Here is a 72,089-nt window from a genome sequence, read left to right on the forward strand (position 1 = left end):
GTTTCTAAAACAGATGGAGCTGAAAATAATATATCATCCATATAATGAATAACAAGAAAGTTAGGAAATTGTTTTCTCACAGGTTCAAGGGCTTTGGCTACATAATATTGACACATGGTGGGAGAATTAATCATTCCTTGAGGCAATACAGTCCACTGATATCGTTTATTAGGCCCAATATGATTAAGATAAGGAAGAGAGAAAGCAAATCTCTCTGGCTCTAGAGGGTGCAAAGGTATGGTAAAAAAAAAAAAAAGCAATCTTGTAAATCTATAATAATAATATGCCAGTTTTGAAGTATAGTGGTAGGTGATGGAATTCCTGGTGGCAATGCACCCATAGGTTTCATTGATGTATTAATTTTTCTAAGGTCTGTTAAGAGATGCCATTTGCCAGATTTCTTTATTATAAAAATGGGAGAATTCCAAGGGGAATAAGATTCCTCAATATGCTTTGATTTCAACTGTGTATTGATAAGTTCTTTAGTAGCCTCCAATTTCTCTTTTGTGAGGGGCCATTGGTCTGTCCAAATAGGCTCATTATTTTTCCATGTAATTTTAATAATTGCATTGATTGTTAAGTGAGCAGTGGCCCCTAGGAAAAATGTGGAATATATATTTGAGCTTGCCATTGCATAAGTAAATCTCTTCATATTAAATTGAGGGGCGTATCTATCACATAAGCAGGCTGGCCTTTTGATCCCTCACATGTTTATATTTGACACTTTGATAAACCTCTTGTGCTTTGATTTGAGAAACTCCTGCAGTTTGGCAAGTAATTCTCTGTATAGACCAAGATTTGGGCCATAAATGTTTGGAAATCATGGTAATATTTGATCCAGTATCAAGAAGATCAGAAAATCTTTTGCCATTAATTTTGATATTTATATTTGGTCGTGCATATTCAGATACTATTGACGTCCATAAGGATTGTTTTTGATCGGTACCGCCAAATCCACCTGTCCAGATGCCATTAGAGGAGTTAATAGACATGTAAGGTAAAAGGAGTAGTTGGGCAATTTTGTCCCCCTTTTTGAACTGCCATAGTATCTGAGATGACATCATAATTTGAATTTCTCCCTTATCATCTGAATCAATTATTCCAGGGTGAACAGTAATTCCTTTAGAAGTCAAACTAGATTGGCCAAGTAAAAGGCAGAAGGTTTGTGGGGGCAGAAAGAGCACCCACCTCATTAGTTTAAGTGGGACTTTATATACTTCTCAACTAGCTGCTGAGAACAGATTAAAAAGAATACCTCAACTATGTAAGAGGTCTTTTAGGCCCTTTCCCAAGACATACATCCTGAGATAACTTTGGTACAAGATTAGCCAGGGAGAACAGGTTCCAGACAATGTTTCTTTGCAAGATATACTGTTGCTGTGTAAGCAGGGGTACAAGTCTTGAGATATAGCTTCCCAGGCAAGATTTGTTACAATTATAATCATTACCATAGAGCCTAAGAAAAGCATTTCCATGAGTAAGACATTCACTGTGTAATCATTAGTTCTGGACCTAAAGAAAGGTCAGTTCTCCGGCAAGATATGTTGCTGCACAAGGCTTAAGGAAAGCATGAGTGAGAATGTTTGTCTCCTCCTTACAGGGCCTTGGACTGCCTGCCTAAGCATTAACTCTTTCATTTCCTCCTGCTTTTAGGAGAATATTGTTGGCAGGGAAAAGGGTGGGGAAATCGTTCTGTAACTTCTTCCTGCTGGGAAGGGGCGTAGACCCTAAATTGTTGAGGCAACATATCCTCCTTATCCTCATATGGAGGGTCTCTGATCCAGTGGCCCTGAGTAATAGCTAGAGGAGGCAGCAGAAACTGCAGGAGCATGAACAATCACTTGTAACTTAAATGCCTAAGTCACTTAGATACAAAGTTCATTATATAGTTACAGATAGAAAAGCAAACAGCAAGAACCAGATGACTACAATTATTACAGTCAAGATAGTTTTCCACCAAGGAAGACTTTGTATTTGAGCTTCTATAGCATCACATTGCCCTGTACTGGTTAACATTTCAAAAGTAATTTGGTTTGGGGGAGTACCAGCTCGAGCAGTACAATTGGCACGATCTTGGCCCACACCCTGAAGCCACATAGTCCACTGATGATATTCTCCTGGTTTAAGATGAGCCCTTATCAAAAGTTGCCAATCATAAGTTACAAAATTTCCAGTAGAAGATGCCATAGCATTTAAAAATTCCTTAGTAAAAGGCGAATGAGGGTCATATATAGTTACAGCTTTTTTCGTTTGTTGCATGTGAGAAAAAACAATGCCTTCCTATTGAGGTGTTATTTGCCCTTGGGCGTTCAGTTCAGTTCAGTCACTCAGTCGTGTCCGACTCTTTGCGACCCCATGAATCGCAGCATGCCAGGCCTCCCTGTCCATCACCACCTCCCGGAGTTCACTCGGACTCACGTCCATCGAGTCCGTGATGCCATCCAGCCATCTCATCCTCTGTCGTCCCCTTCTTCTTCTGCCTCCAATTGCTCCCAGCATCAGAGTCTTTTCAAATGAGTCAACTCTTCCCATGAGGTGGCCAAAGTACTGGAGTTTGAGCTTTAGCATCATTCCTTCCAAAGAAATCCCAGGGCTGATCTCCTTCACAATGGACTGGTTGGATCTCCTTGCAGTCCAAGGGACTCTCAAGAGTCTTCTCCAACACCACAGTTCAAAATTATGAATTCTTTGGTGCTCAGCTTCTCAAAAATAGGAAAAGCAGAGAAACCATCGGCCTCAGAGGTTCGAGACTGCAAAGCCAGTAACTCAGAAAGCCTTCGTCATGAAGAATGAGTGGGTAGTATTTTCTCATAAATACGAGTGCATGCCAAAGGCTTATTATTGTCATCAAGAAAAGTATTGTCAGCCTTAGTGTCAAAAAGAGCCTCAGAATTATCGTCAGGGTCATCTTGTTCTTGAATTGAGGGGACTTTCGGTTTTGTGCCCATTTCAAGAGGAGGAAGAAGAGCACTTGGGGCAGGGCTGGTGGGAAAACTCTGAAATATTTTATGTTGTTCTAATTGAGCCTTTTGCAAAGTTTCATCATCTAATTCATATTTATGTAACAAGTGTTCTGCCTACTGTTGAATATTGGGGAGGGGAGGGGCTAGAATTACCTTGAAATGGCAGAATCACAGCTTTAATAAGAGCCCATAGGGCCAGAAATCTATTGGGATAGTTTTTCCCCATCTTGAGCCTCGTTTAAGATTCTCTTTAACCTGGTTCCAAATTTCTAATTTGAAACTGCCTTCATCAGGGAACCAGGGATTATGTTCAACCACCGTTTGGAGATAAGCCTCTATTCGCTGACACGAAACTGAAAGTCCTTGAACTTACACAAAGGAAGAAAATGCAACATATTGGATCCCTTAAAGTTGAATGTCCCCTGACACTTATCCAGAGCAGACTTTACTAGATTGCTGTCAGGGAATGTTTAACAGGAGGACTCCTATGAGCTGTTTATCATAAATCCTCTGTTCCTTATCAGTTTCTGTTGTCAGAAACCACTGGAACAGCACACAGCTCCCAGGACTGAGGTCATAAGATGAGAGAGGCTTGAATCTCTTTCAGTAAACATTCTCCTTACAACAAAACTGCTTACTCTCGATCCTCTTTCTTAAGATACATACGGATTGTCTTCTGACCTTGTGACCTTTATTAATCCCTTGTTCTCTTGGTAACGGTTGCTGTACGTTTGGTTTTCTGATCTTTATCATTATCGAAAGAAATTTCTTGTACAACAGTCTATAAAAACTCACAGAAATATTAAAGCACCTTTGCACCACCAGAGCTTGGGTCTCCATGTCTTTCTTTCTTTCTCTCTCTCTTTTTCTCTCTTCCACTTTCTTATCATCGACTCTGGACCACCAGGTTCCGTTCCATTAAAGGTCCCAAAGTGGCGTCCGAACAGGGACTCTGGTATATGTGGCATTTCAGACAGAGGGACTCAGGACCTATTGAGGTTGGGACCTAAGGAGGTCGGTAAGTACTAAGACACGGGTCGAACGGCTGGAAAGCCCCATCTTTTCCTATTTTATTTTACCATTTGTTTAAAGCTCAGGGACTTTTGGTTTCGTGCCAATGAATAGAAGCTTGCTTTCAAACAGTGGTTAAATGAAATCCTTGGTTCCCTAGTAAAGGTAGTTTTGATTTAGAAATTTGGCACCGGGTCAAAGAAAATGTTGAACGAGTCACCAGGCAGGGAAAAAATATTCCAGTTGATTGCTGACCCCTATGGGCTCTCATTAAAGCTGTAATTCTGCCATTTCAAGGTAAATTCTAGCCCTCTCAGTACTCGACAACAGATAGAACATTTATTGCATGAATATCAAGAAGATGATAAAACTTCCCAAAAGGCCCAAGTAGAACAACATAAAATATTTCAAAATGTTCCTACTAGCCTTGCCTGGCTGCTTCAAATGCTCCTCCTCTGCCAGCAGGCACAAATCCAGAAGTCTCTCCTTGGTTAGAACCTAATGATTCTGACAACGACTCTCCTAAGATGTTTTTTAAAGGTTCTTCAGACTGCCCTCCTGCAAGCTCCTGCTTTGAGCTTGCCCACAGGGTCAGAATTTAATTGTTTGTCACTGAAAGAAAAGGTGTGGCCTTCGGAGTTTTGCCACATCCCTGAGGGCCTCACCAGCAACTTGTTGCTTATCTAAGTAGAGAATTGGATGTAACTTCACGTGGGTGGCCCCACTGCCTAAGAGTAATTGGGACAGCAGCTTTATTAGCACCTGAAGCTTTAAAAATAATTAATTGACGAATTCTTACTGTACTGACTTCTCATGATATGAGTGGAATCTTAAATTCTAAGGTTAATATTTGGATGACAGACAGTAGGCTTCTTAAATATCAGTCATTGTTGTTAGAAGGAGCAGTAACTAAGCTTAAACTCTGTGGACATTTAAATCCTGCCACTTTCCTTCCTGAGAAGGAAAATGAAACACCTGTTCACAATTGTTCCCAATTTCTAACTTTAAACTATACAGCTTGCGAGGATCTAATGGATACCCCATTAGACAATCTTGACATGGACATATTTACAGATGGCAGTTCCTTTGTTCGGGATGGAAAACATGAAGCAGGTTACAGCTTGGTGACTGCTGAACAGGTTTTAGAAGCAAAATCTCTCCCCCAGGAAACCAGTGCTCAGTTAGTGGAGCTTGTGGCTCTGACCCGAGCTCTAGAGTTACACAAAGGGCAGCGAGTAAATATGTTAATGGATTCTAAGTATGCTTATTTGACTTTACATGCTCACGCTGCAATATGGAAAGAAAGTTAAAAACAGCAACAGGAGAACCTATTAAACATTTCAGAGAGATTGAAAGACTTTTAACTGCTATGTATTGTCCTAAAGAAGTAGCTGTTATGCATTGCAAAGGGCACAGCAGGGATGGGAGTAAAGCAGCTGAAGGTAATCAGCTGGCTGACTGTCAAGCCAGAAAAGCTGCACTTTAAGAAACTCTTTCACTACAGACACCCTTGATCTGGACAGGTCCTGTAGAACAGGAAAAACCACAATATACTGAGGAAGAATTAGAAAGATGTGGGGGACTGCCCGTGAAGGGTTAAGTCTTGGGAGCTGCTCAGCAGGTATGCAGAGCCTTAGGCATGGTCCTAAGCTCCCTGTCCCGCCCCCCTTGAAGAATTTTTATAGCCCTTAAGGTCAGGATGTCTTGCAACATGTCATAGAAGATAGATTACTTAGTATACACTGTACACAATGGTAAGGGTCTAGTGATTGTATCCTGAGGTTAAAAAATAATCCTGTACATGTCTTAAGTCACGTACATTATCCTATAAATACTATAGCCTAATAAAGAAAGGCATCAGCCATTTTTGGTCTGATCCTCTCAACCCCATCTTTTGTCTCTCTCTTATTTTTCTTAGCGGGGACGCTCCGTTCTCTCCCTGTGCAGGTGCAACTCTTGCTTGTGCTGGCCGCGGCAGAAAGATATAAGAGGAACTAAGATTACGGATAAAGGATAGTTACAGTCCGAGGACGGACGATTAATAGTTCCTGAAAATGCTTACGAGTTTACAGCAGAGTTTTCATTTCAGTGCAGAGAGTACTTACCAAATGGCATCTCGTTTGTTTGAAGGTAAAAATATAATGAAAACTTTAAAGAACATTATCAAAAGGTCTGAGGTTTGTGAGAAAAATAACCCAAAGACTGAAAAGCTAGCAAAATCTGGATTACAACGAAGTGGAAAGTATCCTGGAGAGGACTGGGAAATTGATTTTACTCATATGCCAAAAGCTAATGGGTATTCTTCCTTACAAGTTTGGGTGGATACTTTTACTGGATGGATCTTTGCATGGTTCAGCAATGACCTTTCATGCTCTTCTGAACAAAAAGTCCTTGGCACAGACTCATATTTGCAAAAAATCAGCACTTACTCACTCTCCTCTGTGACAGAGGCTCTCTGAATTACTGACGCCAATGGTTTCTCCATCTTTCCAGTTTTAAGAAATCCTGATGCTCAAGAGCACATAATACCTCAATATTATGGTATTAATATTTTTTTTACATGCAACAAATGAAAAAGGCTGTAACTATGTATAGTCCACATTCGCCTGTTACTAAAGAGCTTCTAAATGTTGTGGCATCTTCTATAGGAAATTTTATTTCCTATTATTGGCAAACTTTAATAAAAGCTCTCCTTAAACCAGGAGAATATCTTCAATGAACAATGTGGTTTCATGATATAGTCAGAGATCATGCTAACAAGAATGCTCGAGCTGGCACTCCCCCAAACCAAATTACTTTTGAAATGTTACCTGGTGCCAGACAATTTGATACCATAGAAGCTCAAATACAATGCCCTCACTTATTGCATGAACAATGGAAAACAGTGGTCCTTGAAGCTTGGGACTGAATTACTCCTCAAAGAGAGCCAACAGGTAGCTACACTAAAACATTACAAGGACCTAATCAACGTTATGCTGGTTTTTTAGCTCGATTAGAAACCGCTATTTCCCATACTGTAAACGGAGAAGCAGCCAAAAAAAAAACAGCTAGAGAAATTACTTGCTTATGAGAATGCAAATCAGGAATGTCAAAGAGCTATTGTTCCAATTCGTGAGACTGGGACTATTATTGATTATTTGAAGGCTTGTCGCAATCTAGAATCAGAAACTCAAAAGATGCAAATGCTAGCTAAGACAATGGCTGCTGCCTTCTAGAAAGGGAAATGAAGGATACTTTACATGCGGAGATAAAGAACATTTAGAAAGGGACTGCCCTAAGAAGGCTAATAAAAAACTTCGAAGAATCTGCCCTCGCTGCCATAGAGGAATGCATTGGGCCCAAGACTGTAAATCTAAATTTGATATTGAAGGAAAACCTTTCCAGGAAACTGCAAACAGGGGACCCCCACCCCCAGGTCCCCTACAACAAAAATCAGGGGCAACTTCTATCTTTTACCTCAAACCCTCAACATCCGGCAGTGTTGCCATCAATATACCAGCCCTAAATGATTTTTTCCTTTACCCTCAAGCAGTCCCTTCTAGAGTATCTACCAGACTTTTTGGACCCCTGCCCCCACAAACTTTCGGTCTTTTACTTGGCCAATCTAGTTTGACTTCTAAAGGAATTACTGTTCACCCTGAAATAATTGATTCAGATTATAAAGGAGAGATTCAAATTATGATGTCATCTCAGATTCTATGGCAATTCAAAAAGGGGGACAAAATTGCTCAATCACTTCTTTTGCCTTACATTTCTATTAACTCCTCTAATAATGTTCAGACAAGCAGATTTGGCAGATCAAAAACAATCCTTATGGACATCATTGGTATCTCAATATGCCCTACCACATATAAATATCCAAATTAATGCTTCAAGATTTTCTGGTCTCCTCGACACTGGATTTGATATTACTATTATTTCCAGACACTTATGGCCCAAAACCTGGCCTATACAAAAAATCTCTTGCCAAATTGCAGGAATTTCTCAAACCAAAGTACAAGAAATTTATCAAAATATTCAAATCTACCGATATGAAGGACCAAAAGGCCAGCCTGCAACATTAAGACCTTATGTGATAGATGCACCCCTTAATCTAATAGGAAGGCACTTACTTATGCAATGGCAAACTCAGATATACATTCCACATTTTTTAGGGGCCACTGCTCATTTAACAAACAAAGCAATGATTAAAATAACTTGGAAGAATGATGAGCCTATTTGCACAGAGCAATGGCCCCTCATGAAAGAAAAATTACAGGCTACTAAAGAACTTATAGACACACAATTAGAATTAAAACATATTGAGGAATCTTACTCTCCTTGGAACTCTCCTATTTTTGTTATAAAAAAGAAATCTAACAAATGACATCTCTTAACAGACCTTCGGAGAAGGCAATAGCACCCCACTCCAGTACTCTTGCCTGGGAAATCCCATGGATGGAGGAGCCTCATAGCCTATAGTCCATGGGGTCGCTAAGAGTCAGACATGACTGAGTGAGTTCACTTCCACTTTTTACTTTCATGCATTGGAGAAGGAAATGGCAACCTACTCCAGTGTTCTTGCCTGGAGAACCCCAGGGACAGAGGAGCCTGGTGGGCTTCCGTCTATGGGGTCGCACAGAGTTGGACACGACTGACGCGACTTAGCAGCAGCAGCAGCAACAGACCTTAGAAAAGTTAATGCATCTATGAATCCCATGTGTGCACAACAACCAGGGATCCCATCCCCTACTACTATTCCTCAAAATTGGCACATTATTATTACTGATTTACAAGATTGCTTTTTAAATATATCTTTACACCCTTTAGACTGAGAGAGATTCACTTTCTCTCTCCCTTTTCCTAATCACATCGGGCCTCATAAAAGATTTCAATAGACTGTGTTACCTCAACGTATACTTAACAGTCCTATTTGTCAAAATTTTGTAGCCAAGGCTTTACATCCAATGTGACAGCAATTCCCTCATGCATATATCATTAATAATATACTTTAACTACAAAAAGGAGAAGTGATATTTTTGACACTGAATGGCCATGATATTCATTCTTTAGACTCCAGAAAAAACTGATTAGAATAAAATCGTTTTTGAAATTGCAAAACTGGTTCTTCTTACATGTGCAGTTAGGAAAAGGTTAACTTGTTAAAATACTTTTTTGGAGCTCAAAATCTGCCTGGGAAACAAAAACAGGCCGAAGAAAAAACCTAAAGTTAACTCTTGTCATGTCCTTGGGATACACAGCCCACTCTATCTGGGACTCCAGCCATAAACAAATTGGTGGAACTCAGGAAAAAGAAAAAAGAAATACATATATATATATCAGAAAGATATTTTAAATGTCAAGTGGAAAACTATATCTGTCTGTCTATCTAAAATTATCTATGTCTCAAATGTCTCAATGTATGTCTTTGTTTTTAAATAATATGAAGTTAATGAGCTCTATTTAAATTCAAGTTCATGTGAACTGAAAAATATTCATATTAAATGTTTATTTAAATATAATTGTTTGCTAATCTAATTAAGACATGTCTTAAATCATCATTATATAAAACTTTTATTGTGCCTAGATTTAAGGTAAACTGTTTGTCAACAAAAAGGTAACTTTTTATATATATATAAATATATAAATGAGATGAAAACTTTTAGATAAACTCTAATAAAAATAATTATATTTTCGAAATGTCTACCTAAAATAATCTCTTAGGACTGGGTTAACTTAAATTCATAAAATTGTACTAAACGAATAGATAAAAGTATATTAAATAGCTAGGTCATTTCCAAATAAAGTAAGATTTTAGAACATTAATTACTGAACACTAACTTCCTCTTACAAAAAGTTTTTCTTACAGAAAAAATAAAGAGATTTTAGACTATTAATAAATATATATTTTATTCGCCATAATGATGAATACAAACATATAAAAAACGTTTCTGACAAATGAAAGAGAATTTTATGGATGTAACTCATTGCTCTGAACTTTCTTCCTCTTCCTTCTTACTTGTCTCGATCAATACAAATTCTTCTTTTACATGGGCCACACCTCTCCGAGATGAAACTACACGTTATAACCCACCTGTTAGCTTACTTTGCAATAATGAGAACACCTAATTCTATAAAAACAGACAATGACCCTGCCTGTATTTCTAAGCATTTCAAACAACTTTTACATTCATTCTCTATTAAACAGATTACAGACATATCTTATAATCCACAAACACAAGACACGTTAAACAAACACATTATACACTGAAACTACAAATAAAAAATTAAATACGGGGGAACATACAGGAACACTTTTATCTTCCTTATCCAGAGCAGACTTTACTAGATTCCAACACAATATATTCTTTAAGCCTATAACTATTGTTAATATAGCTTTGTTTTAAATTGACTGCAAGGAGATATCCTGACACAAGCAGAAAAACATTTCGAGGAACTGAAGGACTCTTCTCTTCCTCTGCCCATTTGGTACCAAGACAGGTTGAATAAACAATGGAAATCTGGGAAATTAATCTTATAGAAAGAGGGGTATGCTTGAATTTCCCAAGATGGATCCAATGAACTCACATGGCTTCCTCTTTGGAAGATCCGACCCAAGGGAGCCCCAGTTTTCAACATAAAATGAGACAACAAAAACCCCAGGAGGAAGAAATTCCAAAACAGGCCATGGTGGCTCTAAATATCTCCAAAAAGCACCGCCCTTGGCGGCATCAACCTTATGATCTCCCGTCTTGGGGACAAATAAAAACCCTCACTAATCCAAGCTGAAAATCCGGTTTCTCAATAGAGAATGCCTCGGAGTCCTGAAAGTATTTTTGTTCCCTGCTTGTTCTCCTTGCTGGCGCCTCCCCCCAACTCAAGCTGAACTCATCAATCACACTGGGCTTACATACCCAACCCCCCCTTTACTTCAGGTTGTAGAATGGATGGCGAAAGGACCAATTGTATTAACCAATGACTCCATACATATGCCTTCTCCCTGGAGCCTTAAAGGGCCCTCACACCCTGAAGAAGGGAAACTAATATCTCTCTAGGTTATGAAGTCCTTCCTTTGTGTATGGGCCCAGCAAAATTATGCATAAATGTTAGCAGACAAACTTAGGCTTTTGCCCTACGTCCAAAAGAGGACTTTCGGATGTTCCTTAGATTATTTACTGCCCTTTCTTTGTCTGTGAACCATGTTTATACTACTGAAACTTTAGGGAAAGAACAAAGAACACTATGCAAAGGGTTTACTAATAAGAACTTTAAATATACTCCGGTTCGTTGGGACAAGTGTCAGGCCAAATCAGGAAAATTAATGTTTGTGGCTAATCATACGATTGTCGATTGGGGACCCCATGGTATGTGGTTATCTAACTGCACAGACGATATTAACAGCACTATGTGTGATTATGCTACTCAAGTAGCATAGAAGGTTAGTAACACTATAATGGAACATTACCATGACAAAGGACTTCTTGGGTGGCTTGACGGTGAAATGGCACCCACCTCATCCTCGAATAGTCCTGGATAATCAGATTGGGCCTGAACAATGGGACACCTGGAAACTTGCTTCGAGCACCGAAGAACTTAGGCCTTGGACTGGACATTTCACAGGGACTAATCGTAGTCACAGAAACTATTTCTTTTGTTATAATCAATCATATTTCACACAAGCTTGTGTTCCCCTTCCTTCTGTTCTAGCTATAGGAAGTTTACAATTCAATAAGACTTCATGTTCTGTAACTTGTATAAATTGCAAATTATATACTTGTCTTAACTCTTCTGTTTCCTTAAGAAATGAATCCCTTTTGATTCTTCGATCTCGACGTAGTCTGAGATTACCAATAAATCTCCAGTGGCCCTGGGAAGAAGGCCCCACGGCTGGACTTGCTTCCTAGTTACTTACTAAACTGCTCCAGTGATCGAGACGATTCATTGGATGGCTGATTCTTGGCATTTTGGGATTAATAGCTATTTGCACCACTGCTGCCGTCACTGGCATTCCTTTACAAACCGCAATTCAAACACGTAATTTTATCCAAAATTGGACTAAAGATGCTCATACTATGTGGGCCACTCAGGCTCAGATAGATGAGGATATTCAAGATGAAATACAGGAACTAAAAACAGTCATCAAATGGGTTGGAGATCAATTAATAGATGTACAAAAACAGGTGATGCTAAACTGTGATTGGAATTCTACTCAATTTTGTGTTATACTTGTTCAACTCAATCATAGTACCTACAACTGGGAACAAATCAAATTTCATTTACAAAACATACATGACAATGCCTCTCTGAATGTACAATTATTACAAAAAGAAATCTTTGAAACCTTCAGTAAAAATCCGCCCTCTTCCACTAATTTGCAAACTTTAGCTGAACAACCAGCTGATCAATTATCTGGGTTAGACCCACGTGATGCTTTCAAAGCATTACTCACAGCACTGGGTCTGGAATTGTAATTTTGGTGATTGTCTTGACAATTATATTTGTCGTTCACTGTTTCCTTCATGCAAAATTGTTAGAACTAAACAAACTCAAATGGTCAGAACCCTTTTTACAAATAAGTGGGAATTGTCAGGGAATGTTTAACAGGAGGACTCCAACGTGCTGTTCCTCATAAATCCTCTGTTCCTTATCAGTTTCTGTTGTCAGAAACCAGTGGAACAGCACGCTGCTCCCAGAACTGAGGTCATAGGATGAGACAGGCTTGAAATGCCTTCAGTAAACAATTCTCGTTACAACAAAACTGCTTAGTCTCGATCCTCTTTCTTGAGATATGGATTGTCTCCTGACCTTGTGACCATTATTAATCCCTTGTTCCCTTGGTGATGGTTGCTGTACATTTGGTTTTCTGATCTTTATCATTATCAAAAGAAATTTCTTGTACAACAGCCTATATATACTCACAGAAAGATCATTAAAGCACCTTTTCTCCATCAGAGCTTGGGTCCCCGTGTCTTTCTTTCTCTTTCTCTCTTTCACTTTCTTCGACTCCGGACCGCCAAGTTCCAGTCCATTAAAGGACCCCAACAGATTCCAATATATATTGGAATGTATTGCAATATATTCTTTAATATTGCAATTAATATTTATTATATTTAATATTGCAATATATTCTTTAATCCTATAACTATTGTTAATACAGCTTTATTTGTTTAAAATTTTTAAGCTTGTCACAAGGGGATATTTTGACAAAGCAGAAAAACATTTTGAGGCATTGAAGGATACCTCCCTTCCTCTGCCCATTTGGTATCAAGACTGGTTGACTAAACAATGGAAATCTGGAAAATTAATATTACAGGGAAAGGGGTATGCTTGGATTTCTCCAGATGGACCCAACGAAATCAGTTGGCTCCCTCTTCCGAAGATCCGCCCCAAGGGAGCCACCGGCATTCAAGATAGAGAAGAAACGGTGAAATCCCCAGGAGGAGGAGTTTCCAGTACAAGCCATGGCGACTTGAAAAATTTCCAAGAAACGCCACACTCAAGGTTATTGACCTTATGATTTCCCCACTTGGGGACAAATAAAAACCCTTACTAATCAAGCTGAAAATCTGGTTTCTCAACAGGGAATGCCTCGGAATCCTAAAAATATTTTTGTCACTATTCTTGCTTTTGCTTCCCTCGCTCAGGCTGACTTGATTAATCACACTTATTGGGCTTATATACCTAACCCCCCTTTACTGAAGGTTGTAGAATGGACAGATATAGGACCGGTTGTATCCACTAATGACTCAGTACATATGCCTCCTCCTTGGAGCTTGGAGGGGCCCTCTCATCCTGAGGACGAAGGAAGATTGATTAACATTTCTCTAGGCTATAAAATCCTTCCTTTATGCATGGGCCCAGCAGAATTATGTATTAATGTTAGTCGACAAACGTGGGCTTTCATCCTGCCTCAAAAAAAGAACTTCCACACATTGTTTAAACTGTTTACTGCCCTGTCCTTTTATGAGAACCATGCCAATACTACCAAAACTCAAGGACAAGGACAAAAGTTCGAATGTAAGGGGTTTACTAAGGATTTTAAATATACTCCTGTTTGTTGATATAGATGTCAAGCTAAATCATGGAAATTCATGTTTGTGGCCAATTACACCACTGTTGACAGGGGACCCTATGGTATGTGGTTATCGAACTGCTCAGATGATATTAACAGTACTATGTGTGATTATGTTACTCAAGTAACATGGAAGATTACCAACAATTCCATGGAACACTTCCATGACAAAGGACTCCTTGGCTGGCTTGATGGTGGAATGGCATCTCCTTGTCATCAAATGGTCCTCAATAAACAAACTGGGCCTGAGCAATGGGACATCTGGAAACTTGCTACAAATACTGAAAAACTTGGAACTTGGACAGGATATTTCACAGGGACCAGTCATAGTCATAGTAACTATTTCTTCCATTATAATCATTCATATTTTATACAAGCTTGCGTTCCCCTTCCTTTTTTTATTGCCATAGGAAACTTAAAATTTAATAAGACTTTACATTCTGTGACTTGTATAGATTGCAAATGGTATACTTGTCTTAATTCCTCTATTTCTCTTAAAAAAAAAAGAATCCTTTGTGATGCTTCGATCTCGACGTAGACTGTGGTTGCCGGTAAATCTCCAATGACCCTGGAAAGAGGATCCCATGGCAAGACTTACCTCCCAGTTACTCACTACATTACTCTGATGATCTAAGCGATTAATTAGATGCTTGATTCTTGGCATTTGGGGGTTAATAGCCATTTGCACCACTGCCGCTATCACAGACACTGCTTTCCAAACTTCAATTCAAACACAAAACTTTATTCATAATTGGACTACAGATACTCATACTATATGGGTCACTCAGGTTCAAAAAGATGAAAAAGTTCAAGATAAAATTCAAGAATTAAAAAACAGCCATCCAATGGGTTGGAGACCAATTAATAGATTTACAAAAACAAGTATTAAATTGTGATTGGAATTCTACTCAATTTTGTATCACTTCTCTTTGGTTCAACCATAGTGCTTACAATTGAGAAAAAATCAAATTTCATTTGCAAGATATGCATAATAATGCTTCCTTAAACTCACTTGCTCAGGGCCTTTTTCACAAAAGTATCTACAGTCATTCCCAACTATGAAAAAGTAAAAAAGGGGGAAATGTCAGGGGACATTCACCTTTAAAGGATCCAACATGATATTTTCTTCTTCTCTGTGCTGATTCTCAAGGACTCTATTCTTTATCAGTTCTGGAAAATAGGAACGAGCAGAGCTGCACGCAGTTCTCAGGACTGAGGTCATGAGAAAGAGCATCTGCTTGGATTCCCTTCAGTGAACTTTTACTTGAAGATAATCTATTCAGTTATGCCCCTCTTCCTCAGGATATGGAATGCTTTCTGGCCCTTTCAAGACTGTTATTTGCTTGGCTTTCTTTTTCCTTAATGTTTCTATTGCTTAAAGCTGACTTGTAGAAAGATATATAACCATGCGTTTTTGCAAATAAAGCACCCTTGTTTCACTCGAGACTTGGGGCCCCTGCTTCCTTCTTCTCGTCGACTCCATTCCTCAGGTCCTGGTCTACAAAGACCATGAAAGCTCTGTCTTCAATTTCCAGAAATAAGAGTAACTCTTCTTTAATCATACATACAACAGTTATTTCTATCCAATGGAAAACATGACCCTATTCCTATGCATTGTTCCTAGCACACCATCAGTCCCTGGTAACTGTCCCTCTCCTCCTACGAAAAGCCCAGTCCTTTTAACATCTTGCCTACTCTGTTCAAGGGCAGTTGGTAGAACATTATGTTTTATAACAGGCTGGACTATGTACGGAAGGGCTTCCTGATCCTACTGACCATGAGTCATGTCCTAGTTTTACGTTATTTTCTCCCCTCCCTGTTGCTAATTCACACTCACTATTGCATTTTGTAATTCAGGCTGTGTGTTTTTCCAGGGAATATGGATGTGAATGAATTGTATTTAATGAAGCCAGTCCCTTCATCTCATTGATTCCTTCCCAGAGACCATTGTGAAATGCATGTAGCAAATGCATTTGATCAATGTATTACCAAAGCCAAGCTCTTAGAGCTTACCACACAACAGGCCAATAAACTGAGAGACTACTTGTTGGGCAAGGAATAGTGACTTTATTCAGAAAGCCAGGAGACCAAAAAGATGGTGGACTACTGTCCCAAAGAATCATCTTTGCTAAGGTAGAATTCGGGTTTCTTTTACACGAAAAGATCTCTATAACTTCTCTTCAAATATGAACTTACTGCAGCAAAGGCACCCACTCCAGTACTCTTGCCTGGAAAATCCCATGGATGCCAGAGCCTGGAAGGCTGCAGTCCATAGGGTTGCTGAGAGGTTGGACACGACTGAGCAACTTCACTTTCACTTTTCACTTTCATGCACTGGAGGAGGAAATGGCAACCCACTCCAGTGTTCTTGCCTGGAGAATCCCAGGGATGAGAGAGCCTGGTGGGCTGCCATCTATGGGGTCACACAGAGTCAGATACGACTGAAGTGACGTAGCAGCAGCAGCAGCAGTTGCTGAGTACCTGAACTAAAGTCATCAGAGAATACATATAGTGAAAAAGGTAAAGGATTTGCCACAACCACTGAGTCTGGGAAGTATGGCTCCACTATGTTCCTATCTGGTGACTTTTGGGTAAGATCCTTGCCACACACATTACATTGCTGTGTGTTTTCTCCAGGATAAATAGTCTGATACTACTGGTGAGATTTGAGGATAGGGTTCCTTTTTTTTTAAAAAAAAACATTTGTGAAATTGGTGAGGAATCTTTCTAGAATGAATTCATGTTCTAAAGACCTGACTAATAAATACATATATATCTGGCTTCTATCTAGTATGATTTCTCTTATGAAGCCTAAGATGTTGCCACACTCATGATATTTGTATGGTTTCTCAGTAGGATGAATTCTCTGAGCAACAGTAGGGTGTGAATTTTGAACTTTGAATTTTGAAGACTTCTACCATATACCACATTCACATGAGTTTCTCTCATGTATGCATTTTCTGTTGTTTAGTGAGTGCTGAGACCTGAATAAAGGATTTTCCACACTCGAAACATTTGAAAGGTTTCTCTATATGTATTCTCCAATGTTTTTTAAGGAGTGAATTTTGACTGAAGAACTTGCCACACTCATTACATCTGAAAGGTCTCTCTCCAGTATAAATTCTCCAGTGAAGTTGAAGATGTAGTTTTTGACCGAAGATTTTTCCACACTCAAAATATTTGTAAGGTTTCTCACCAGTATGAACTGTCTGATGACTTAAAAGGGTTGACTTTACACGAAAGGTCTCGCCATATTCATCATATTTGTAAGGTTTCTCTCCAGTATGAACTGTCTGATGCTTTAAAAAGGTTAACTTTAGACGAAAGGCCTTGCCACACTCATCACATTTGTAAGGTTTCTCTCGGCATGAAACGTCTGATGACTTGAAAGGGTTGACTTTTCACGAAAGGCCTTGCCACACTTATCACATTTGTAAGGTTTCTCACCTGTATGGACTGTCTGATGCCTTAAAAGGATTGACTTTAGACGAAAGGCCTTGCCACACTCATCACATTTGTAAGGTTTCTCTCCAGTATGAACCATCTGATGACGACCAAGCTTTGAATTTTGGCCGAAGGCTTGGTCCCATATATCACATTAAATAATTTCTTTCCAGTATGAATTTTCTTATGTCTCCTGAGGTATGAGTTCTCAGTAAAGGCCTTGCCACACTCATCACAAGGTGTCTCTCCAGTATGAACAGTCTGATGCCTTAAAACGATTGCCTTTACACGAAAGGCCTTGCAACACTCATCACATTTGTAAGGTTTCTCTCCAGTATGAACTGTCTGATGACTTAAAACGTTTGACTTTAGACAAAAGGCCTTGCCACACTCATCACATATGTAAGGTTTCTCTCCTGTATGAACCGTCTGATGACTTAAAAGGGTTGAATTTTGGCCGAAGACTTTGTCACATATATCACATTTAAATAATTTATTTCCTGAATGAATTTTCTTGTCTCTCGAGGTGTGAGCTCTGAGTAAAGGCCTTGCCAGATTATCCACATTGGTAAGGTTTCTCTCCAGTATGAATTGTCTGATGACTTAAAAGGCTTGACTTTAGACGAAAGGCCTTGCCACACTCATCACATTTGTAAGGTTTCTCTCCAGTATGAATCGTCTGATGCCTTAAAAGGGTTCCCTTTAGACGAAAGGCATTGCCACACTCATCACATTTGTAAGGTTTCTCTCCAGTATGAACTGTCTGATGACTTAAAAGGCTTGACTTTAGACGAAAGGCCATGCCACACTCATCACATTTGTAAGGTTTCTCTCCAGTATGAACTGTCTGATGCCTTAAAAGGGTTGACTTTACACAAAAGGCCTTGCCACACTCATCACATTTGTAAGGTTTCTCTCCAGTATGAACTGTCTGATGACTTAAAAGGCTTGACTTTAGACGAAAGGCCATGCCACACTCATCACATTTGTAAGGTTTCTCTCCAGTATGAACTGTCTGATGAGTTAAACGGGTTGACTTTAGTCGAAAGGCCTTGCCACACTCATCACATTTGTAACGTTTCTCACCAGTATGAACTGTCTGATGACTTAAAAGGGTTGACTTTACACGAAAGGCCTTGCCACACTCATCACATTTGTAAGGTTTCTCACCAGTATGAACTGTCTGATGACTTAAAAGGGTTGACTTTACACGAAAGGTCATGCCACACTCATCACATTTGTAAGGTTTCTCACCAGTATGAACTGTCTGATGACTTAAAAGAGTTGACTTTAGACGAAAGGCCTTGCCACACTCATCACATTTGTAAGGTTTCTCTCCAGTATGAACTGTCTGATGGCTTAAAAGGCTTGACTTTACACGAAAGGCCTTGCCACACTCATCACATTTGTAACGTTTATCTCCAGTATGAACCCTCTGATGACGAGCAAGGTTTGAATTTTGGCTGAAGACTTTGTCACATATATCACATTTAAATAATTTATTTCCTGTATGAATTTTCTTATGTCTCCTGAGGTCTGAGCTGTGAGTAAAGGCCTTGCCACACTCATCACATTTGTAAGGTTTTTCCCTGTGTGCTTTGAGTTCTTGTGTTATTCCTGAAGGATTCATAAACTTATTCCCATATATATTAGAAACACTGGTTTGGACACAAGGAGGAATTCTTAGAACTGGTGAAAATGAGAAACTGTTGTTGACAGAACTCTTAACTTCATTATATTCAGAAATTATTCCGCCAGTTTGAAATATCTGCAGTTTATACTGAAAGTTAAATCCAAACCTCTTTCCAAAGAGCTTGATGCCTGCATCCTTTCTATCATGTGAATCTCTTCCATCAGGCACATTTCCATTAAGGCTTACAGGTGTGCCTTTATAATTTCTTTTGTCATCTCTCCCCTGACACTCAAAGTCACACATATTTTCCTGACTATCCCAAAGATGAACATGTTTGATTTCACAGCTTTCAGGTCTTCCCAGCATCAATGTTTGGAATGTTTCTCGTTTATCACTGTTTGCTTTGGGTTGTAAAACCTTGATCACATGTGTAGGAGAGATATCTACAAGATAAAAAGAATCATAGTTTTCCTGCTCTCAATAATTCAGAAATAAATGTTTCATGTTGAATATATATTACACCAAAAGTAATACTTACATCAAGTTATGAAACACCACAATGATCACCTTAAGTGTTTAGAAACACTAAAGGAATAGAATTCTTAACTTAAGAAAGCATAACATAAATTCACCATTACAGTAGCCTAGTATTATAAACCATATGCCAAACACACTCACATTGGACAATCTTATGCCACCTCTCAAAAACAGAGTGCTTTGCTACCAGGACCCTTAGGAACGTATCGATCAACACTTGTCTCAAATTGAAAAGAAAAATATTACACTATCATTGTATTCTACAAACTTACTGTACATAAATAAATTCTAAAGAATAAATTATATATTGCAACAGTAAATAATCCATAACCAAGCTTACCCAATTAATAATTAAATATTCATAATTGGTTGTTTACAATTGAAAACAAATGAGAAAATGAAGAATGTGACTAAAACAATTTTTTGAAACAACATACTTTTCTAAATCTGCTATAGAACTATGTACCCCCAAAGAAAAGGCATTTTACAATGTTAACAAGTAGTATGTGCCAGTTGTATTGCTGAATACACGCTAAAAGACCATCATCTGTAAATGACACATAAATTAAGACGTAAAATATTCACTGGTTTTCTAACAGCCAATAAAAAATGCAATCCCCACCTATGTTGTTGTTCAGTCACTCAGTCGTGTTTGCCTCTTTGCGACAGTGTGGACTGTAGCGCACCGGACTCCTCTGTCCATGGGATTTCCCAGCCAAGAACAGTGGAGTGGGTTGCCACTTCCTTCTCCATGGGATCTTCCTGACTCAGGGATCAAACCTGCATCTTCTGCATTAGCAGGTGAATTCTTTACCACTGAGCCACCAAGGAAGGTCTCTGCTGCTGCTGCTAAGTTGCTTCAGTCGTTTCCGACTCTATGTGACCTCATAGACAGCAGCCCACTAGGCTCCTCTGTCCCTGGGATTCTCCAGGCAAGAATACTGCAGTGGGTTTGCCATTTCTTTTTCCAGTGCATGAAAGGGAAAAGTAAAAGTGAAGTCACTCAGTCTCTTAGTGACCCCATGGACTGTAGCCTATGAGGCTCCTCCATCCATGGGATTTTCCAGGTGGGATTTCCCAGGCAAAAATAATGGAGTGGGTTGCCATTTCCTTCTCCATGGGATCTTCCTGACTCAGGAATCAGGAAGCATCTTCTGCATTAGCAGGTGAATTCTTTACCACTGAGCCACAAAGGAAAGCTAATCTCTAGCCATGCACTATTCTTAACTACCTAGTTTAATGGCACCAAAATATAATAAGTTAAAAGTGAGTGCTTTGTGTATTTATTGACCAGGGTCAGACACAATATTGCTGAAAAATGTTGCAAGTGAAACGCATACAAGATATAACGTAGTTGAGGTTTGACAGAAAACAAAATTTGGTAAAGCCATTATCCTTCAATTAAAAAATAAATAAAATTTTAAGAAGATATAATGTAGAGCTAGAATAAATAATTCCACAATTTGTATGGAAATACAAAAAAAACCTCAAATAGCCAAAGCAATCTTGAGAAAGAAGAATGGAACTGGAGGAATCAACCTGCCTGACTTCAGGCTCTACTACAAAGTCACAGCCATCAAGACAGTATGGTACTGGCACAAAGACAGAAATATAGATCCATGGAACAAAATAGAAAGCCCAGAGAAAAATCCACGCACCTATGGACACCTTATCTTTGACAAAGGAGGCAAGAATATACACTGGATTAAACACAATGTCTTTAACAAGTGGTGCTGGGAAAACTGGTCACCACTTGTAAAAGAAAGAAACTAGATCACTTTCTAACACCATACACAAAAATAAACTCACAGTGGATTAAAAATCTAAACAGATGACCAGAAACTATAAAACTCCTAGAAAGAACATAGGCAAAACACTCTATGACATACATCACAGTAGGATCTTCTAAGACCACCTCCCAGAATACTGGAAATGAAAGCAAAAATAAACAAATGGGACCTAATTAAACTTAAAAGCTTCTGCACAACAAAGGAAACTATAAGCAAGGTGAAAAGACAGCCTTCAGAATGGGAGAAACTAATGGCAAATGAAGCAACTGACAAACAACCAATCTCAAAAATATAGAAGCAACTCCTGCAGCTTAATTGCAGAAAACTAAACGACCCAATCAAAAAATGGGCCAAAGAATTAAATAGACATTTCTCCAAAGAAGACATACAGATGGCTAACAAACACATGAAAAGATGTTCAACATCACTCATTATCAGAGAAATGCAAATCAAAACCACAATGAGGTATCATTTCACACCAGTCAGAATGGCTGTGATCCAAAAGTCTACAAGCAATAAATGCTGGAGAGGGTGTGAAGAAAAGCGAACCCTCTTACACTGTTGGTGGGAATGCAAACTAGTACAGCCACTATGGAGAACTGTGGAGATTCCTTAAAAAACTGGAAATAGAACTGCCTTATGACCCAGCAATCCCACTGCTGGGCATACACACCGAGGAAACCAGAATTGAAAGAGACACGTGTACCCCAATGTTCATCGCAGCACTGTTTATAATAGCCAGGACATAGAAGCAACCTAGATGTCTGCTAGCAGATGAACAGATAAGAAGGCTGTGGTACATATACACAATGGAGTATTACTCAGCCATTAAGAAGAATTCATTTGAATCAGTTCTAATGAGGTGGATGAAACTGAAGCCTATTATACAGAGTGAAGTAAGCCAGAAAGAAAAACACCAATACAATATATTAACGCATATATATGTAATTTAGAATGATGGTAATGATAACCCTGTATGCGAGACAGCAAAAGAGACACAGATGTATAGAACAGGCTTTTGGACTGTGCGGGAGAGGGAGAGGGTGGGATGCTTTGGGAGAATGGCATTGAAACATGTATAATATCATATATGAAATGAATTGCCAGTCCAGGTTCAATGCATGACAGTGGATACTTGGGGCTGGTGCACTGGGATGACCCAGAGGGATGGCACGGGGAGGGAGGAGGGAGGAGGGAGCGGGGTTCATGATGGGGAACATGTGTATACCTGTGGTGGACTCATGTTGATGTATGGCAAAACCAATACAATATTGTAAAGTAATTAACCTTCAATGAAAACAAATAAATTTATATTTTAAAAAAGATATAATGTAGATAAAGAACATGACAGAATATAGATATTACCTTTTTTAAACAAATAAATTTTGAGTATTTACTATAAAACATGTACTACTGACAGCAGTAATTTGCTTTAAAAGGCTTGAGGTAAATTAACATGTTTTTCTCTAATCAGAGCAGGAGACACACCCAACTGGCCCACAAAGTGGTAAGAGAACCAGGATATGAATCTGAACCTACTGGGACAACTGAGAAAACTTATTTGTAAACATGACCACCAACTGAATGAATAGACTAGAAAATATTAAAAAATAAATACAAGGAACTTAGAAAGAAAATATCAAGGAAGATACAAGACAGTAGTCTGTTTAAATATTATTCAACCATCCCATCTCACACAGAGTGATTTATAGGGCATGTCCTGAGATATGTGTTCAATAAATGATGAGAGATTCTCTTTACAGTGAGAGTATATAGAAGGTGGAGGGATGTGATAGGTAAGAACAATGTTTCCATCCATATCAAGGTACTACATGAGGACTGGTCAGGACTAAGAAAGGGCCTGCATGGAACATAGGGTACACAGGTTTATGTCAGATTATCAGCTTGTGACTGCATGTCTTTGTGGAAATAACTGACAGCGTAAACTAATATACTGACCTTAAGAGAAAAGAACTGGTTCAGCAACTTTATGGGCATTATACTATGGGTATGGGACAGAAACAAGAGAGATTTTAAAAGTGACTGTGATATACAGAGAAAGCAGGATAATACCTGTTATACTATTTACAATGTAATGTATCCAACTCTGATTTTGTAACTTACAATGGAATGCTTATATTCAAGAAAAACACACACAATATTCCAGGATATTGTGTAAGAATCTTTTTAGCAGAAATCAGAAGAAAAATCCAGGAAAAGGCTATCTAAACCTGGGTTCCTCTGCCAAGTATGATTAACCTCTCCATTGGACATTTACTTCGTTTCTTCTTCCACACATGGTTATCTCAAGATCGAGGAGTATCAAACGAAAGGAGGGACTGACACTGACTCTGGAAGACCTTCCCAGTTACAAAAGCCTTTCTGAGGCATCCAACTCTTTTTTGTAGAAAAAGGCTTTATTCTCCTAGACCTTCCCTGAGTTCAAAAGAGCAGATTCAAACAGTTACTAACACATTAAAGGACATTCAAGGATCATACCATGATCAAGTGGGATTTATTTCAGGGATGCAAGATTTCTCAATATCCACAAGTTAATCACTATGATACACCACAGTAACAGCTGAAGACTAAAAGCCGTATGATCATCAATAGACGTAGAAAAAGTTCTGACAAAATTCAAGTGCCATTTATGATAAAACCCTTCAGAAAGTCAGCACAGATGGTCCCTACCTCAACATAATTAAGACTGTATATGTCAAACACACAGCTAACATCATACTCAACAGGGAAAAACTGAAAGCACTCCCCTTAACAACATGAATAAGACAAGAACGTTCACTACTGCCACTTTTATTGAACATATTTTTGGAAGTCCGAGCCACAACTATCAGAAAAGAAAAAGAAATAAAAGGTATTCAAAGTAAAAAAATAAAGAAGAAGTAAAACTGTCACTATGATGCTACACACAGAAAATCCCAAAGATGCCACCAGATAACTACTAGACCTCATCAATGAACAGAGTACACTTGCTGGATACAAAATATATAGAGAACTGCTGCATTTCTATACACTAATAATGATATATCAGAAAGTGAAATTAATGAAACAATCCCATTCACCATCTCAGAGAAAAGAATACAATTCTAAGGAATAAACCTACCTAAAAAGTCAAAAGAACTGTACTCATGAAACTAGAAGATGCCGATGACTGATACCAAAGATGACACAAACAGATGGCACAAACATATACCATATTCTTGGATTGAAAGAAGTAACACTGTCAAAATGACCATAATATCCAAGGCAATCTACATATTCAATGCAACCTTTATCAAATTAACAATGACATATTTCATAAAACAAAGAAAAACTTAATTTGTACCAAAATACAAAAGACTCTGATATCGAAAATGATCTTGAGAAAGAAGAACAGAGCTGGAGGAATCATGTTCCCTGAGTTCAGACTATACGACCAACTGACAGTCAACAAAGAGAAAGTGAAGTCGCTCAGTCGTGTCCAGCTCTTTGTGACCCCATCGACTGTAGACTACCAGGTTCCTCTGTGCATGGGATTTTCCAGGCAAGAATACTGAAGTGGGTTGCCATTTCCTTCTCCAGCAGATCTTCCTGACCCAGGGACTGAACCTGGGTCTCCTGCATTGTAGGCAGATGGCTTTACCGTCCAAGCCAGCAGGGAAGTTACATGATGATGGCACAAAACAGAAACACAGATCAGTAGAAAAGGACAGAAAACCCAAAAATAAACCAATTTACTTAGAGTCAATTATTCTATAACAAAGGGGGAAAGAATATAGAATGAAAAATCTCTTTAATAAGTGATGCTGGGATAAATGGATAGTTACATGAAAAAGAATGAAATTCCAACATTCTCTAACACCACATACAAAAATAAACTCAAAATGTGTTAAACATCTAAATGCAAGACCAGATACTATAAAATTCATAGTGGAAAACAAATGCAAAACACTGACATAAATGTCAGCAAAATTTTTTTGAATCTATCTCTTAGAGTCATGGTAATAAAAGCAAAATCAAACAAATGAGACCTAATTAAATTTAAAACCTTTTTGCAAAGCAAAGGAAACCAAAAAAAAGAACAAAAATTCAACTTTTGCACTAGGAGACTATATATGCAAATGATGCTACCTATAAGGGATTTATTTCCAAAATATACAAACAGTTCATACGCTTAATATCAAAACAAACAACCCAATCAAAAACTAGGCAGAAGATCAAAACAGATACTTCTCCAAAGGAGACAAACAGATGGCCAACAGTCACCTGAAAAGATGTTTGACATCTCTACTTATGAGAGAAATGCAAATCAAAACCACAAAAATGTATCACCTCACACTGGTCACAATGACCACCATCAAAAAGTCTACAAACAATAAATGCTTGAGAGGGTGTGGAGAAAAGAGAACCCTCCTACACTGTTGGAAGGAACATAAATGGTACTGCCACTTTGGAGAATAGCATGGAGGTTCCATAAAGAACTAAAAACAGAGCTGTAACATGAAGCAGCAATTCCAATCCTGGGCATATATCCAGAAAGGATGAAAACTAATTCAAAATGATACATGCACCCCAATGTTTTTAGCAGCACTATTTATACCAGCCAAAACACGGCAGCAACCTAAATGTTCACTGACAGACAAAGGGATAAAGAATATGTGGTACATATATACAGGGGAATATTGTGAAGTAAAAGTAGCTCAGCCATGTCCAACTCTTTAAGACCCCATTACCTGCAGCCTGCCCGACTCCCCTGTCCATGTAATTCTCCAGGCAAGAACACTGGAGTGGGTTGCCACCTCCACAGCATAAAACACAATGAAGTTATGACTTTTGTAGCAACATAGACAGACTTAGGGATTAGTCTAAGTGAAATCAGACAGAGCAAGACAAATATCATAGGATATTATATGTTGAACTGAAATAAATGATACAAATGAACTTATTCACAAAATAAACTCACCAGAATAAAAAACAAACTTATGGTTACCAAAGGGGATAGTACAGGATGGTGATGGGGGCAGGAAAGGGAGAGATAAATTAGGAGTCTGAATATTCACAAACTAATGTATATACAAAATAGATAAATAATAAGTACCTATGATACAGCTCAGGGAACTATATTTGGTATCTTGCAAACTGCTGTATACTTGAAACACAAAATTGTAAATTAACTATGCTTAAAAAGTGGAGAAGGAAATGGCAACCCACTCCAGTATTCTTGCCTGGAGGATCCCAAGGACAGAGGAGCCTGGTCGGCTGCCATCTACATGGTCACACAAAGTGAGACACAGCTGAAGCGACTTGGAATGCATGCACTGGAGAAGGAAATGGCAACCCACGCCAGTGTTTTTGCCTGGAGAATCCCAGGGACAGAGGAGCCTGGTGGGCTGCCATCTGTGGGGTCGCACAGAGTCAGACACAACTGACGGGACTTAGCAGCAGCAGCAGCCGCATACCTAAAAAGAATGGTTAAAACAAAAACACCTCTTGTAGAGATGTTCCAAAGATGTTTCACAAGGGTGTAAAAACTACTAAATGGGGGAAGCAGTCTATGAAACAAGACATGTTGACAAAACTGAATACCCACCAGCAAAAGAATTTACTTGGAACATTATCTTACACTATAGACAAAAACGAACTTAAAATGATTCAAAGACCTAAATCTAAGTCCCAAATGTATAAAACTCCTAGAAGTAAATGTGCAGGAAATGTTTCTGGAAATTGGACCCACAATATATATAACACCAAAAGATATAACACCAAAAGCACAGGCCACAAAATAAAACCAGATATTAATAAACTGAACTATATCAAAATTATAAACCACTCTGCATTAAAGTACAGTGAGTTTGAAAAGACAATCAACAGTAAAAGAGAAAATATGTGGAAATCATACATCTGATAGTAAGTGAGTACAAAGAATACATAAAGAATTTTAAGAGGGACTGATCACCAGTTCCACCATAGGAACCACTCCCCAATCAAACATCCAACATGTTGCAAATACAAAACAGAAACACAGAGAGTAACACAGAAATTTGAACTCAATGATAAAATTTAAAAATACCTACAATGCACAGAACAACAGTGCAGCCAATAGCCTCATAGATATGAGAATGTGAACTTGGACAAAGTTGTCCTGGGATAAATTCCCATACCATTCACAGAGGCTAAAATATATGGTCCTTGATACACATCAGCAACACTGTCATGGTGCCCTTGACAGAGTCTCCAAAGCCAGAAAATAACCTGGAAAGATGTATCAGGCTCTCGTGATACTTTCTCTCCCATAATCCTAGAACATACTGACCACTCTACTGGATAGCTTCAAGTGGTGACTTTGTACAGAGCAAGAAAATAACATTAGGAATAGTGTCTCCATCACAGTTTTCTGTTACCTACTAAATCCACTCCACAGAGACTCACCAGAGGCTGCCAATTAAACATAGGTGGATTATCACAGCAAGGAAACCAGATAAAATTTCAGACCCTCAGAAATATATTTCAAAGAAATTGAAGAGGTAAAATGATACAAAGTAAGGAGAATGGAACATCAGGAACAGTTGACATTCCCAGACTGCGTAGAGCAGCACAAGAGTTAAAATAACACAACATGAAGGTCAGAATTACAGCATCTTGAGATGGGACCATGCACTTGACCTACATATGGCAAGCTAAGAGCCTGCGAGATTCATATATGCTCCCCTCGTAGGATCTAGGATCAAAAAGACAATCTCTCTACCCAGTCTTACATTTTCCTAAGTAACAACCACAGAGGATCCAATCCACCAGCTTGTCCCACTCCTAAACAGAAAAAAACAGCCCTTTTGAGATACTCGTTTTTCTTTATATGTTGTATTTTTGGCTACTTTTACATCAGTCCCCACTGTCCAGAGCTTTTTCTCAGGCTCCAATGTGGAGATAATATTCAGATCAGAAACAGAAATTCTGGGACTCCCGTGGTGATCCAGTGGTTAAGACTCTGCATTTCCAATGCAGGGGGTGCGGGTTTGATCCTTAGTCAGGGAACTAAGATTCCACAAGCAGAATGGTGCAGCCAAAAAAAAGTAAACAAGCAAGGGAAAACAAATATTATTCAGTGTTATCAAAAGAAAGAAATCTAAAGTGCTGTGGATTTTTTTAAACCCTGAGCCAAAAGTCGAAAGGTAGAAAATAGGAAATCGGGTTTTTTGGTATTGTTTTGTTAACATTTGCCAGTGAGCTTTGTAGAAAATTAAGCTCTGGGACAACCTCAGATATGACATGAAACAGACACAGCATCTGAAGAGGGTCCGTTTAACCTTGTGAACCTGTGTCATGCCCCAGTCACCAGAACTCTCAGATGTAAGACATCAGGGCCTCCCAAGGGGCACACAGGGAAAATGCAGATACCCAAGGGCAGCTCTGGAAGGAAGTCATCCTCACCCACAGACAGCAGGTTTCTGTAGGTCTCCAGCATCACGTCCCTGTACAAGGCCCTCTGAGCAGGGTCCAGGAATTCCCACTCCTCCTGAGTGAATTTGATGGCCACATCCTCAGAGGTCAGTCGTTCCTGAAATGAAACCACATGTCACCAAAAGGGCCATGAAAAGTTCTCATTTTCATGCAAAAGAGAAGCGTAGTAAGGGGTACGGATTGACTTGTTTGAAGTATGTGTTCTAACAGATCCATGCAGGGGTATCTGGAGAAATTATGCATTTCTAATTTTAATTTCTTATGCTTTTTGCTAAGACCTTATGAGATCCTCCAATTAATATGGATTTTTCATCATTGTTCAAAATCCATGAAATATATAAAAATAAAGCTCAACACTGTTTTGACATAATATCTGACAGAATTGTCAGATATTATGTTCTACCCAGTGAGTGCAACTGATTATCCAGATGAGGTACAGCATGAGTGGTGTCTTCAGAGATGACAAAGTCCACGGCACTTTTAATGGAAAGGTCAAAATTTTCAGGTATGATGTAGATAACAGCAGCAAGGACCAAAAGTGTCTGAAGGCTTCCTGTTGCTCTAAATTACTGTAGTATTACTCTAAACATTAAATAAGTACTTTACAGGCAAGAACCTGTCATCAATATAATAGCTCATTAAAGAATCATCTGTTCCCACCTTAGAGAAGAAAACCTGTGTCACAGACACTCTGAGAAACTTGACTCAGATCAAAAAGGTAAGAAATGTTACGTGAAGCACCTGAACTCAGAAGCTTGGGCTCAGCAACTGAAGTTTAAGCATCTAACAGTGAAGTAATACAGAGAACATTGCAAGTCCTTTGACAGAGGGTTCCTAAAGAAAACTTGAAAGAAGTCCAAGGTGAGCCTCTTCCCTGCCCCTCTGTCTTCTCTGGAGGGGGAGCAGCTCTCGGGCCTCAGGCCTTCATCCCTTGAAAATGGACACCTGTGACAAATTAGTCTCTACACCCTCCCTGATCGGGAGAACCTCCCCACTGTTGAGTGATCACTGTCTGCAGTGGTGGTGAAGGACTGGAGACACTGACCAATGAGAGCCACAGCAGCTTGGCAGCCCCAGGTCCCTGGACCATCTCACTTATTCTTAGCCACAGCTTCCAAACCAGTGCCATTTCAAAGGACTTTGACACAGCAGCCAAGTTCCCTGGAGCTGGAGCTGCCACAGCAGGGGTGGCTGGCTCCGGGGCTGGAAGTGGGACTGTGTTTGGGAGCTTCATCACTGTTATGCCAGGAACCCTTCTCTGAGACAGTAGCTCTTCTATGCCATGGGCTTGGCCCTCTCAAAGGCCATGGGGCTCTTTTGCCTGATGGTGGTCTAGCTCATCTTCTTCACGATGTGAAGCAGCTGTTTCCACCTCCCATAGTTCTTTCTCCTGTGTCTGCCCTGTATTTTCCCTTTCCTGTAAATCCCCAGGCAATCTGGGGAAAGTGCTGGGCTCAGGGTTTGACAGAAGGAAAACAAATAAATATTGTATTAATATGAAAAAAAAAAGTCCAAGGTGAACAATGTGGAATGGCATGAAAGGTCTTATAGACGTGAATACAGAAACACAACTGTTAGTAATTTACTACTTAAAACACTAACAGGATTTTTAGAAAATTTCAATGCCGCAGATTATACTGATAACATAATTTCAACTGAAAAAAAAGGTGATATGTAGTTTCTAAATCATGACGTCTTCTACCTAAACTGCAGACTTGCACATACATGCATGCTTATCTATAAAAAACTAATTGACCTGAGAGGATTCATCTTTTGACAGATTTTTTGGACAATTTTATATCATCCTTTTCTTCACATGTGTTTCAGCATCTTTCAGACAATAAAAATGTATCCTTTGCACTCAGCTGAGTTTGTCAACAGGATTCTATACTAGGCTACCAAAAGAAAACTGGTAAAAACATTAAAAAAAAAAAAAAATACTTGAACTTAATTCATAATAAAATTACCATATACAAAGATATAAATTTTTATCCATTTAGATTTACATAGCAAGGCATTAACAGAAGCCAAAGACTTTCTTTGCTTTTTTTTCCATTAATAAAACAGTGATTTGAAATTAGAAGAGTCATTAGATTATGACAAAAAAAAACTTATCAGAATAGCAAAGTAAAAAAACTTCTTGGAGAATTAAAAATCATGGCAAAAATAATATGGAAAAAATATAGTTATTAAGCAAGACTATCTGAAGAAACATCATGATAGGAAGGAAATATTCAATACATTCCTTCTGAAATTATAGTAGCATGAAAGGAGCTGTCCAGGGTGCCTGTCTTTCAGCGGCCACTAGAAGAACTAACAGGAGGAAAAAACCAGGGCAAGAGACACAGAGTTTGTCAGAGACTTGAAACAGGTAGTACTCACGAACCTAAAGACATGGAAAGGTGAAAAGTGAAAGGATGGAAAAAGACAGTCCATCCTAAAGAGAGCAGGGAAGACTGTTATATCAGACAAAACAAACTGAAGAAAAACAAAAGTGCAATGAGATAAATATTGCATAATGATAAAACGGTCAATTTACCAAAAAGCTGTAACAAGTGAAAATATATATACATCTAACATAAGATATCTCAGAAAAATGAAGCAAACATTGAACAGGCATGTACAGATCACACTGCCCAAGAAAAGCAGAAAACACATGTATCTCAAGGACACAGAAAACAGTCTCTATGAGACACCACATGTTAGGCCAAAATTAACCATTTTAAGAGATTGATACCATAAAAGTATCTTCCCTAACAACAACGAAATAAACAAGAAAAAAAAGAAAATTCCTCAAATGTGAACATTAAACAACTCACTCTTACAACACAAATGGGTCCAGGAAAAAAATCACAAGGAAATTTTTAAATACATGGATAAAAACGAAAAGACACATTACAAAATTTATAACTCAGAGAGAACACTGTACTAAAAGTCTGAACTGTTACATGCTTACAGTAAAAAAAAGAAAAGATCTTAAATCTGAAATCTATTTTTAGACCTCTAGGAAGCAGAAAACAGAAAACAAACTAAACTCAAGTTTAGCAGAAGGAAACATGTAAATAAGAAAGATTAAACCAGAGATACAATAGAAAGTAGAAAAATATAAAAATCAACAAACCAAAAGTTGATGTTTTGAAAAAACTGTATAGGAAAACCCCCACCTTGACTAAGGACAAGAAAAAAAAAGATTCAAATAACTAAAAACAGATATGAAACAGGAGTGATTACAACTGAGGTCAAAAAGATAAGGAAGTAGTATGACGGATAATGCCTATAAATGACAGAATACCGGAGATACTGGCAAATTCTCAGAAACATACAAACTATTTTACTTATTAAGAAATTTAAAAAATTGATAAGTGTTGAAAGTGTTAGCCACTCAGTCGTGTCTGATTCTTTGTCACCTCATGGACTGTAGCCCACAAGGCTCCTCTGTCCGTGGAATTTCTCCAGATAAGAATACTGGACTAGAGAGCCATTCCTTTCTCCAGGGAATCTTCCGACCCAGGGAGAGAACCTGGGTCTCCCGCACTGTAGGCAGATTCTTTATGATTTGAGTCACCAGGGAAGCCCATTATAACTAGAGAGATTTAAAAAGTAGTTAGAAACCTCTAAGAAAAATACAGGACCAAATACTACCAAACATTTACAGAAGAATTACCACTAATCCTGCTATTCTGTGGAGCAAGCATGCTTCTAATAGTTTGCTGATTTCCCAAAGACACAAGAAGGAAAACTAGAAACACTAGAAACCCTGATGAATACTGATGCAAAATTAAAATACTTGCAAACCAACTTCAACACACATTTAAAAGAACTGGAGAAACAGACGCAGAGAACAGATGGAGGTGGGAGGGGAGGAAGGAGAGGGTAAGATGTATGGAGAGAGTAACATGGAATCTTACATTACCATATATAAAGTAGAGAGCCAGTGCGAATTTGCTGACTGACTCAGGGACTCAAACAGGGGCTTTCTAACAACCTACAGGGGTGGGATACGGAGGAAGATGGAAGGGAGGGGCCATATGTAAACCTATGGCTGATTCATGCTGGTGTATGGCAGAAAATAACAACTTCTGTAAAGCAATTATCCCTCAATTAAAATAATTTAAATAAATAAATAAAAAGAACTGACACCATGACCAAATAGATTTTATTCATATAAGGCAAGGAGAAGTCAACATACAAAAATGAACTAATATAACACGTTACATTAACAGATTAAAGGGGGGGAAAAAAACAGGATCAACTCGATGCAGAAAAAAAACCATTCAACAACAATTTGACAACCTTTCAAGACGGAACACTCAACAAACTACAAACAATAAATTATACCATTATCAACATAATAAATGCCATTATGAAAAGAGCACAGCAATTGGGAAAGAATGAAAGAAAGCTTTTCCTCTGAGGTCAAGAAGAAGGCAAGGATGCACACTCTGCACTGCGGTTCAAGAAAGCACTGAAACCCTTAGAGCAATTAGATGAGAAAAAGAAATCAAAGGTCCCAAAATTTAAAAAGAAGTAACCGTATCTTCTTTTCCACATGACAAAGTTTCATCAGTAAAAATCATAAAGATTACAAAAGAAACATGCTATATCAAAATAGATTCTTTAATAACTACACAAAGGGTCAATCAACCAATTAACTCATTATCAAAATTACCATGACAATCTTTGTAGAAGCAGAACAAAACATGGTGAAAGTCATAGAACTATTCAAAGAGCAAACAGCAAAACTCTTGAAGTAGGAAGATGGAGGTCTTTCTATTTCAACACCTATTACAAGGTAATCAAGGTGATGTGGTACTGGTATAAAAACAGACAAACCAACTGAACAGAACACAGTACTCAGGAATAATTCTTTGTGTACATGTAAGGTATATTCACAAGGATGTCAAGATACACAAAAGGGAAAGGACAGGCTCAATTGATCTGATTCCCAGATTTTACCAGCTGTTGTGCATACTAACACCTGACTTCCACGTGCAGTTTTCTTTACCCTGGTTGACAGAGAGCAGACAGCGTATCCAGATAGGCCCTAAGCATTCCCTGCTGCCCAACAGCACAGAGACCCCATTTCCAACCCGTGGGTGAGAAGCCCTGCCCTGGACGGCGCCCAGGGGAGCTTCCTCACAAGGGCCAGGTCACTGGGTCATGGGGAGATGGGATCTAAGTGGAGACGACAGGGCTGAGGGAAGGCCTCGGGTGAGTGTGCATGTACAGGAGTCACACAGGACGCTCCAGAGTCAGACACGATTAGTGAGTCCAGAGAAGGGCATTTCAGCTAGGACAGACTAAATATGACCTTACCTGAGTAAGAGCCATGCCTCACTCCTTTTCTTTCCTCTTTCTTAACTTCAGGGCTTCCTCAGGCAACACGAGTCTTCAGAGGTCTATCATGAAAGTTGAAAACATTCTGTTTAATGCTTACAGTCAACACATCCCCTTCCTGAGCCCCAACCACACACACACAGGGAAGCCCTCACCATGAGGAACAGACAGTCCCCTGTGGCCACTGTCTCAGGAGGGACTCAGGACAGTCAACTTCCACAGAGAGACCAACACGGGACTTTCCCACACTTTCCCTCGGATCACACTCCCCTCCTGGTGAGGCCTCATGTACACAGCAGCAGGAGGCACCTCCACTGACCAGGCGATCTCCTTCAGGTCACACAGCAGGCCCTGATCCATCCCCACTCAGAACAGAGCATCCCCTTCTCAGCCCAGATCTCAGCCCTCAGGACTGGGAGGACTCAAGAGTCCTGATCCTCAGTGAGGGATCCAGACTGGAATCAACTGGGGCATCTTAAACATTCTCGAGCTGTGGACCAACATAAACTATCTGAAGGGGAATCTCTGGTCAGAGGGTACAAAACGTGTGTCGGGAGCCGCGTTAGGCATTACTGAGAAAATGTAGGCACGGCCCCAAGCCCCTCTCCTTGTCCTGCAGGCTCAGACCTGGGATGAAGGAGTCAGGGCTTGTGATTCTAACTTGTTTTTTCTTTCCTCGGTTGAGTTGACTGAAAAGAATGTTAAGGTGCTTATTGTCCTTGAGAGGAGCATGAGAAGGCACAAAGCCTTCTGCAGTTGTGCCCAGAGAATAATCCATAAAGTTAACTATTGACATTTGTTCAAGGATCTTTACAAGAGTGTTCCAGGCTGAGCACGTAGGCCGCAGCTTGAGGCCATGGGAAGGATGGTCATCTGAAACCTAATTGTTTAGGAAATGTTTATGGCAATGGAAGTTTGCCAAATTTAGGGTTTAGGAATAATTAAGAATAGTTAGAAGCTAAAAATTTAAGGAATGTGGTAGTGCTAGCATGTTTTACTAAAAGCTTATACAGATTAGGAATTTCAGAGATATTAATAGCTAGAAGCCTTTTTAGGAGATAGTGAGCTTAGGATGCTAGGGGCAAACACGATTTAAAAAGATAATAAATAAACTGAGGAATGTGGTATGCAGCTCAGACATTAGCATGAGTTACGATGTAATCACAAATTAAAGTAAACAGGATTCTGAGAGAATCGATGAAGCAGAAACTCTGTTTGAAGGGCAACAAGGTTTTATGGAGATAATAAATCTGGGTGAGGGGAAACTGAAAATGCCAAACCTCTGACTTAATGTTTTTCGCAAAGTACAAAAGAGAAGCTAAAGCTTGAAATAAACATGTAGTCCCATACCTTGAGTCAGAGGCTGCATCATTCTCCGCCGACACCGCTCATCTCTTCAGGCTGATTCCCTGGCTGCTGGAGCTGGACTCTGGCACATGTATGCAAAATGCGTAATCAATGAAACGTGAAGCGTGGACTGAGCACCATTCAGAGGAGAAAAGCACCCCCGAACTCTCTTTTTCTTTCCCAGCCTTACTAAGGTGTAACTAACAAAAATGGTATAAAGTGATCATGTGATAGACTCATACACTGAATAATTATTATAGTGGAGTAAGTTACACTTCCACATATAACTACACTGTTTTATTTCTCTCTGGGTGAATTTCAAGGATATAGAAACACTACTGGCAGGATGCAGTACCTCAGATCCCCAGAACTCACTATTTTACAACGGAAAATCTCCACTCTTTGACTACCAGTGCCCCATTTCCCCCTCCACCCATCTCCTGGTAACAGCCTTATTACTTGATGGCTCTATGAGTTTGACAATTCTAGTTTCCACATAGTGTCGGTCCTCCTTTGTCAGGCTTATTTAACTTGGCACAATGTTCTCTAGGTTCACTCATTCTGGCATAAATGCAGGATTCTTGATTTTTATATTTATATACAGAGAAAAAATAGTTCATGAATATACAGTATATAATAAATATTTCTATACCACACTTTGGTAACCTATTCTTTTGTCAAGAGACATCTGGGCTGTGTCTATGCCTTGGCTACTGCAAATCCAGTCACACTCATGGGACTGTGGACATATCCCTGAAAAACTGATTGCTTTTCCTTTGGATATCTGTCAGAAATGGGTTTGACAGACTGTAGGCCTGTTCTATATTAATTTGTTAAGGAACTTCCATTTTATTTTCCAACATAGCAGCACCATTTACATTACCACCAACAGTGCAGTTAAGATTCCGTGTTTTCTGTACTGTGCCTGTATGTGTGCTTATTTTGGGAGGGACAGGAGTGGATAACACAGAACCCAGCCTGGCAGCAAGATAGTTGCAGCTGCATCTTCTAGAGGACAAGCCTCCAGGCTGCAGATCACTGTGGCATCGCTGCCCTCTGATTTTTTGGAGCCATCCTCCCCGACGTCACAGGACTTTATGACTCTTCTCAGGTTGGGCACAGAGATCCAAACCGAGCAGGACCACCTTATAACAAGCATTCTGTGATCTTAACCTAGTGCCCCTATTTTCCCAGCGGGACTGAAACAAACTTGCAAACTTTCATGGTGTCCAACAGAGTGTCCAGAGCCCATGATGAGCCTCTAACCCTCTTATACAAACACAAAGCATCCCAAGCCCTGATAGCTCATGCATGAGGCAAAATACGAAAGAGGACACCCAAGGATCCACAGACACAAGACACCATAGTTCCATTTACAGAGAGTGACCCAGGTCAAACATTGAAATCTCCAAAGACTATGAAAAAGAGGGATAATTCCAATGATGCACATGGCCCACTGAGACCTCAGCATCTTCCAAGGAAACACTCCAGATTCTCTTGGTATCTTCCCAAATGCACATGAACCTTTCTGCACCGGCAACCCCAAGTACACAATGATACCAAAGTTGATGCAAAAAAATGACCTGAGATTTTCCATGTTACTCTACGGTGCCTGCCTGCTAAAAGAGCCAACAAAAGCCAGGGAGTGGAGTGGATGCTGGGGGCACCTGCTAGAACCAGCTCCTCAAGCCCATGGCTCCCATCCTCCTGCACCCACAGGTGCCTGCGGGCTCAGCCCAGGCCACATTCTAACAGTGGAAAAGACATCTCTTGGCTGAATTCCAAGTCCTTCATTGCTGCTCACGTGTGGTCACGAGTTGTCAAATCAAACCTGTGCAGGCACATGTCAGCCTCAGCACTGCTGTCCTGGGGAACACGAGCTCAGGCAGTAGAACCTCAAACCACTCCATGCGGGCTCTCCAACAAACCCCCTTCCAGGTGCTCCAGCCTGAATGGAGACATTCTCTTCCAACAGATCCACACACCCCTTGTCCCTGCAACTACACTTGGGATGGGTGCATGCTCCATTCACTGGGCTCACCTTGATGTCCCCAAGTACTGCCACAACCCTCCTGCAGACCCCACCAGGCTCCCTCCGCTTCCCCCATTTGTCTACCTCTCCTCCCTGATGACTGGACTAAGCAAGACTAAAGCGCACAGGGGTTTCCTGGCAAAAGGGATCACAAGAGGAGTGCCCACGAGCTACCGCCCAAAGGACACTGCACATTCAGCATGAAAATCAAGAGACTGGCCCTCCTGGGAAAGTCTGCCACCACCTGGGGACATTATGGAGTCCACGTACAAAGGCATTTGAGATGAGGAAGTCTCAAAGGAAGGGTCTCCAGGTCTCACTCTCTCCTGTTTTCTCCACCCACACCTACTTGGAAGATATTCTAGCTCTTGTTGGGCGCAGGGGGCAGTGTTTCCTTCCTGCCCCATTAGGTTTTGGATTTCTGCTCATCCTCAGTGCACTGAAATCACAATGCTGACACTGAGCACATGAACTCCTAGATGGCAAAGCTGCTGTCCAGGATGGTGACTGGTCCTGGTTGGACAGAGCTTAGATCTGGGGGCTGCAGAGGATGAAACACAGCAGACGAAACATGGGACATCTTAGCTCACTGCTTGAGGACACCAGTTCTGTAGGGTTTTTCAGGACTTCCTATATTTCTTGGCTCATCTTTTGAGTAATTAAGTAGTCACGGGGTAAAGATCAATTACAGGTGAAATGTCCAGAACATGGGAAACATCTTCATCACCTGCCCTGTTCTCTTGGTCTTCCCTGAGGATTATTCAGCCCAACCCATAGTCCTGTCATCTACAGACATTTCCAGTAACAGGTACTGCAGCCACGCTGGGAAGAAGAGGAAAACTATGAGCCCTAAAAAGAGGGGAACCAGGAAGGACTCATAACCCATGAAGAAGGGCATTAATTTCTGCGGATGGCAACTGATACAGAGGCAATAAACCTGGGTAACATGAGAGAGACTGTTAGGAGGGCATGGGGAGACCTCTCTGAGCCTAAACTTGAAGAGTGACAAAGGGCCTGAGGCACGGTGACCTGAAGGTGAGAAAAGGAACTACAATGTCAGACAGAAATGGTTTTGGTATTTGGAAAAAGAGAAAAGGTAAATGAGACCGGGACAGGCTGAACCATGAGCTAAGGGTCAACTCCCAGGATGAGGCTGGAGACACTGACAGGGCCCTGAGCTTGACAGAGGGCTGTGGAGCCACAGCGAAGAGTCAAGCTTTTGACCCAAGAACAAATGAAAGCAGGTGGAGGTCTGAACGTCAGGATATAAAAACATCTCCCTTCAGATTTAGCCTTATTCATAGAAGTCATCTAATTCTGAGCCTGTGATCCTGCCTCCATTGTACAGTTTTCCTTTTCCTTTTTCATTCAGGGAGGACTGGGATCTATTTACAATTCTAATTACCATGAGAAACTCCCTCCAAACCAGAACTGCCACACAGAGACACACAGCCAATTTGGCTAATCATTTCACGGGTCAGTGTTGTTCACGCTCAGAGATTTTGGTCTAGTCTCTCATCTGCATGTTACAAGTGGGACCTGGGGGAAACATCTTCATATCACCACACAGCTCACTTTTTTTCCACTGATCATCGAAAACGGAGAAAACAGACCATTAGACTAACCAGTTAAATTAGGTGGTCTTTTTTTTTCTCTTTTTGAAAGGAAAGAATGAAGCACTTTGTTGGTTTTATCATGTTAAATGTTCTTTTATTTTCCCATTTCTCAAAGAAATGCCTTTAATTTCACAAGATCTAATGTCATACCTCCGTTATCCTCTGGTAAAGAGCTGAGACCAGAAATATCCATTTGTGTGTGCACACATACACACATACACACAATTCATGTCTTTGGTAAAACCACAGTTGAAAATAAGTCTATTTTATTACAAGATGTGGAGAGGGTAACAGGCAGGAAGGCCAGGGGTCTCCAAATGGAGGAAATAGGCTGCAAGTGTCAGACATTTTTCTCTCTCTTAAGCAGCAGGAGGAAACAAGCTAGCAATATTTTTTTTCCTTCTCTATACAAATCTAAAAAGACATTTCTGAATCAGGACTGAAGGTGCCTGGGAGTCCCCACACAAACTCCTGTCCTAATTACACCTGAGGAACCCCAGGTATTAATAACTGTGGGGGGCCAATCCATCGATTTCCTTTTAGATACTGGGCAACTTACTCCATGCTTACTGAAGCCCCTGGCCCACTTCCTTCCCGATTCACTTCCATAATGGGACTGTCTGGACGAGCCAAAGGGTATTATTTCAGTTATTCTTCATGTTGTAACTGAGATTTTGTGCTATTTTCACACGATTTGCTGATTGTGCCAGAGTCTCCCTCACCCCTTTTGGGGAGGAATATACTGAACAAGGTCCATGCCTCTGTTTTCATAAATATGGAGCCCTCCCTTTCTCTCCCTCTAGTTGAACAAAATGTAAATCCTAGAGTATGGGCTGATGGAAAATCTGTGGGTCGAGCACAAAATGCTATTCCTGTAGTTGTCAAGCTCAAAGTCCCACTTATTTCCACATAAGAAGCAGTATCCACTGAAACCTGAGGTTAAGGGTTAAAACACATCATCAAAACTTTAAAAGAGCAGGGACTATTAGTTCCCTGTAACAGTCCATGCAACACTCCTATTTTGCGTATAAAGAAATCAAATGGTAAATGGAGACTAGTTCAAGATTTATGAATAATAAATAAGGCTGTAGTTCCTTTACACCTCATGGTGCCTAATCCTTATACTCCATTGTCTGAAATTCCTGAACGAGCCAAATATTTCTCAGTAATTGATTTGAAAGATGTTTTCTATTCTGTGCCTTTGGCGGAGGAAAGTCAATTTCTATTTGCCTTTGAAGACCCTATGCAGCCAGCTTCTCAGTTAACCTGGACAGTTTTCCCCCCAGGATTTCGTGACAGTCCTCACTTATTTGGACAAAGTTTGTCACAGGAGCTACAAAACTTTAACAGCTCCGAAGCGGTGGTGTTACAATATGTAGATGATATTTTGCTCTGTGCTGAGACAGAGGAAGCTTGTTCAGGAGCCTCAGAAGATTTCTTTAACTTTCTGGCAGGCTGCAGTTATAAGGCATCAAGAGAAAAGGCTCAGCTTTGTCAATAATCTATTAGATATCTGGGCCTAATCATATCAGAAGGGACTAGGGCCATAGGCCCTGAGAAAATTAAACCCATACTAAATCATCCCCTACCTATTGTTGTAGCCACATGTTCCGGGAAACAAACTCACTCAGAAGGACAATGCAGATAATGGAGTGCAGTTTATTACACCGGCGGGCCCAAGGCAGTGTCTCCTCTTAGCCAAGGACCCTGACCAGCATTTGTGAAAATCTTTTATACTCCATGTGTAAGTTTCTGAAGCCACCATTCCAAATTCCTTAAGACTTACATAAACCAAGGAAAATACAATCCCAATAACCCCATCATTCATGTGCTATGTGCTCAAACAGCCAAACAATTAGCCAATAATCAATAAACCCGAGGTTACACTCCAATAGATACAGAAAAATTTATGGCCTGTCTGGAGGAAGGGGTGATTAGTATATGTTTTCTCTTAGGCGATGAGTAACCTAGATATGATAAGGTTCCCCTGTCTGGTGGGGGTCTTATCCTGTTTTCACAGACACTAAACACAGAGTTCAGAGTCCATTGGAAAGGTGGCTGAGCATGATCAGCATGAACAGACCTAAGATGGAGTCCAGACCCTATGAATTCCTTCTTCATTCCCCCCTCCTGATGGTCTTAACTCATATTATGAGCATCATTCATAGGGATATATTGCACCCTGGCTCTCCGACCAATTTGGGAGAATGACATCAACCTTCGGGTTACAAAGTTCATAATACATTGTAAAATTCAGGGTCCACAAAGCAGAACTATCAAGTCAACTGTAACAGTGTTAAATACAGTTTTCCACCAATCACCCTTCACCCGAGATAGGACCAAAGTCCAGAAAGGAATGTTTTTATTTGACATTGTTTTTACCTGGTTTTTCATGTCATCTAAAGCAGTCGATACATTGCCAGATAAGTCAGGAATGTATTCACAACATTCAACCTTAATTATAGCACATGTCCCTCCTTGAGCAGCTGTGAGTATGTCCAAAGCCATTCTCTTATGAATTACTGGTTTTCTCATTTGGAGTTGCTCTTTTAAGGCTTGGATGGCTTTTGTTCTATCTAGGAGGACCTGTTTTGTAAAATTAGTCAAGGCCTCTACTTCAATCATAATATCTGTTGTCCCTATAGAGGGTACAAATAAGGCAGCAATATAGTCATATCATTGAAACACGGATCTTGTCCACCTAGCATGTAAATAAGGTACATTTACTGGTTGTTGTAGGTTAGGCTTTTGTTACACTGGCATTTATATCAAATGTAACCCCATGACCCAAGTCTATTGACATTGAGATCTAAAAACATTGGGATCTGGGGCCCATTCCTCGAGCCTCTCTGGGAAGTCCTTTGCCAGGTTATTCTTTCTTCTTCCACAGCTGTCAAAGTGCCAGGAATTGATTCGTGGGTACATCACACTTGAGTTAAGAGGTGGCACGCTGACCAGAACTAAGTGACTTCACTTTACATCTTTACTTTCTATGCTCTACTTTGTACTTTTCAGACAGGCTTGACAATCTATGTGAGCCTACTTCTGCTGACTCCAAAAATCCTGAGACTGCTGTTTGATCCTCAAGACAATGCCTTCCTGTCCTGGGCTCACTCCTACGCTGCATTCCACAATTGGTCTAACTGCTGGGTCTGCGGAGCGCTCCCCTCATCATCATGAAAGGCTTTTGTGGTGGACATCTCCACTTCAAGAAAAAGACTTTCTCCAAGTCTGCGAATACCTTCAACAACCATCATATGTGATGCCTCTTCTTCATTTGATGACCAACCCTAAAATGGACTGGTGCAACAGTTTGTACTTTAACTATGGACATAATGTGACATATGGACAAATGGTTGTGTTAGGGGAAGCACACTGATTGAAACCACCCACCCTGGCCAGGCACCATAGTAACTATGAGCATGAGTTATTTTATGACAGGAGATCCTGATAAGGATTATGGAATTAATGAACCACCACCAACCTGAAGAGTTCAGGAAAGGTCGAAAGGAGACATGGAGTGTCTGTCCACTTCCCAGAATCCCTCTCGCTAGCATCCATCTTGGCTGAGCCATGCATGTGCCACCAGGAAAGACTCTGAATTAGAATGATTGGCCAAAGACCACCCGGAAACTAATCTCATCACCATAAAACCCAAGACTGCAACCCACGTGGCAGAGCAGTTCTCCTGGGTTTCCTTACCCTACTGCTCTCCACCCAGGTGCCCTTTCCCAATAAAATCTCTTGCTTTGTCAGCACAGGTGTCTCCTCAGACAATTCATTTCCAAGTGTTAGACAAGAGCTCAGTTTCAGACCCTGGAAGGGGTCCCCCTTCCTGCAATAGTTGCTCAAACTCCTGCTACTGCTGCAGCTGCTTCCAGCTACTATTTGGGGACCCTGGATCAGACATCTTCAGTATGAGGGTTAGGAAAATATGTTGCCTCACCAATTTAAGGACAATGCCCCTTGTCAGCTGGGAAGCAGTTATGGAACAAGAATGATGCCCCTTTTCCCTAGGCAACGTAATTCTAAAAGAAAAGGGGGGACTGAAAGGGAAACAGGCAGGAAAACCAGGGTCTCCAAATGGAGGAAATAGACTGCAAGTGTTAGACATTTTTATCTCTCTTAAGCGGCAGGAGGAAACAAACTAGCTATATATTTTTTCTTCTCTATACAAATTTAAAACGAGGTTTCTCTTAACATACTTGTTGCCATGATGACTGCTGCACCTGAAGTTAACTATTCTCAAACCTTGAGTTAACCAATCCATTTTTCTTATGGAAATGTTTGTCTTAAGCTATGTGAATGGACTATGCACTTACCCCAGACTCTGTCTTCAAGTCAGTTCTGCCTAATGGCTGAGAACCTACTTCACAAACCAGTACATTATACTTAGATATTGTTCCCCTAATCTATGTAAACAAAACTATTTGTATGGTAATCTGCCCTTCTACAAGATTCAAGTTAATCATTTTATGGCCTGGGATGAATCATCTGCTGCCAAGATTATCCAAAAATGCATTTTATGGATGAGGGGCCTGGTGCCATTCTGAGTTTTAAAACCTTCTTTTCCTTCATTAACAGACTGCTAGTGACTATAACGGGCTTCCCTGGTGGCTCAGAGTTTAAAGTGTCTGCCTGGAATGCAGGAGACCCGGGTTTGATCCCTGGGTCCGGAAGATCCCCTGGAGAAGGAAATGGCAACCCACTCCAGTACTCTTGCCTGGAGAATCCCATGGAGGGAGGAGCCTGGTAGGCTACAGTCCATGGGGTTGCAAAGAGTCGGACAAGAGTGAGCGACTTCACTTTCACTTTCACTTAGTGACGATAATGGCACCCCACTCCAGTACTCTTGCCTGGAAAATCCCATGGATGGTGGAGCCTGGTAGGCTACAGTCCATGGGGTTGCTAAGAGTTGGACACGACTGAGCAACTTCACCTTCACTTTTCACTTTCATGCACTGGAGAAGGAAATGGCAACCCATGCCAGTATTCTTGCCTGGAGAATCCCAGGGACAGAGGAGCCTGTTGGGCTGCCGTCTATGGGGTCGCACAGAGTCGGACATGACTGACACGACTTAGCAGCAGAAGCAGCGCCCCCCATTCTTAACCCTCTTCCACCTCCCTCCTCACCAGATCTCTCTGGGTTGTTCCAGAGCACTGGCTTCGGGTACCCTGCTTTGTGCATTGAACTTGCACTGATCATTCTATTTTACATATGGTAATTTACATGTTTCAGTGCTATTCTCTCAAATCATCCCACCCTCACCTTCTCCCACTGAGTCCAAAAGTCTGTTCTTTACATCTGTGTCTCCCTTTGTTGCCCTGCATGTAGGATCACTGGTACCATCTTTCTGAATTCCATATACATGCATTAATATACAGCATTTGTCTTTCTCTTTCTGACTTATTTCACTCTGTATAATAGGCTCTGGGTTCATTTAACTTATTAGAACTGATAAACGAGGTGACGCTTTTGCTAAGTATGGCACAAAATAGTCTAAGATGATTTACTACTTACCAAAGAAAATTTCAAATGTATGAGATGAAGGGAAGAAAGCACTCAGGCAAGGAATGAATCTGAAAAAAATTTGAAAAAAAAAAAACTGAGAATTATTTTTAATCTAAAAATCTGGTGTCAAAGTTTAAAAAAATGTGGAGAATAATCATATTTAGAAAAGGATGATAAGACTAGAATACTGGAAACTAAAAAAGTTTATTTCTGAAGTTAAAAATGAGTACAGAAACTGAATGAATTAAGACCTATTCCAAGCTACAAAAAGCACCATACATAAAGAAAGGAGAAAATGTGAATCCGTTTTTTTTAAAAAGTGTTCCTTTAAAAATGCTACCCAATAATGATACAGTGGATAAGAATCTGCCTGACAATGCAGGGGACATGGGTTCTATCCTTGGTTCAGGAAGATCCCACAAGTACAAGCAACTAAGCCTGTGCACAACTACTGAGCCTGTGCTTTAGAACCTGGGAGCCACAACTCCTGAGCCCACGGCACAGCACAGCCAAAAAAATTCATTAAAACAAAAAAACGCTACCACAGAGTGACACTCTAGAGTCAGTCATTTCTTGCCCCAGGTCTCTTCTTCCCTGACCTCTATTTTATGATAGGACAAGGGAAGGGGGTCACTCACACCTCAGTGAATCAAGCCACTGCCCCAGGCTCAACAGGGTTTGCAAATGAAAGTCATCTTCTGCCACAACTAATAAAAAAAGACACAAGCATTATAGACAGGAGTTTTGAAATTCTCAGCCTCCTCTGTATAACTAAAAAAATCATCTGTATCCAAATAACTGGCCACACCTGCATCGAGCTGACCCCTCTGTTCACCTAGCTCCCTATTTCATCTGGGTCTGGTGTCTCTTTCTCCCCCTCTGCTCTCCTGCTGTTCCCGTCCTATTTCCTCCCTCACACGTGTCCTGTCCCAGGCTGCTGCAGTTCGTTCCCCCTCGAAATGCTCTCTCCAGCCTTCCTGAGTCTTTCAAAAATCCATACCTATGTCTGCCTCTTTCTTCCCCCATTTGGGCTCCCTCTCTGCGCTCCAGATTACTCCCCTCCTCTCGCTGTGACTCTCCCTTCCTCCCCACTCCCTGGCAGGCCATGTGGCTATGCTTCCTTCCAGCCCTTTCTTCCTCTGCTCCTTACCTTTCTCTGCCAACACCATGATAAAACCGGCCACCTCAGACTGAGACTTGAACCCATGTGGCGGGACTCCAAGCGGGTGAAAACAAAACTCCGGACTCAAACCTGGCCAAAACCCAGTTAGGGACTCTCCACCTCTGACGTCCCTCATCCCTTTGCCTCCCCGCTCCCATCACTGAGACAGGGCAGTGCTCCCTATGCTGTTTTCCAGTCCCTGGAGATCTGGCTTTCTAATTTACTAATACTTCTCTGTTTTACAGCACTGGCTGTCACATGGCTGGCCCAGGTCACCTACCCTACGCGGGGTGAAGGAACGGGCTGACGGGAAAGGGGGGCCTGCGGGGCAGAAGGACCGGCCTGAGGAGACGAGAGGACAGAGGGGCTGGGAGAGAGGGGGCTCAGGAGCGGGCGGGCTCTCCGGAATCCCGGGACCAGGCAGAGGGCGCAGCCTCTTCGCGAGCAGGGGCAACGGGCTCTGCCTCCAGGGGTCGAAAAGGTGACGCGGCGGGGCGCGACTCCAACTGGGGAGAGAGGGCTTTACTTGGCGAGGCCAGAGATAAAAAAGGGTTTTAAGCAGGAAAATGTCGCCAGAGGCGGTGTCTACATGGACCGAGGGCCGAAACCGCCTCAGCAACACTTAAAACCCAAACAAAAAGATAACTGGGCCGCAACGGCAGCGTCTATGCGGGGCCGAGCACCGGGTGCCAGGGATTTCAGGTCGCTGAGAATTCCCACACCCTGAGGACGAGTGAGCGGGGCGGAGGTGGGGGTTGGAGGGGTGGCGAGCTCTGCAAACTTACTCTAGAAGGAAGCTGAGGCGCCGCTCGGGGAACTCGGCGCCGCGCTCTCCAACTTCCGGCTCTGTGGGAAAGGGCTTTTGTATTAGAGCTTCCGACCAGGAGCGGGAAGAGCAGCCGCCGTGCGCACCGCTCCTGGGAGGGGCGAGCCGCGGAGGGGGCGGGGCCTGTTACCTTGACAGCAATAAGTTACCGTCTGTAACACTGCTCAGGTAAAAGTTTCAAGTTATGTCGGAAGCCAAGATACTTCCTCTTAAGACTAAAAGGGTTTATTCTCAATAAAAGCTGTTTTTCACAGCATGTTGTGCTCAGATCCTGCTAGAGAGGCTGAAGCAATGCAGGGATCTGGGAACTCAGGCAGTTATGAGACCAGTCTCTGTATTACAAATACAAAACTCTGCCTGGATAGAAATGGGCCATTCCCTACTCACACCCTACAAAACAGCAAACTTAGCATAGTGCTGAGTTCAACAAACTCAGGGTTAGTACCTGGGTGTCTGAGATGGAGGACTTAAGGGATGTGATCATTGGGTCACTAACCACAGCCTTTCAAGAGCAAGACACTTTAAATGATGATAAACTGCGTTATTGTTTTTTTTTTTATCCAACGTGTTTTAATTATTTCCCTTCCTAAACTCAACTCTTTAAACAGTGACATACAGGGGGTTGTATAAGCAACTTTTACAGTGACAAATACTGTGTAAGTTTAAGCTACAGAGAAAAATTAAATGATACGTATACTGTGAAACGATTATCAAGTTTACCTAGCATCCACAATTTCGTATAGATAACTTAAAAATTATTCTTGACAGTGGATTCACTGATGATTTATCAGATACAACACCAAAAGCTGATGACAACAAAATAAAAAGAGATAAATTGCACACATCCTAATTATCAAATATTGTGCAGTAAACCATCCTCAGCAGTGAAAAAACAATGTACACTATAATACAAAAAAATTGCCAAGCATATATTCAATAATAGCTTAACATCAAGAATACATAAAGAACTGTAAAAAGTACTGATCACCAATTCCACCATAGGGGTGAGGGCACTTTCTTAACCAACCAGCCCACATATTGCAAATAAAATACAAAGAGTAACATAAAATAGAAACTTAATGGCAAATATAAAAGACAATCATTTATAATGCATACAAATATTTAAAAAAGGAAAGTAGCTATGCCTTGAAAAAACACAAATGATGGTTCATCACTGAAGTTATCACTCCACTACATAAGCTCTGTCATTAAGTTGCTACAAAATTAAGTGTGGAGGCAGAATGATCAAGAGCACCCAGGTGACAAGCATGCAGCATCAGCAACAGTTTAGTCAACAGCCTCACAACCCTGAGGGTGTGAACCTGGACAGTACCCTTGTCAGGAGAAGTTCCTACACCTCTTGGTGAGGCTCAAAGGGCATGGTGATAGTACACGTGAACACCACTATCACGGTGCCCTTCACGCAGGCTTCTCTGACATCACTCAAAGCCAGGAAAAGATGTACAGGTCAAGGTCTTCAGATACTTTCTCATATCACAGAACATGCTGACCACTATACTAAGTAGCTTCAAGTGGTAATTCTGTATGCAGCAGGAAAATATTACAACCAATAAGGGAAAGTATTCTCCTTTAAAAATTTTCTCTTACCCAGTAAACCCACACCACAGAGAGTCCAGGACGAGCTGCCCCATAAACACAGCCAGATTACCACACCAAAGAAACAGGACATGACTTCAGACCCTAGAGCAACATACTTCAAAATCAAATTTAAAAGGAAAAATTATACAAACTAAGGAGAAAGCAAACTCAGGAAGAGTCTACACTCCCAGACCAGATAGACCAGTACAAGAGAGGAAAATTATGAGATGTGGGGGTCTCATATCCTAAGACCTTGAGATGGGACTATTTGGTCCACCCAGAGATGCCAAGCTAAGAGCCTGAAAGATTCACACATATTCCCTTTGTTAGACTGCTGTCCTTACAGTTTTCCTAAGTAACAGGCACAGAAGATCCAATCCACCAGCTTATTCCACACACCCTGACATGTACGGCAGCAAAAGGAGAACAGCAGAAACGGCTGAGTGATCTCAAGAGGCAGACAGGGACTAAGACAGTTCATTACAGGTTCTGAGGTGCCAGATAAAATTAAACAGCAGCCAGTACTTTCCCATTTTCCGATTCTATCTTCCAAATATGACAACTGTGATGAAAGCACCACCGGATCAGGGGTTAGACGCTTGGGGCATCACCTCTGATCTATATGGACTAAGAATTGAGTAGTCAATAGATCCAAGACCACAAAGAGAGAAGCGGGGGGCAAGGCAGCCCACCTCATGCTCCTCACACTCAAGAACAACCAGCTCACAGCAGGGAGATGGCGAGTGTTGTGGATACAAACCTTGCCTTTGTGTCTGATGGAGCTGCAGCACCACGGGCAGGTGAAAGAACACATGATACATGTTGAAGGACAGGCTGAGGACTTGGGGAAAGGTTAAGCTTCCTCTGAGACTTTAACAAACAAACATCTCTTTGGCCAAAGATCTGAGAGAGTAAATTCCTAGGTAGGTTGAGAAGTCCGGGGTACCCGAGGAGGAGAAAGAGGTCTGGGGCTCTCAAGGAGGATAGAAAGTGGTCTGGAATTATCAAGGAAGAGAAAAGGACAAACTTTTTTCTTTAAGGCCAGAGCTGATGATTACACAACAAAACAACTCCGCTTAAACTCTGTACTAAGCAGAGAGATTACTTTGCCAACAAAGGTCCGTCTAGTCAAGGCTATGGTTTTTCCAGTGGTCATGTATGGATGTGAAAGTTGGATTGTGAAGAAAGTTGAGAGCCGAAGAACTGATGCTTTTGAACTGTGGTGTTGGAGAAGTCTCTTGAGAGTCCCTCGGGCTTCAAGGAGATCCAACCAGTCCATTCTAAAGGAGATCAGTCCTAGGTGTTCTTTGGAAGGAACGATTCTAAAGGTGAAACTCCAATACTTTGGCCACCTCATGCAAAGACTTGACTCATTGGAAAAGACTCTGATGCTGGGAGGGATTGGGGGCAGGAGGAGAAGGGGTCGACAGAGGATGAGATGGCTGGATGGCATCACCGACTCGATGGACATGAGTTTGAGTGAACTCCGGGAGTTGGTGATGGACAGGAGGCCTGGCGTGCTGCACTCCATGGGGTCACAAAGAGTCAGACACGACTGAGCCACTGCACTGAACTGAAGATAATATAACAACAATGTTTCCTGCTCGAGGACAGGTTTCTCCTTCTTGAGTATCTTCTGACTAATCCTCTCATCTTGAAATGTAAATTCTGGGCATGGGTCTGGTAAGAGCTTTACAACCTTGAGACCTTCTTTTGACTTACTGTAATAACCAATTGAGAAACTATATAGCTCCCTTGCTAAGACTAGGGAGGGGGGGCATTCTCCATCCTCCTTCTGATGTCTATGTCAGAAGCTTTCTCTGTCCCATTTCACACTTTAATAAAACTCTGCTACACAAAAGCTCTTGAGTGATCAAGCCTGGTCCCTGGTCCCAAAGCTATATCTTCTTTGGAGATCATGAATTTGATGTTGTTCACCGTAAGCTATCATCTCTATGTACCATTACAAGAGGTTTCCAACCACTATTAAGGTTGTACTTTTCTCTCTGCCCCGAGATCTCATGTCTGTTCACACTTTTGATACATTCCCGTTCATTTGGGGGTCTTGTTTTGTTTTCAAAACAACTATCTCAAACTAAAATATATGATGTATGAAAAGAGCACACCTAACATTGTTCTCAATGGTGAAAGACTGAAAAATTATCCTCTGAGATAGGGAAGGAGGCAAGGACGCGCACTCTGCATCACTGTTCAACAGAGGACTGAAACCCCTAACCAGAGCAATTAGACAAGAAAAAGAAATCAAAGCTTCCCAAAGTGAAAAATTAGAACGTTACCTTCTTCCCTAGAGGACAAGGTCTTTTATGTATAAACTGTAGATTCCACACAGACACAAAAAAACCCCCTGCCACATCAAACAGCAACTTTAGCAAACTTGCAGGATACAAAAGTCAATGTGCAAATCAGCTACATTTCTATACACAATGAACAATGTTAAAAGAAAATCACATAACAATTTTATTTACTATTGTACTAAAAATGGATGAAATATTTAGGAATAATTCACCAAGGAGGTGAAACATACACTGAAAACTACTTAACCATTTCTAAAAGAAATCCAAAATAAACAAATAAATCTAGTAGTCATGGACTGGAAATCTCAGCACTCTGTATTTCCAAGTTACTCAAAGTGTCCCACAGATTTAATGAATTCATTATGAAACATACAATAGAAATGTTTGCAGAAATAGTAAAAACTTTCCAGAAGTCATAACGAATCTCAAGGGGACCACAAACTGCAAAAATATTCTTCAATAAGTACAAAGATGAAAGATGAAGGCCAACCTTTTTAAAATTTCAAGCCATATCACAATATCATCCAGATGGTGTAGTACTGGCATAAACATGGATTTATACACCAAGGGAACAGAAGAGAATGTTCAGAAATAATCATTTGCATATATTTAAAATCTAATGACAAGGATGCTAAGAAAACCCAGTGGAAAAAAGACAGCTGCCATAACAAATGGTGAATCTATGGGTTAAACAATGAAGAGGAAACCTCACCTGCATCAAAAGTAAAAACATCTCTGGCAAACCACAGAATAAACACAGTGAAAAGAGAAAATCTGAAGAATGAAGGCAATGAAAGTGAATTTCCAGCTCTCAGAGATTTAGATTCATGTCACAGTTTCAAACAGATGATGGAATAGCACACCCTTTATCAATGATACCTGATACTGAACTCTCCATCCCATTTCCAATTGAGATTTTGAAGTCACCGACTCACTCACTTAGCTTCAATTTCCTTAGAACAAATTTCCCTTTTTAGGTCTACTTCCAGATTTTACCAGGTACTGTGCATGTTAACACCTGACTTCCACCCACAGCTTCTTAATGCTGATTCACAGAGAGCAGACTGCACAGCCAGAAGGACCCGAGGCAATCCCTGCTGCCCAACAGCACTGAGAGCCCTTCTCAAACCAGCCCTTCTCAAACCTGCCCAGGATGGTGCCCTCCACACAAGGTCCAGGCCACTGGGTCATGGGGAGATGGGATGCCATGAGCCAGCATGAGGAACTCCACCTGTGACAAAGGTCATGAGGAAGGAGGCTCGGCATACGCAAAGGCAGGATCGAGCCTCGGGAGACCCCCTGTTTCCGAGCATCTACCCCCAAAACCAGAGTCTGCCTACTTTACTGCTTTATGCTCTCTCCTACACCTCTGACTTTACTGGGGGCTGTCCCCCACTACCTCTCTCGGAGAAGGAGTTAACTTACAGCGCCAGTTAATAAAAATTCCTGGGTGTGACAAGAGTGTTTCAACTTACAAACTCCTCTTCAGGTTCTCTAGCCTGCCTGAGCAGGCTCATCCAGCCACATGTGATTGCTTACAGCCTCCCAACCGTGAGAGGCACGAGATGCTTTAAACTTTCTAAAAACAGATTCTCTTGAGAAGTTAGAAGATTATTAGTATAGTATTAGCAAGTTAGTTAGAAACTATATCGGTGGAGGGTTTCATTGTTGAGCCAATATTTGCTGCTAAGTCTTCATATCCCTTGCCCCTTATACACATTAATGAATATAACTAGAATATAGGAGAAATAAGTATTAACCTTGATATTAATTATGTTAGACCTTAGGCTAAGTAAATTCTTTTCTTGATTATAGCCCACTGCACCTTTGCCCTGTAGAAATGCAACTTTATCTGGTGCCTTTGGAGGGTGATGCCTGATTTAAGAAAATCACCTTTGGAGAAAATACGTTTCTTGGTTGACTAATCATCATCAGAAAGGGTCATAAAATGTTAGCAGGCCTCCTGGCCAGAAGATGATGTAAAGCCACCTAAGACCTCTGTATACATGCCTGGCGAGGTCTGCTGACCTCACGTGATTGACCCCACATGATTTTGTATTATCCATTTCTGACCTCATGTGACTGACCCTGCATGACCTTGTATTATCCATTGATCTCTATGTATAACCAAAAAAGTATAAAAAGCTTTCTTGGAAAATAAAGTTTTGACCAGTTCCTGGAATGACTGGTTTCCCCTGTGTGGTCTCTTCTCATTCTCTTCTTTTCTGGCTGAATTCCCAACTGGAGCGTGGAGGCTCACCATGTCTACTTACTTGCCCTGGTTTCTAAGACCCACACAAGAGGGACCTCAAGGGGGGACACCCTCTGCTATTCAAGCGGGTGCCAGTGGCCTACGTAGATGGTGCAAACTCCTTGTCTTGGAGTTTTATTGGTTTTCCACGTAAACCAAGTTATTCAGCCTCTTTTTCTCCACTAATTTTCCTACTACACTATTCTTTCCTAATCTCTCTTTATATCTCTAATTAAATAGCTCTTAACGAGGATGCCGACTCCATCTCCCCTTCGAATTACCCTGGATCCACCGGGGCTGGACCCCAGCAATGGGATCTAAGTGGAGATGACAGGCCCTGAGGGAAGTTCCCTGGTGAGTGTGCAAGTACCAGTGTCAGGAAGGATACTTCAGAGTCAGAGATGATTAGTAAGTCCAAAGAAGGGATTTCAGGAAGGACTGACTGAGAATCAACTGAGAATATGATTTTACCTGAGAAAGAGCCATTCCTCTTTTCTTGCCTTTTTTCCTCCTCTTCCCAGCTTCTTCCTCAGACAATATAAGTTTTTGGAAGTTGATCTGGCAAGTGGAAAACAGGCTGCTTCAGGCTTAGAATCAACATTCCCCCTTCGTTTGCCACAACCACAAAACCAGGAAGACCTCCCTATGTGGAACAGTGCTTTGGTGTCCACTGCCTCAGGTGCGATGCTGTTTCTGCCCTCCTATTTCTTCCCTCACACCTCTCTTGCCCCCCTCGGCAACTTGTTTCTCCTCTTGCTGCTCTTCTTCCCACCCCAACCCTTCTAATTGTCCTAAACATCTATACATCTGTCTCTTTCTTTCTCCAACTCTGCACCCTCTCTGCCTTCTAGTCACACCCCTTCTCTCCCTGTTACACTCCCACTCTGGGGCACTCCAGGTGTCTAGGCTTACTTCCTTCTCTTCTCTTCTAGTCAACACCTATCCCTGTTTCTCTCCTAGGATCACCTCTGTCAGCCCTCCTACTCCAGACGCAGGGCCCCTGTCTCCTTTTCTCCAACTCCTGGAGATCCCACGCCTTCGTCCATTATTCTTTCATCCACCCGCTGCTTTAAGGGCTAACTCTATTTCATTTTACCATCCCTTTGCATTTGCCTCAGCCATCCTGGGGGACCCCGTCAGTTCTCTCATTGTTTTCCACTTCTGAGTTTGCCTTTCACTTTCAGTCACTGCTTCTTCTGATCTCCCTCGCCCACGTATCTACAGAAACGATGAGTCAATCAAAGAGCACCTTTTCCAACGAGACGGACTCGTGACAGAAAAATACTGGGTGTCACACGTCCAGCCCAGGGGTGAGGAAAAGGGACTGACCAGGAAGGGAGGCCTGTGGGGCAGAACGATCGGCCTGAGAAGACACGAGGGCAGAGAGGCTGGGAGCCAGGGGGCTCTCCAGAATCCCAGGACCAGGGAGAGGACGCGGCTTCTTCGGGAGCAGGGCTGTCGACGCGACCTCCAGGGGCCGACAGGGTGAGGCGGTGGAGGTGGGCGTGCCCGAATGCCCCTCGCGCCAGGGCACAGGCGTAGGTACTAACGGTTAAGTTTTAAGCAGGAAAATATCCCGAAAGGCGGTGTCTCTGGGGCCGAAGGCCGAAAAGCAAATGGCAAGGACAAGCCTCAGAGCGATTTCGAATACTCGACCGGCAACCGCAGCCTCTGGATTTATTTGGGGTGGATGGCGGGATATTGGGATACTACTTTCGCAGAACCAGCGGGCCCCTGAAGATGGGTGTGGCGAGGGCGGGTCGGAGGGCTAAGCACGCAGCACACGTTTACACTAGGAGAAAAAAACTCAAGGGCCGCCCAACGACCTTCTCTCGCGGCCTTCTCCTTCCGCAGGAAACTGCGCCCGTGCGGAATCCGAGGTGGAGCTTCCGGGTCGAGGGCTGGGTGAATCGCTGCAGGCGAGGGGCGTGGCGAGGGGCGTGGCGAGGGGCGTCCACGTCTGCAGCGCGAGAACAAGGCCGGGCAAGGGGACGGGAGGTGTTTAACAGTCCTGTGATGCCCCATAGATTACAGCCTCTTTTTTTTTTTTTTTTTTTTAATTTGTTGCCTTTAACATCTAAATAGATAGCATGCTGCTAAGTCACTTCAGTCGTTTCCGACTCTGTGCGACCCCATAGTTGGCAGCCAACCAGGCTCCCCTTGCCTGGGATCCTCCAGGCAAGAATACTAGAGTGGGTTGCCATTTCCTTCTCCAATGCATGAAAGTGAAAAGTGAAGTCGTTCAGTCATGTCTGACTCTTAGTGACCCCATGGACTGCAGCCCACCAGGCTCCTCCGTCCATGGGATTTCCCAGGCAAGAGTGCTGGAGTGGGGTGCCATATTCTTCTATAATTACAATATGAAAATGTCTATGAACAAAATAAACTTTTTGTCATGTGTTGAGGAAAGAATGGTGGTAGTAGTGAAAGTCGCACAGTCGTGTCTGACTCTGCGACCCCATGGTCTATACAGTCCATGGAATTCTCCAGGCCAGAACACTGGAGTGGGTAGTCTTTCCCTTCTGAGTGGGGTCTTCCCAAGCCAGGGATCTAACCCAGGTCTCCCACATTGCAGGCAGATTCTTTACCAGCTGAGCCACAAGGGAAGCCCCTGTGAGTAAGATTTATCCAGTGTTTTAGTAACAACATCTAAGGAGCCAGGGTATGGTCAGTGTTTGGGGACAGACTATAAAATCTGCAATCCGGGCCTACCTTTGATTTCTTCTTTTAGTGCCTGTTGGCTGCTAGACAGTTCTCTTCTCCTTAAATTCTTCCGATTTAATTTGACTTTTATACATTCCCCCACAGCCTGCTGGAAATTTTGAGGATTTGGGTCACTTTGAGCTCCCCCTCGGGATGCGAGGAAAACATGCACTGGGCACAGTGGAGAGGAGGAAGCTGGTGGGTTCTGCGGACCAGAGGCGGCAGAGGCGGCGGGCCTTCCCAGGTTGCTGTGTCACCCTGTTACACTTTTAAGGCAAAACCTTATAACCTTGGAGACCAGTATGTTGGAATCTATGATATGTCCTCCTAACAAGTAGAAAAGTTTCAATAGTGATTTTATTTTCCTTTTTAAAATTTTTTGAAAGTACGAAAGTATGACAACCCATTTACATGAGGCTTTGAAAGTAGTTACAGACAGTTCCACTATATATTACAATTTTTTAAGTAGACACATTAAGATTTTTAGTTGGAATTTCAATATTAAACTCAAAAATTAACAGAATGGACAGGAAAGTAGAATATACTAGACCTGAAAAGAATTGTGAAACAATTCAACATAATTAAGACTTACACAATTTTCACACAAGAGTGGGATACAAATTTTATTCAAGTTCCCATAGACTATTAACCAGGAGACACTGGAACATGAGGTAAAACAAGGTGCAAAAGTTTCATGGCCTAAATAAAGAGTACTGAAATCATACAGGGCCTGCTCTCTTATTACTGTGAAACTATGTGAGAAATCAATACCAAAAGGTATTTGAAAATAACCCACATATTTTCAAGTGCAATAAATAAATAAATAAATCGCTTTGTCAGCAGGTATTGCCTGTTCTGCTCCTGGCAATTCAGGGGTTGGGAACCTGAGTCTCCAAAGAGTTCCTATAGGGCAGTAATTGGATGCAGAACATTTCCTGCCATTAGAATAATTTAACCATCTTAAGAAAACAAGAAATTTTTCTGGATTTCTCTCTGTACTGCAAACTAAAATAAGAAATACAAAACTATCCCTAGGGAAAACGTGCCATTTTACAATGACATCCTGTATAACAACTTTTCCTCTTTCCACATGGCTCAGTTCCAGAGACACAAGGTCAAAACCTACAGTCTTAGACTGGAGGACTAAGGTATGTGATGGGAACTTCTGCCAGTACCGTTTTTTGTTTTTTTTTAATTGGTAGAAGACATTAAGAAGAGGTGGCAAAAATGCATGGAAAAACTGTATAAAACAGATCTTCACGACCCAGATAATCATGATGATGTGATCACTTATCTAGAGCCAGACATCTTGGAATGTGAAGTCAAGTGGGCCTTAGAAAGCATCACTATGAACAAAGCTAGTGGAGGTGATGGAATTCCAGTTGAGCTGTTTCAAATCCTGAAAGATGATGCTGTGAAAGTGCTGCACTCAATATGCCAGCAAGTTTGGAAAACTCAGCAGTGGCCACAAGACTCGAAAAGGTCAGTTTTCATTCCAATCCCAAAGAAAGGCAATGCCAAAGAATGCTCAAACTGCCGCACAATTGCACTCATCTCACGTGCTAGTAAAGTAATGCTCAAAATTCTCCAAGCCAGGCTTCAGCAATATGTGAACCATGAAATTCCAGATGTTCAAGCTGGTTTTAGAAAAGGCAGAGGAACCAGAAATCAAATTGCCAACATCTGCTGGATCATGGAAAAAGCAAGAGAGTTCCAGGAAAACATCTATTTCTGCTTCATTGACTATGCCAAAGCCTTTGACTGTGTGGATCACAAGAAACTGTGGAAAATTCTGAAAGGGATGGGAATACCAGATCACCTGACCTGCCTCTTGAGAAATCTGTATGCAGGTCAGGAAGCAACAGTTAGAACTGGATATGGAACAACAGACTGGTTCCAAAGAGGAAAAGGAGTACATCACGGTTGTATATTGTCACCCTGCTTATTTAACTTCTATGCAGAGTACATCATGAGAAACGCTGGACTGGAAGAAACACAAGCTGGAATCAAGATTGCCAGGAGAAATATCAATATCCTCAGATATGCAGATGACACCACCCTTATGGCAGAAAGTGAAGAGGAGCTAAAAAGCCTCTTGATGAAAGTGAAAGAGGAGACCGGAAAAGTTGGCTTAAAGCTCAACATTCAGAAAACTAAGATCATGGCATCTGGTCCCATCACTTCATAGGAAATAGATGGGGAAACAGTGGAAACAGTATCAGACTTTATTTTGGGGGGCTCCAAAATCACTGCAGAAGGTGACTGCAGCCATGAAATTAAAAGACGCTTACTCCTTGGAAGCAAAGTTATGACCAACCTAGATAGTATATTCAAAGCAGAGACATTACCTTGCCGACTAAGGTCTTTCTAGTCAAGGCTACAGTTTTTCCTGTGGTCATGTATGGATGTGAGAGTTGGACTATGAAGAAGGTTGAGCACCGAATTGATGCTTTTGAACTATGGTGTTGGAGAAGACTCTTGAGAGTCCCTTGGACTGGAAGGAGATCCAAACAGTCCATTCTGAAGGAGATCAGCCCTGGGATTTCTTTGGAAGGAATGATGCTAAAGCTGAAACTCCAATACTTTGGCCACCTCATGAGAAGGGTTGACTCACTGGAAAAGACTGATGCTGGGAGGGATTGGGGGCAGGAGGAGAAGGGGACGACCGAGGAAGAGATGGCTGGATGGCATCATGGACTCGATGGACGTGAGTCTGAGTGAACTCCGGGAGTTGGTGATGGACAGGGAGGCCTGGCATGCTGTGATTCATGGGGTCGCAAAGAGTCGGACACGATTGAGTGACTGAACTGAACTGAACTAACCATTGCTTTAAAAAGAGCAATTTTCGTTGATCAGTTACTAAGTCAAATCTGACTCTTTCCAACTCCATGAACTGCAGCACACCATGCTTCCCTGTCCTTCACTATCTCCCAGGGTTTTCTTAAACTTGTGTTCATTGAGTAGGTAATGCCATCCAACCACTGCACCCTCTGTTGCCCTCTTCTCCTGCCCACAATCTTTCCCAGCATCAGGGTCTTTTCCATTGAATCTGCTCTTTGCATCATGTGGCCAAAAAGAGCAATGCATCTTTAAAAATTGATGAAAATCGCATTGTTCCTTTAGTACACATTCTAAACTTTTACTGCTCTCCACACAACAGGCCAATAATTGAGAGGAAAGTTGCTGGGGCAGGAAAAACAACTTTATTCGAAAGTCAGCAAACCCAAAATATGGTGGAGTGTACTCCCAAAACCATCTTATCCAAGTTAGAACTCAGTCCTCTTTTACACTAAAAGAGGAGGGAGTCAAGTCAAGTCAAATTCCTTTGAACCTAAGGAATCAAACAGTTAAGTAACAGAGCATAAAAGTCCATCAATAAGAGATCCCTGAGAAACCTCAAATAAAATCAAGGAATTTGAAGAGCAATGGAAGGCGGGGGCGGGGGTGGGGCGTTGAGGGAGGTGGCGGGGGGCGCGGTGGGGCACGGTGGGGTGACTCAGTGCAGGGAGGCAAAGAGTCCTGGCACAGCGGGCAGTTCAGTTCAGTTCAGTGCAGTCGCTCAGTCGTGTCCAACGTTTTGCAGCCCCATGAACCACAGCACGCCAGGCAACCCTGTCCATCACCAACTCCCAAAGTACACCCAAACCCATGTCCATTGAGTCGGTGATGCCATCCAACCATCTCATCCTTTGTCATCCCATTCTCTTCCTGCCCTCAATCCCTCCCACCATCAGTGTCTTTTCAAATGAGTCAGCTCTCCACATGAAGTGGCAAATGTATTGGAGTTTCAGCTTCAACATCAGTCCCTCTAATGAACACCCAGGACTGATCTCTTTAGGATGGACTGGTTGGATCTCCTTGCAGTCCAAAGGACTCTCAAGAGTCTTCTCCAACACCACAGTTCAAAAAATCAATTCTTTGGTACTCAGCTATCTTTATAGTCCAACTCTAACATCCATACATGACCACTGGAAAAACCATAGCATTGACTGGATGGACCTTTGTTGAAAAAGTAATGACTCTGCTTTTGAATATGCTGTCTAGGCTAGTCATAACTTTCCTTCCAAGGACTAAGCGTCTTTTAATTTAATGTCTGCAATCACCATCTGCAGTGATTTTGGAGCCCAGGAAAGTAAAGTCAGCCACTGTTTCCACTGTTTCCCCATCTATTTGCCATGAAGTGATAGGATCAGATGCCATGATCTTAGTTTTCTGAATGTTGAGCTTTACGCCAACTTTTTGACTCTCCTCTTTCACTTTTATCAAGAGGCTTTTTAATTCCTCTTCACTTTCTGCCATAAGGGTGGTATCATCTGCATATCTGAGTATATTGATATTTCTCCCAGAAATCTTGATTCCAGCTTGTGCTTCTTCCAGCCCAGCGTTTCTCATGATGTACTCTGCATAGAAGTTAAATAAGCAGGGTGACAATATACAACCGTGATGTACTCCTTTTCCTCTTTGGAACCAGTCTGTTGTTCCATATCCAGTTCTAACTGTTGCTTCCTGACCTGCTTGCTGGTTTCTCAAGAGGCAGGTCAGGTGGTCTGGTATTCCCATCTCTTTCAGAATTGTCCAACTTTCTTGTGATCCACAACGTCAAAGGCTTTGGCATAGTCAATGAAGCAGAAATAGATGTTTTCCTGGAACTCTCTTGCTTTTTCCATGATCCAGCGCATGTTGGCAATTTGATCTCTGGTTCCGCTGCATTTTCTAAAATCAGCTTGAACATCTGGAAGTTCACGGTTCACATATTGCTAAAGCCTGGCTTGGAGAATTTTGAGCATCGCTTTACCAGCATGTGAGATGAGTGCAATTGTGCGGTAGTTTGAGCATTCTTTGGCATTGCCTTTCTTTGGAATTGGAATGAAAACTGACCTTTTTGAGTCTTGTGGCCACTGCTGAGTTTTCCAAATTTGCTGGCATATTGAGTGCAGCACTTTCACAGCATCATCTTTCAGGATTTGAAAGAGCTGAAGTGGAGTTCCATCACCTCCACTAGCTTTGTTCGCAGTGAAGCTTTCTAAGGCCCACTTGACTTCACATTCCAGGATGTCTGGGCCTATGTGAGTGATCACACCATCGTGATATCTGGATCGTGAAGATCTTTTTTGTATAGTTCCTCTGTGTATTCTTGCCACCTCTTCTTAATATCTTCTGCTTCTTTTAAGTCCATACAATTTCTGTCCTTTATCAAGAGCCCATGTTTGCATGAAATGTTCCCTTGGTATTGCTAATGTTCTTAAATAGATCTCTAGTCTTTCCCATTCTGTTGTTTTCCTATTTCTTTGCATTGATCGCTGAGGAAGGTTTTCTTATTTCTTCTTCCTATTCTTTGCAACTCTCCATTTAGATGCTTATATCTTCCGTTTTCTCCTTTGCTTTTTGCTTCTCTTCTTTTCACAGCTATTTGGAAGTCCTCCTGAGACAGCCATTTTGCCTTTTTGCATTTCTTTTCCATGGGGATGGTCTCGATCCCTGTCTCCTGTACAATGTCATGAACCTCGGTCAATAGTTCATCAGGCACTCTATCAGATCTAGTCCCTTATTTCTCACATCCACTGTATAGTTATAAGGGATTTGATTTAGGTCATACCTGAATGGTCTAGTGGTTTTCCCTACTTTCTTCAATTTATCTGAGCCACAGTCCACTCCTGGTCTACTTTTTAATGACTGTATAGAGCTTCTCCATCTTTGGCTGCAAAGAATATAATCAATCTGATTTTGGTGTTGACCATCTGGTGATGTCCATGTCTAGAGTCTTCTCTTGTGTTGTTGGAAGAGGATGTTTGCTATGACCAGTGCATTGTCTTGACAAAACTCTATTTGCCTTTGTCCTGCTTCATTCCGCATTCCAAGGCCAAATTTGCCTGTTACCCCAGGTGTTTCTTGACTTCCTACTTTTGCATTCCAGTTCCTATAATGAAAAGGACATCTTTTTTGGGTGTTGTTTCTAAAAGGTCTTGTAGGTCTTCATAGAACCATTTAACTTCAGCTTCGTCAGTGTTACTAGTTGGGGCATAGACTTGGATTACTGTGATATTGAATGGTTTGCCTGGGGAAGAAGCAGAGATCATTCTGTTGTTTTTGAGATTGCATCCAAGTACTGCATTTTGGACTCTTTTGTTGACCATGATGGCTACTCCATTTCTTCTAAGGGATTCCTGCCCACAGTAGTAGATATAATGGTCATCTGAGTTAAACTGACCCATTCCAGTCCATTTTAGTTCGCTGATTCCTAGAATGTCGACGTTCACTCTTGTCATCTTATGTTTGACTACTTCCAATTTCCCTTGATTCTGGACCTGACATTTCAAGTTCCTATGCAATATTGCTCTTTATAGGATCGGAACTTGCTTCTATCACCAGTCACATCCACAACTGGGTATCGTTTTTTCTTTGGCTCCATCCCTTCATTCTTTCTGGAGTTATTTCTCCACTCATCTCCAGTAGCATATTGGGCACCTACCGACCTGGGGAGTTCCTCTTTCAGTAGCCTATCATTTTGTCTTTTCATACTGTTCATGGGGTTCACAAGGCAAGAATAGTGAAGTGGTTTGCCATTCCGTTCTCCAGGGGAGCACATACTGTCAGACCTCTCCACCATGACCTGCCTGTCCTGGGTGGCCCCACAGAGCATGGCTTAGTTTCATTGAGTCAGACAAGGCTGTGGTCCATGTGACTAGATTGACTAGTTTTCTATGAGTATTGTTCATGTATGTCTGCCCGCTGATGCCCTCTCGCAACACCTACCATTTTACTTGAGTTTTTCTTACCTTGGACGTGGGGTATCTCTTCACGGCATCACCAGCAAAGCGCAGCCACTGCTCCTCACCTTGACGAGAGGTATCTCCTCACCGCCGCCCCTCCTGATCTTGAATGTGGAATAGCTCCTCTCGGCCCTCCTGCCCCCATGCAGCCACCACTCCTTGGATGTGGGGTTGCATCTGGCGGAGGAAACTAACTCAATACTGTAATCACTGCTAAAGGGGACTGCAACCAGGGGACTGCTCCTTGGAAAAAAAACACGATAGAACTAGATGGTTTATTTAAAAGCAAACGAATCACATTGCCAACAAAGCTCCCTATAGACAAACTATGGTTTTTCCAGTAATCAGCTAGGGATGTGATTAAAAAAGGGATTTGAGAGTTGATCCATAACGAAGTCTGAGCATAGAAAAACTGATGCTTTTGGATTGTGGTGCTGAAGATCAGTCTTGAGAGTCCCTTGGAGAGCAAGGAGATCAAACCAGTCAATCCGAAAGGAGACCAACCATGGATATTCATTGGAAGGACTGATGCTGAAGCTGAGGCTCTAATACTTTGGCCACATGATGCAAATATTGGACTCACTGGAAAAGACCTCGAGGCTGGGAAAGACTGAAAGCAGGAGGAGAATGGAATGATAGAAGATTAGACGGTTAGCTGGCATCACCAAATCAATGGACATCAGTTTGATCAAACTTCAGGAGACGGTGAAAGACAGGCAAGCCTGGCGCACTGCAGTCCACGAGGTTGCAATGAGTCAGTGATGACTGAGCAACTAAACAGCAACAATACATCACTGATACAGCATAGACTGGGAATTTATGGAGTGTGTGTCTGTTTTTTTCCCAAGGAAACAGGGGACCGAGTGGGGGTCTTAAATCAGTGATAATGAGGAAGGGTGGCTTTTGGCAGTAAGCCTTTTCCTGCAAGTGAAGTGGGAGAATTTTTTAATCTTTGCTCTTTTCCATAATTACAGGATCCGAAGTAAGCTTCAACTCTGTCATCAGAAGCTACAATACCAAGAAAAGTCAAAGAAGATAAATATACATGTAAGAGTTAAAAAATGGAAACTTGGGAATATTAACTCAGTAATAATAAAACAATAACAAAGGCCTGAGAACCTCGGTGTATGTACCTTACAGCGTCAGTGAGGGGCCCTGCGTGTTCCTGCGGGCTGTGTTGTGTCTGGTCCTGTCACATCTTAGAGACATCAGTATGTGTTGAAAGACGTTCCTCTGAATCAACAAGTCAGGGGTCTGGGTTGAACCAGAACCCAGAGGTTATACAGATGCCAAAATCTTGGCTCTCTCTGCACAAATGCCAAACTGAAAAACTTGAAATACAAACATAGAGTTATGGAGGAGTAAGAGTGGCTTTCTATGTGTGAGGATAAAAGGGAACACTTTAGGCCCCCTCCTTGCTGAGTAAGGAGAGGTTATATCATCCACTAGGGATATATGCTAAGCATCAAGGCAGTAACAGTCTTGTATTCTTGTTTCCTCTGCAAAGTTGTAAAAGGATGGGGTTGGTGACAAGATGAAGTTTTGCACAGAGTCTTAGGTGGTCTGGTCTTCTAATCAGTGCAGTGGTAAAGAATGCACCTGCCAGTACAGGAGACTTGGATTCGATTCCTGGGTTGGAAAGATCCCCTGGAGGAAGAAATGGCAACCCATTTTGTGTCCATTGGGTCACAAGAGTTGGAACGATTGACCCGGTGTGAGCATCCTTCTTTGATCAGCAACTGTTCTGCCCTTTGGAACTCACAGAAGGTCATGGAGGCTACAGTCCTGTCTATAAGAAATGGGAACCAAAAAGGCCTCTGTGCCTGGCAGCCCCACAGGGCCCTGCTCTGCAGCCTCAACACTAGGAAAAATATTTTCCATTTTGCCATTTCTCTGGTAATTATGAAAAATAAAAGTCTTTACACAGCATCCTGGATATTATGTGTATGATTAGACAGTAATGAACTATCATACTGATGTAACTAAATTATCCCCTCATCTCCTCTTTTACCAGCTGTGCTCTGAGAATAAGCCTTTCTTCGTTAATAAAGTGAAAAAGCAGTCAGATGTTTTCTGTGCCCTGAGAAAGCAGGCTGCATGTGAACTGTCCACATTCCAGATGCAGACAGTACACATGGATGTAGACAGATGTGGTGTTACCTTAAAACAGTTTGGCCCAGACACCTGGGGGAAAGTCTTTATGAAATTCCAAGAGTAGATGTACTAAGGATTTAGCACATATGAAGTAGTAAACACAAACTGAACTTAATTACCCAAGAAATACTCAACATTGTTGGGAAAACAAAAGTAATCACCAAAGTGAATGGGCCTGGAAATGATCATACTGAGAGGGTAACACGCAGGAAGGTCAGAGGTCCCCAAATGGAGGATATAGGCTGCAAGTGTCAATGTTTTTTATCTTTCTCTAAGCGGTAGGAGGAGGAAACAAACTGCAAGTGTCAAATATTTCCTCCTTTTCTATTCAAAATTTTCATTTTGTAAAGGAGGTTTCTCTTAAAATTCTGTGTTGCTATGATGACACCTGGTTCCACCTGAACTTAACTTTTCTCAAACCTTGAGCTAACCAATGCGTTTTTCTTATGGAAATGTTTTTATTAAGCTATGTTAATGAACTATGTATTTACCCTAGACTCTTCAAGTTGGGTTGCTAAAGAGACTCAGAACCGATAATGGCTCAACAAATTAGTATGTTTTACTCATACAATTGTTCTCCTAATCCATGTTAATGAAACTATTTGACTGGAAACCTGCCTTTCTTCAAGATTCATGTCAATCATTTTATGGCCCAGGACAACTCACCTTGTGCCAATGTTATCTCAGAATGCATGTTGTGGGTGAGGGGCCTGGTGACAATCTCTGAGTTTTGAGACATTTCCTTTCTCCAATTAGCAGCCTGCTAGTAGCTGTATAACATTCCGCTAAAGACTAGCAGGGGGGCACTCTTTCTGTCCCCTTCTGATGTCTATGTCAGAAACTTTGTCTCTTTTATACTTTAATAAAACTGTATTACACAAAAGCTCTGAGTGCTCAAACCTCATCATTGGCCCCGGACTGAATTCCTCTCCTCCGGATGCCAAGAATCCCGGAGTCTTTCACAGATCAGCAACAACCTTTCAATACTAAGTGAATAAGTCAGAAAAGGGGACGACAAAGGATGAGATGGCTGGATGGCATCACCGACTCAATGGACATGAGTTTGAGTAGACTTCGGGAGCTGGTGATGGACAGGGAAGCCTGGCGTGCTGTGATTCATGGGGTCGCAAAGAGTCGGACACAACTGAGCGACTGAACTGAACTGAAGTCAGAGAAAGACAAAGATTAGACATCACTTATATTTGGAATCTGAAAAAAGATATCAATGAACTAATTTACAAAACAGAAACATCCGATTGTATAGCACAGGGACCTCTGCTCAATGTTATGTGGCAGCCTCGATGGGACAGGGGTTTGGGGGAGAATGGATACATGCATATGTGTGGCTGAATCCCTCGACTGTCATTTATCCCAATCCCTTAAAAGATCTGAATCCTCTTGGGACCCAGTAGTACCCTACACCCATACACACCTCACTCCCCAGTATAAATCCACCTCACCCCGCCTCGTCTTTGCGCTTTTTTTTAAATTTGAAAGTAGTAGAGTAGGTTCACAATGTTGTGTTAGTATCAGGCACAGAGCAAATTGAATCAGTTATATTTTAAAAATTATTATTATTTATTGCGACATAAATTACATTTCTACATTTTCCTTCCTGTATGAACTGCCTGATGGCAATTTAAGCATGACTGTGCACTAAAATGTTTGTACCAATTGTTATATTTGTAAGGTTTCTCTCCAGTATGAATTCTCCGATGAATTACAAGGATTGAATTTCGATGAAAGGCCTGCCCACATACATCACATTTACACGGTTTCTCTCCAGTATGAACTCTCCGATGAACTACAAGGCCTGAATTTTGACTAAAGGCCTTTCCACACATATCACATTTATATAATTTCTCTCCAGTATGTATTCTCCAATGAACTACAAGCCTTGCATTTACACTAAAGGCCTTGCCACATAGATCACATTTATATGGTTTGTCTCCAGTATGCCTTCTCCAGTGAATTACAAGCATTGACTTTCGAGTACAGCCACAGCCACATACTTCACATGTATATGTTTCGCTCCAGTATGAAGGGTCTGATGAACTGTACACCTTACTTTTCGACTAAAGGCCTTTCCACACACATCATATTTATATGGTTTCTCTCCAGTATGAACTCTCCGATGAACTACAAGCCTTGCATTTACACTAAATGCCTTGCCACATACATCACATTTATATGGTTTCTCTCCGGTATGAACTCTCCAATGAATTCCAAGGTGTGACTTTCGAGTAAAGCCATGGCCACATACTTCTCATGGATACAGTTTCTCTCCAGTGTGAAGGGTCTGATGAACTGTATGCCTCGTTTTTCGACTAAAGGCCTTTTCACACACATCACATTTACCTGGTTTCTCTGCAGTATGAACTCACTGATGATGTTGAAGCTGTGTATGCTGTTTAAAGCAGTGACCACATACATCACATTTATATGGTTTTTCTCCAGCATGATTTCTCTGATGAACTATAAGGGTCGATTTATCATTAAAACCCTTACAACATAAGTTACATTTATATGCTTTTCTTCCTGTAAGGATTCTTTGATGTCTAGTCAGTTCTGCTGCTGCTGCTAAGTTGCTGCAGTCATGTTCGACTCTCTGTGACCCCGTAGACGGCAGCCCACTAGGATCCGCTGTCCCTGGGATTCTCCAAGCAAGAACACTGGAGTGGGTTGCCATTTCCTTCTCCAATGCATGAAAGTGAAAAGTGAAAGTGAAATCACCGAGTGGCGTTGAACTCTCAGCGACCCCATGGACTGCAGCCTACCAGGCTCCTCCATCCATGGGATTTTCTAGGCAAGAGTACTGGAGTTGGGTGCCATTGCCTTCTCTGTGTGAGTTCTGAGTCCTGAAGAAAAGTTGTGTTACACTCATTACAACTCTAAGTATTTTTCTTGTGTGCTTCCTGGTCTGGTACCAGTTCTGAGGGATGTATAACAGCACTCTCTTGTTTATGAGAATTGCCTTTACAGACACTACGAGTTCTCTGAGGTGGTAAACCTGAGGTGCTACTGTTGATATTCGCCACAACCTGACTACATTCAGAAACTGTCCCTTCAGATTCAAGTATCTGCAACTGATCCTGAAAGCTTGATCCATGCCTTTCAACAGGCTTATTTCCTGCATCACTTCTACTATCATGATCTCGTCTATCAGTGAGATTTTTGTTATGGGATAGAGAGGTTTCTCTGTCATTTCTTTCATCATCTGTCCACAGAGACTCAAAATCATGCATATTTTTCTGTATCTTTCTGAGGAAATAATCTTCGATTTCATGGCTTTCAGCTCTTCCCAACACCACTCTTTGAAAAATTTCTTCTTTACCACTGTCTCCTTTGGCCTGTAATTTCTTGATCATATGTATTTGAGACACATCTACAAAATATAAAACCCATATGCATTCTATCAATTACAATTCATAAACAAATTGTTTCATGCTGAGTACATGGTATTATACCAAAAGGCATATCCATGCTGAACAGAATTATGCATCTTCCCAATGATGATCTTAAAAATGTTTGAAACACTAAACAAATAGAACTCTTTAAAAGTCAAAGAGTAATCACATGTAATCCAAATTAATTTTAGGGCACCCTAGCTTCAAAGATACAGTGAGAACATATTAATTTTTTCCAAACTCCTGTCAGTTCTTAAAGAAAAGGGTATTTTTGCACCATGACTTCTAAACTCATTCTACTTGGTAGTAAACACACTGCTGTCTCATAATTGAGGAGAAAATATGGCATATTGTACACACTTTATGCATACTTATACATAAGTAAATGGTAAAGAACAGATAGGGCTACATAGGTGACTTGGTGGTAAAGAATTAGCCTGCCACTGCAGGAGACATAGGATAGGGAGCTTCAATCCCTAGGAGGGGGAGATCCCCTGGAGGAGAAAATGGCAGTCACCAAACCATTTTTGCCTGAAAACAATTCCATAGATAAGGAGCTTAGCAGGCTACTGTCCATGAGATCACAAAGAGTCAGACAGAATGATCAACTGAACAAGCATTCATTAACAGGCAATACACTGCAATGGTAAATAATCCCAAAGAAGCACTTTAACGAATAATGGAAAACATAAATAGCAGCTGACAACTGTTCAGGAAATTTCCTAAAATAATGGAAAAAAAAAAAGAAAAGAAAACTTTTCTAAATACCTCTTGTAAATCTATCAGTAGATAGACATATAGGCATTTTATGACATTGACAAGTTGTTCATGTCAGTTACATTGTGTAATACATAAAGACCATCATATTTAAATAACAAAATATTAATAAATGAAACATTCTTGACTTGAAGAACAGTCATTCAGTACAGCAATTATTCCCTATTTATACGGTAACTTTAACTTACTAAGTTCATTGGTTCCAAGATACATGTCAAGGAACAAGCTTTGAGGCCTCCCTTCTGGCTCAGAGGTAAAGAATCCACCTGGTAATTAATACACAAGAGTTCCAATCCTCATCCGGGAAGTTCCCTCATACCTTGGGAGCACCTAAACCTGTAGGCCACAACTCCGTGTTCCAGAGTTTGGGAGTCACAACTACTGTGCACAGGCACAGAACCAACACACTGTAACAAGAGAAGGCATTAGAATGAGAAGTCTGTGCACTGCAAGTAGAGAGTAGCCCTTGCCTACCACAAGCGGCGAAAAGCCCCTGAAGCAACAAAGACCCAATGCAACCAAAAATAAAAAACATTAAAAAAATGTAATGTATTGGTATGAAGAAAACCAATATTATTTGAAAACCTATTAACCAGAGTCAGAGACAACTCTCATAACAGTGAAAAGTAAAATAAAAACATACAAGCTGTAAAGTAGACAAAGAGATGTCACAATAAGCAAGACAGGAAGTAAATATATTCTTTAAGCAAAAGTAATCTTTGAGGCAAATTCCCTGGTGGTCCAGTTGTTAGGACTATGCACATACACTGGAGGGGGCACAGATTCCATCCAAGAACGGGGAACTAACATACAACCTGCCACATGGCACAGCGAAAAACAAAACAAAAAACAGTAATTTCTGACCTTTTCTGTAAAACAGGCAACATTCTATGCCACCTAACAGCACTAATTACCTCCATTTTACAAATAAAGATAGTGGATTCACAGGGTTCCTGTACACAACTCCATGGAATGTGAAAGTAAATGAGCAAAAAGCAGGACTGAAACTGAGACTTACAGATTCATACATGCTCTGAACCATCAGGGCCCTCTTGGGCAGAACAGAGGACAAAAAGTTACAATGAACTCCAGGAGTGTAAAAAGGAAACTTCAGATCAGACACAAGAACTGACCTGTGTAATTGTGTTACTCAGCCATCCCTCTTGGAAATTGTTTCCAAGGCACCAGCAAGATATCAATTCAGGTCCTAAGAGAGGACCTCAATCAATATCCACTCTCCTTACAGGTTTCCTGAGTTACAATCACAGAAGATCCAAACCACATTCTTGTTACACACACCCCTGAAGGACGTGGCAAAAGTAGTAACAACAAGAACAGCTGAGGGCTCTAAACAGAAAGACAGGTTGAAGGCAGCTCTGTGTAGAATCTGAGACACCAAATGCAATCGAATAGGTACCAGTCTTTCCCTTTTTCCAGTGAGGTCTCCCAAGTGCAGCAAATAGGAAGAGAACCAGGCTGGGTCCAAAATAATCTCTGGAGGTGTCAGCACTGTTCTATAGGACCAAAAAGCAGGCATCCGATGGAATCCAGCACAGAAGGAGGGCAAAGAGGAAATAGATCCCTTTGAAACACCTCATCACATGCTTCCCATAGTCAAGCAACAACACTGACAGGAGTCAAATGACAAATTGTTACAGATCATATAAAGACTTTGCCTTTTGGGACCTCTTTTCTTGGAGGTCCCCTTTGCATAAAAACTCCTTTTTTTTTCCCCCTAATTAAATCATTTTCTTCATTTAGAAACAGCCACCTGTAAGTCAGTCTTACTTACTTTCTCCCTAATAAAATGTAATTTCCTGGTAGGAGACTGATGGGCTCCATGTTAAACACCTTGAATGTGTCATCTTCCCCTTTGCATTCCCTGAGATAAGAGATACATGGGCTCCAGTTGAGGAATTCATACCTAACAAAAATAGGGTAAATACACAGTCGTTCTCTAATCTCAGGGAATAATTATGGCAAGGACAAAGAAAAGAAAAAGCCCTGGTTTGTTAAGAAAGACACTACACATGCCCAGAAAGGCTGCTTGGAGTCAAAACTCACAGGATAACTCCAGGCCATAATGAGTCCTGCTCCTCCCAGAAGCCTTCACTTTGAGATCCAACTTGGCTAAGGTGTCCATGCACACTCCAGGGAGGGTCCTGAGACAAATTAGCCAGGGCTAATAAACAAGGTGATGGGCCTGATGGAAGATGAAGACCCGGAAAACTGCCCCTTTGTAAAGAATTTATACTTCCCAAAGGAAGTCTGAGGTTGCCCATGTGCCTTGCCACATGTACTTTTCCTTTCAATAAACTTTGTCCTTTGCTCTTTATCATCTGCCTCATCATCTGAATTTGTTCCTGACTAGGCAGGCCAGAGTAGGGACCTTAGCCCTAAATGTTGGCTCCCATGGTCCAGGGGTTAGGAGTCTCGATCTGGGAAATTAAGAACAATCTTTCAGCTTCTACTCGCTCCCATTCACTGCTATGGGCATCCCAAATCAATGTCATTGCTCATACCTTTTGTTACTAAAAACATAGATCTTACTTTCCTTAAACAACCATGAACTGTCCTTTATATTAGCATTTTGTAGACTGGTGACCATAAATACCAGTGATAACTTCTAAAAACACTTGCTTTCTAATGGAGAACATCTCAGGGTAGCAGCAAACATATTAATAATCCAAAAACTATTTTTAGTTTCTCTATGACAGGAAATTATCAGTAATCAGTGCCTATGTGTGTGCTAAGTCGCTTCAGGCATGTACAACTCTTTGCAAACCCATGGACTGTAGCCTGCCAGCTCCTCCATGGGATTCTCCAGGCAAGAATACTGAAGTGGGTTGCTGTTTACTTCTCCAGGGATCTTTCCAATGCAGAGATTGAATTCTCAGTAATCAGTGTAATACAATAAAAGCATTACACAGTTTGATGACTCAACTCATGTCTTACCTACGTGAGAAAACAAACGTTTTTTTAACTAGATATTTAATGGTGACTATTTCCCAGTTCATGTGCATCTGAAATTCATTTAGGTTAATTTCTCATAACTGTTTGATTTGTAAGTGCTTAGTTTTTCTTTTTTAAAGCCAACTGAATTAGATCTCACTTACAAAGTAACCTCAGCAATATTATCCAAAAATAAAGACACACAGTGTGACATGCATAAATCCAGACACACAGATGGACAGATAGAGACCATAGTTTTCTGCTTGAGATTTAAAATGTCTCTTTGACCTTTTTCTTTCCCTTTGGTTTGAAATTCTAATTTGCCCGAGGTTGAGGCCTCAGGCAAAGTGGGTTCCGTATGTCAAGGACTTGGTAAAGGTTGCCTGCTGTGCTAAGCTGCTTCAGTCATGCCCGACTATCTGCGATCCCATCGACTGTATCCTGC

At 41.3% G+C, this 72,089-nt stretch overlaps 1 protein-coding gene and 1 pseudogene across 1 annotated transcript; one reads left to right on the plus strand and one right to left on the minus strand.

Moving 5' to 3' along the window:
• Positions 1-17,819: 17,819 nt before the first annotated feature.
• LOC138096586 (zinc finger protein 665-like) lies at positions 17,820-44,769 on the minus strand. The gene is made up of 5 exons (XM_068992843.1): positions 44,738-44,769; positions 35,572-35,650; positions 34,201-34,283; positions 28,855-28,981; positions 17,820-19,545 (listed from the first exon to the last, which is right to left on the minus strand). The coding sequence occupies exons 3-5, from the start codon at positions 34,213-34,215 to the stop codon at positions 18,026-18,028; spliced, it is 1,662 nt and encodes a 553-aa protein (XP_068848944.1). The 5' UTR covers positions 34,216-34,283; positions 35,572-35,650; positions 44,738-44,769; the 3' UTR covers positions 17,820-18,025.
• LOC138096114 (ATP synthase F(0) complex subunit C2, mitochondrial pseudogene) lies at positions 29,822-30,220 on the plus strand (annotated as a pseudogene).
• Positions 44,770-72,089: the final 27,320 nt, after the last annotated feature.

Source organism: Capricornis sumatraensis, chromosome 20 (assembly GCF_032405125.1).
Source record: "Capricornis sumatraensis isolate serow.1 chromosome 20, serow.2, whole genome shotgun sequence".
Lineage (NCBI taxonomy): Eukaryota > Metazoa > Chordata > Mammalia > Artiodactyla > Bovidae > Capricornis > Capricornis sumatraensis.

What these genes read in the sequence shown, in the direction of transcription:
- LOC138096586 (XM_068992843.1), bottom strand. An exon ending in CAGAAACCTGCTGTCTGTGG is followed by an intron (nt 19,546 to 28,854) that starts GTGAGGATGACT and finishes TTTATCTTGTAG; the next exon opens with ATATCTCTCCTACACATGTG.